Source organism: Papaver somniferum, chromosome 3, assembly GCF_003573695.1.
Source record: "Papaver somniferum cultivar HN1 chromosome 3, ASM357369v1, whole genome shotgun sequence".
In the NCBI taxonomy this organism is placed as follows: Eukaryota; Viridiplantae; Streptophyta; class Magnoliopsida; order Ranunculales; family Papaveraceae; genus Papaver; species Papaver somniferum.
In genome coordinates, this window is record NC_039360.1 from 172,723,777 (window position 1) to 172,795,865 (window position 72,089).

The 72,089-nt window shown below is 37.0% G+C and overlaps 4 protein-coding genes across 5 annotated transcripts; 3 read left to right on the forward strand and 1 right to left on the reverse strand.

Moving 5' to 3' along the window:
- The first annotated feature begins 11,584 nt into the window (after nt 1-11,584).
- Nucleotides 11,585-16,270, forward strand: LOC113358044 (importin subunit alpha-like). Its single transcript, XM_026601547.1, has 10 exons — nt 11,585-12,503; nt 13,419-13,515; nt 13,608-13,699; nt 13,798-13,929; nt 14,018-14,203; nt 14,304-14,458; nt 14,639-14,717; nt 14,968-15,096; nt 15,371-15,498; nt 15,765-16,270. Exons 1-10 carry the CDS (start codon nt 12,237-12,239, stop codon nt 16,159-16,161), a joined length of 1,662 nt encoding a protein of 553 aa, XP_026457332.1. The 5' UTR covers nt 11,585-12,236; the 3' UTR covers nt 16,162-16,270.
- A 16,843-nt stretch (nt 16,271-33,113) lies between these two features.
- Nucleotides 33,114-36,748, forward strand: LOC113361898 (metal-nicotianamine transporter YSL2-like). Its single transcript, XM_026604983.1, has 8 exons — nt 33,114-33,218; nt 33,446-33,876; nt 34,010-34,182; nt 34,318-34,415; nt 34,530-34,664; nt 34,758-34,947; nt 35,071-35,179; nt 35,357-36,748. The coding sequence occupies exons 2-8, from the start codon at nt 33,501-33,503 to the stop codon at nt 36,295-36,297; spliced, it is 2,022 nt and encodes a 673-aa protein (XP_026460768.1). The 5' UTR covers nt 33,114-33,218; nt 33,446-33,500; the 3' UTR covers nt 36,298-36,748.
- A 1,462-nt stretch (nt 36,749-38,210) lies between these two features.
- LOC113361899 (metal-nicotianamine transporter YSL3-like) lies at nt 38,211-42,307 on the forward strand. The gene is made up of 8 exons (XM_026604984.1): nt 38,211-38,350; nt 38,846-39,285; nt 39,423-39,595; nt 39,842-39,939; nt 40,045-40,179; nt 40,263-40,452; nt 40,552-40,660; nt 40,875-42,307. The coding sequence occupies exons 2-8, from the start codon at nt 38,913-38,915 to the stop codon at nt 41,816-41,818; spliced, it is 2,022 nt and encodes a 673-aa protein (XP_026460769.1). The 5' UTR covers nt 38,211-38,350; nt 38,846-38,912; the 3' UTR covers nt 41,819-42,307.
- Nucleotides 42,308-43,567: 1,260 nt separating this feature from the next.
- LOC113358045 (protein REDUCED WALL ACETYLATION 2-like) lies at nt 43,568-49,284 on the reverse strand. Of its 2 annotated transcripts, none has more exons than XM_026601549.1 (16): nt 48,964-49,284; nt 47,857-47,948; nt 47,266-47,403; nt 47,099-47,155; nt 46,947-47,019; nt 46,628-46,786; nt 46,112-46,261; nt 45,772-46,027; nt 45,519-45,640; nt 45,307-45,393; nt 45,128-45,216; nt 44,968-45,030; nt 44,753-44,809; nt 44,525-44,621; nt 44,275-44,433; nt 43,568-43,934 (listed from the first exon to the last, which is right to left on the reverse strand). In XM_026601549.1, exons 1-16 carry the CDS (start codon nt 48,994-48,996, stop codon nt 43,929-43,931), a joined length of 1,638 nt encoding a protein of 545 aa, XP_026457334.1. In that variant the 5' UTR covers nt 48,997-49,284; the 3' UTR covers nt 43,568-43,928. The 2 variants fall into 2 exon arrangements, with proteins under 2 accessions (XP_026457334.1, XP_026457333.1); XM_026601548.1 differs by having other exon boundaries at nt 47,266-47,409.
- Between the last annotated feature and the right edge of the window lie 22,805 nt (nt 49,285-72,089).

Genomic DNA, 72,089 nt, shown 5'->3' on the forward strand with positions numbered 1-72,089 from the left:
TTTATGGTTTGGTTTTTATGGTTTTTTGATTGGTAGGTAATTGTTACCCATGAGGGTTTTGGATTATTATTTGGAATGAACTGTTTTTAGAATAATGATATTTTTGGTTACGATAGCAAATGACACAAATATCCAGGAAATCCATGGAACCGTGAGCTTTTCATGTCAGTAGAGGACATGGGATGAAATGTCACATGGATATCGGTTCCTATCATTCCTGTGAAAACTTGAAGTAGTAGACCATGTATTTTGTCTAGCAAGACTTACTCGGTTTTTTTTTTGGATCTTCTAACGATAAATGGATCTTCGTGCTAGTCCGAGTTTTGTGGGAAGCGCCGACGTGATTGTGGAAAAGTCCCAAGTCGTCCCTGAGTCATCTGATAATCGAGTCGTCAATCCCTGAGCGGCTCGTTTGCTTTTACCACCTTAAAAGTCCCCAGTTACCCCTTGTCGTGTCATGACTGGTAACTGGGTCGCCCGGTAACTGAGTGGTTGATCCCTGGTCGGATCATTTGTCGCTATCATCCCGAGACCTGAGTCGAACGATGAGATCGAGAGTTGAAAATCGACAACGTAACTGAAGGATCAATCTCCCACTGTGGTCGCCAATTGTTTGAGGGTGAAAACAGTTTCTGCTGGTTTTGGTAATTTTGTGTGTTGTGGGTGAGAAACGAGCTTAAACCCTAAACAATGTACAACAAGGGAATACTTTAGATTCGAGAGATTAATCTGTACAAATCCGGCCAAAACCAAGAAATAGCCATTCTAGACTTGCTTCGTCACAAAGTAAAGGATAAGGGTTGGTTTTGGGGAGGGAAGCGAAGAGAGTGTTGAGACCAGAATAATTGATTCTGGAAGAGTAGTTGTTTGACTTGTATAAGAAAGTGAAAGCTAACAGATGGGAAAGCTAACAAGTGATTTCTGAGTGTTGTATGCTCCTGACCAAAACTTGTTGCTCGGTGGAAATAGGTAAGACCTATTTATATAAGTCTAAGTGAAACGTACTCTGGTCTCATAAGAAATAGAAACATATGAGAAAATGGGAGGAGGTGGTAACCGGTAACGCTTGGAATTGATGTTCCATAATGAAGGAAAGCGTTTCACCATTACTTCATGTATTTACTAACCGCCTCATTCTTATGACACTGTCTTGTAACGGGCGTAATGTACGTCGCACGCTGTAAACTGCCAAACCAATACCCTAATGAGCATCCCCCAGTTTGTGACATGTGTTGATGTCTCGAGTGTTTTCGTGGAAACATGTAGCATGTTGATGTTGTTTGGAAAGTTGAGCTTGGGAGACTTTCCAGCTCGGTGGTGACCCTCGACGGTCGAGATTTTGCATCTTGAGAGGAAAGGTAGCCGTTGATTATTGCAACCCTTCGTTTGGTAGCCAGCGGCATGAAAGCATGGCCGGCATGACTTTGACATGGTTAGGTGTGGCCAAGCTAGGATTTTGGCATAGTTTAGGCGCGGCCAAGAACTAGGGTTTTGGCATAGTTTGAGAGCGGCCAAAATTAGGGCTTGGCGTTGGGCCAAAGGTCGCCACGCGTTAGCTAGTGACCTTAGACGGCTAAGATCTGCATCTGAGATGGAAGGGAGGTTGTTGATTGTTGCAACCCCTCGTTTTGGCAGTCAACGGCGTGAAGGAAAGGATGGCATGGTTGACATGCTTTGGCGCGGATATGTGGTTGGCACGGCATGCCATCGGCACATAGGGCATGCTTGGCATGCATTGGCGCGGAGATGCGGCGTGGCATTCCATTGGTACGTGCGGCATGATTGGCATGCCTTGGCGCAGAGATGTGGCTGGCACGGCATGCCATTGGCACATGTGGCATGGTTGGCATGCCTTAGCGTGGAGATGCGGCGCGGCATGCCATTAGTACGTTCGGCATGATTGGCATGCCTTGGCGCAGAGATGTCGCTGGCACGGCATGCCATTGGCACATGTGGTATGGTTGGCATGCCTTGGGTGGCGAACTTGGACGGTTGAGATTTGTATCTCAGAAGGATGGGCAGCCGTTGATTATTGCAACCCTTCGTTTTGGCAGCCAGCGACATGTGGTAGGGCCGGCATGGCTTTGGCATAGTTTAGGTGCGGCCAAAATTAGGGTTTGGTGCAAACCGTGATGTTTGGCCTTGGGCCGGAAGTTGTCATGCGTTGGGTGGCTAACTTGGACGGCTGAGATATGCATCTCAGATGGAAGGGTGGCCGTTGATTATTGCAACCCTTCGTTTTGGCAGTCAGCGTCGTGCATGGCTTTGGCATGTGTTAGGCGCGGCCAAATTAGGGTTTGCATAAACCGTGACATTTGGCCTTGGGCTGGAAGTTGCCATGCGTTGGGTGGCTAACTTGGACGGCTGAGATATGCATCTCAGATTGAAGGGTAGCCTTTGATTATTGCAACCCTTCGTTTTGGCAGCCAGCGTCGTGCATGGCTTTGGCATGGAGGCGTGGCTGGCATGGTTTTCCATTGGCATGGAGGTGCGGCTGGCATGGTTGGCATGCCTTGGCGTGGCTGGCATGGTTTTCCATTGGCACGGTGGTGCGGCTGGCATGGTTGGCATGCCTTGGCGTGGAGACGTGGCTGGCATGGTTTTCCATTGGCGCGGTGATGCAGCTGGCATGTCCGGCATGCCTTGGCGTGGAGATGTGGCTGGCATGGTTTGACATTGGCACGGTGGTGCGGCTGGCATGGTTGGCATGCCTTGGCGCGGAGACGTGGCTGGCATGGTTTGTCATTGGCACGGTGGTGCGGCTGGCATGCTGGCATGCCTTGGCGCGGAGACGTGGCTGGCATTGTTTGTCGTTGACACAGTGGTGCGGCTGGCATGGTTGGCATGCCTTGGCGCGGAGACGTGGTTGGCATGGTTGGCATGCCTTGGCACAGAGACGTGGATGGCATGGTTGGCATGCCTTGGCGCGGAGACGTGGCTGGCATGGTTTGCCATTGGCACGGTGGTGTGACTGGCATGGTTGGCATGCCTTGGCGTGGAGACGTGGCTGGCATGGTTTTCCATTGGCACGATGGCGTGATAATTAGGGTTTGGTATGTACGAAGATGATGTCGGTCGATACTATGGGTTCTGCCGTGGAAGATGACACATGTATATAAAAAAAAGGTACCCTGGTAATTCTTACGTAGGCATGTTGAATGATTCAATAAATGCACTAGTTGTCATAGTGACGTCATACCAGATGGAAGGTTTTATGATTTTAACCCTAAGCTAAAAACCACCATCAACAGGTGCATAAAATATTCTTTACAGAAGATATTCTTCACTGCTTTCCAGCGGGAGCCTTTGTTATCTCTCTTCCATTGTCACCATTTATTTTCTCTTTTGGCCTCTCGATTCATCCAATCTTTATTTAGCACCTAAAAACACAAAATTAATTACTACAAGTATTTATTCTTGAAAACAGTAAAAATACACAATTTGGGATAATATATGATTTTAAACCGCAAAAGATGAGTTAAATGCCAATGAAAAGGTGTACACATATGTGCTATTTGGCACTCATCAAGAGTCAACAGATGGGCCTCACCTGTCACTCATCTCATGTTCGCTGATGACTTATTCTTCTTTGTTACGCTGGACAATAGAACAATCCAAAGCTTGAAAGATATTTTATCGGTGTATGCGAAATGGTCAGGCCAGCAAGCAAATCTGGAGAAATTGTCAATTCTTTTCAGCGAAGGTGTCAAAAGCGAGAGAAGAAATGAGGTTGTTGTTAAATTAGGAGTAAAACAAATGCAGGGTAATGATAAATATTTGGGTTTTCAACTTCTAAAGTCTTCTCATAAAATTAAATCTTTTGACTTTCTTGAATAAAAATTTCTTAACAAACTTGTTGGATGGAAACGAATTCATCTCAATCATGTAGGGAAGATGGTGCTGATAAAACATATGTTGGGTCTTATACCACCGTATTACATGGCCACTTCTTTGCTTCCGAAGGCTGTTATCTCGAAGTTGGATAGAATTATTCGAAATTTCTGGTGGGGGCACAATCATAGCACCAGAACGATGCATTTTATAAAATGGAACATATTATGTGATGACAAAGAGTACGACGGCTTGGGTTTAAGGTCTTTAACTCACTTCGACAGAGCACAAATTGCAAAGCTAGCCTGGAGAATTATTGAAGATCAGAATTGTGAATGGGGGGCTATAGTGAAGGCAAAGTACTTCAGGAATAAATCTTTTTGGGAAGCCACAGCCAACTCGTGAATCTCCTCCACTAGGAAAGCAACGATTTAATGCAGAGAAGACATAAAGAACAATTGCTTATGGAGTATAGGTCATGGTGACAACATTGATATTATAAATGACACGTGGCTCATAAACTTTCCAAACAGCAGGCCTGTATTGAAAGAACATATTTCCTTGGGAAACATAAGTAAAGTCTCATACCTAACTCTGCAGAGATCCACCAGGTAGAATGAAGAAATGATAAATCAACTCTTCCAAGACGATTCTGCTACACAGATCCTAAACACGTATTTACCAGATGCAGAGGAAGATGTTGAAGATAAATTACTCTGGAAACCTCACCCAAACGGTACGTTCTCTTATAAATCCTTCATAAAAACCATCAAAGAGATACAACCTAGCTCTTCTAATGCTCATAGTTAGGGTTTTTAAACTCGTACGAGTCATGAGTTGACTCGTACGATTCGTGTCATTTAATCCCAAATCGAGTTGAATCGTGTCTCTGAATCGAAACACCACAAAATCGTGTTTTTTTGACTTTTCCAGGATCGTTGACCAAGTCAACCTATTCGTTTCCACTGAAAATTTTGAAATTAATGTTAGTAAAAACTGAAAGGATTGAGAGAATCGAACCTGGACCCTCGATCTTGTAGGTGAGCAACATTTACCACTGAACCATGTTGGTTGTTGGTGACAATGATGAACGTATTTTCAATTTATAAGATCAAAGGTCAAAATTTATAAATTTTACCAAGAATTTTATTTAATTCAGCGATATCTATAAACATACATATTAAAATATAGCGATTCAGTAATCAACCATGAATCTACGTTTCATGATTCAATATACATTTCGATTCATAAAAATAAAAAAAAAAACGATTTACGATTTACGATTTAAAAACCTTGCTCATAGTGATTCTTTCCCTTGGAAACATTTCTGGAACATAAAAGACTTAGCCTCTAAAATCCTAATGTTTATCTGGAGAGTACTTCATGAGGGTGTGGCTATATTCAAGAACCTCGAGAAACACATCAGTGACATTAACCAAGAATGCAGATTATGTGGTGCTGTTGTTGAAGACCTAGAGCACATATTTTTTTAATATCCAGTAGCTGCTACAACTTTCTTTGGATCCCAGCTAGGATGTAGAACTGAATGATACTACCATCTGAGCTGCAAATAAATTATTGCTAGTTGGTTAGCGGAGAAAGGGAACTATGAGGTCTTTAAAATGGGAATCTATGCGATGTGGGCTCTTTGGAAAAACAGAAACGACAAATTTTTTAACGGAAAAATATTCATAGTATCATCAAGGAAGCTGCTTTCTGGTTTCACTACTCCGTTCCAGTACTGCCGGAGGAAGAACATAATCTTATTACTCATTCTAGGAAAATTGCAGAGAAGTGGAAACCACATGAAGTCAACTGGACAAAATTAAATGTGGATGCCACCTTCGACAATCACAAGGATGGATGGGTTGCAGTGGACATAGACTATGCAATATATTTCAAAGGTTGCAGAACAAAGTCGCACGAGGTGTTGAGTCCAATTTAAGCAGAAACTAAAGTTTTCCTATTGGTTGCGGAGTTTGCAGTTGTCACCAGATTGCAAAGAGTGATAATTGAGAGCGATGCTAAAAATGTGATCATGATGTTGACTGAAGAGAATACTCATATCCCTTGGAGATTACGAGAGCTAATCCTCCAAATCAAAGCCAAGGCTAGGAAAGTGTCTGAAGTTAAATTTGTTTTCAACAAAAGAGATGGGAATATTACTGCCCATGCTCTAGCTAAGTACGCTTTAAATCACCATTTGAATATGTGGTGGTTCTCCTCCAAACCCCTCTTGTATCTCGTTTTGTATTCAAGACGATCTCTCTACTCTTTAGGCTAACCCCTATGGGCTAGATATCTAGCTGCTAGATTGGCCATCCACGTCATCACGGGCAACCTCCTAAGTCCCATGGGATGGAGAATCTAGCAGAGGAACGTTGAGCAGTGCACCGTCCATGGGAACGTTGAACCGAGAAGCGTTTGACTTGGTCAGCCAGGTCAAACGCTGCACCGAACAACGTCCGAGAGAAACTATTATCTTCACAGAAGATCGACTTCTTCCCATTTTCATCTGTTCACATCTCACTATCAAATACCCAAAAATGCATGTCCATGAAAATGAGTTGTAGAAGTTTTTTTTCAAATTCCTTCCGTGGGTTTGTTCTTCATCGGATTTGTGATTGATTTAAGGTGGTTTGGTGCGATTCCATCCACGAAATCATTCAAGTAAGAAATTTAAGTTTTAGGTTTAAAGTTTTATGATTTTTGATTTTTTTTGCGATTTCAATGAATTTGATGATTGATCTTTCATATTTAGATGATGTAGATGATATGTGTATGATTTAATTTGATTATTCGTGATGTTTTTTTTAGGGATTTAATTTGATTATGTGTGATGAATAGAAATGAAATTTTGATTTTTTTGATGAAAATGAATTATAATTTGTATGATAATTTGATTAGTTGTATGATGAAAATGAATGATAATGAATTTGTATGATAATTTAATATGGATAAATTGAGTATGGATGAAAATGAATGATAATGAATTATAATGATAATTTGTATGATAATTTAGTATGATTGAAATTTTTTTCATTTTTGTTATTGATTGTAGTATGGATGAATTGAATATGGATGAAATGCTAGATCGGTTAGATGTAGTTTCATCAATGAAATGTAGTGAACATGTATGTCAAGATGTTACTAAATCCCCTCGCAAAGTAAGCTTTAGAGGTAGTTTGAATGATATCGAAGAGTATTACAAAATTGTAGTGAAAGATAATTCGGAAGCAAAACGATATTGTGACAATTGTGGATTTTCTTCTGTTTTTGAGTTTGATTTCGCCAATGGGGATAAAGGCTTAGTTGAAGCCATAGCTAAGAGATGGTGGTCAAAAACCAAGAGTTTTCACTTTCGGGAGTTTGAAATTGGCCTCATTCCTTTAGATTGGTACATGTTAACTGGAATTCCCACTGGTGACCCTAGTAAACAACCAGTACTTATTCCGCCATTGGGTAGTCATCTAATATATCCCGTTCTGGATGATTTATATTTTTCGGATATCCAAAATTATGGTTCATGGGACTCTAAGAAAAATTCATTTTTCTTAGCAGTCTTGAGAGTGTACATGGATAGTAGAAAATACCAGGATAATACTGGGTGTGCACAGACATTGACACGAGCATTCTTTATGTGGTGTTTTGGTCATTTTCTTCTAGCGCATTCTACTGGAAAAGTAGATAAATGTTAGGTTTTGTTATTGGCTGATTTAGATAAAGTTGGGGAGTATGATTGGGGTCTAGCTTCGTTAGGAAGTACCTATAAATATCTCGACGGTTGGTCAACCAAGGGGTACGAATTTAGCTGGCATGGCTATGGTACTTGAGTATTGGTACTATTAATACTTCTGCAACATGCAACCCTTGCTTCGTCAGACACCTGAAGGATAGTATGATATTTTCCCAAAGATTTGTCTCTTCAAGAAGAGTAGGATTGCATCAAGGAAGAGAGGACATCAAGGAGGCCAAAAGGACACTATGAAACACTCAGTCAAAAGTGCAAGAATACATATTTACACTAGAACAAGTGAATCATGTATTTGGCAGCCATGGGCAGATAGTGAGTATTCTGTGGGAGACCAATATACTCACTCACTAAATATCTCTAAAAAGGGAGTTATGTTTTTTGACTTTGAAAAATGCACAAAAATTAGATGTTACTTGGCAGAGAGATTCCAGAGGCAGATTAAAGGTGAGATTGTAGTCCCAACAAATCCTCCAAATTTGGATCAAATTGATGACAGAGATATTGTAGAGGTCACCGACTATTACGCAGTCACTGAGGATCAATATAACACTTGGTGGAAGAGTAAGAGTGTTGGAACTTATATCTTTGAGTCATACCATGCACAAAACGTCGATGAGATAGCATTGGGTAGCTCATTTGTTCCTCTCCGTTTGTTTCCTAGTCATCCTCCTCCTGACATGATTTCGCAGACATATACCTATAACATATAGAATGAGCCCCCATCACAACTGTCGGAGATAGATTTCAGTTTACCATTTTCCAATGAAGCCGACGTAGAACGTCAAATACCAGTTCCAAGGGTTCTTTTTCCGTATAACTTTCGGGAGATGAATTTGACATTGGTAAGTACATTTACATTTTTTACTCATTTTCATTTTAAGTTTCTTGAATATTTGACTAAATTCTCTAATTTGTATACTTGTAGGATGATTGCATTAGGTTTATGGAAAAACAATGTTCATTCCAGATTGGAGCTCGTCAAGTCGCATAGGACGAGTCATACAAATTGTCTACAACTTCATGTTCCTCATCTGGCAGATCCAAATGAAGCTAATACATCAGAAGACCTCGCATTAGGTGGTTCATATGAATGGGCTACAGGGAAACAATTTTACACTCCTATGGTCGAAGATGAAGCTACTACATCACAATACCAACAACAAGGAAATGCACAGTATCAACAAGGAGGAAATGAATTTACCGATGCGTTGTTGGGGGAAAGCGAGCCTAACATTGTTTATGATACTCAGTTCAACCAACAACCCCATAATTTCTTTGAACTGAATTAAACTCTAAGTACTAATTATTTTTATGGAGTGTTTTAAGTTATTTTTATTTGTTGTTTATGGAGTGTTATACTTTTAAGTACTATTTATTTTTATGGAGTGTTTAGTTTTTTTATTTTTATGCAGTGTTATATTTTATTTATTTGTTGTTTATGGAATGTTATGATTTATTTTTATGGAGTGCTATAATTTATTTATTTGTTTTTTATGGAGTGTTATACTTTTAAGTACTATTTATTATTATGGCGTGTTTTAAGTATTTTTATGGGGTGTTATAAAGCTTTATGTTTTTGTTGTGTTAGGTACATTATGCAGGGAGCTTTGAGAAGAATTTTGTTCAGCCTTCCGGATGATGAAGATGATATTGAGACGAATGTTGTAGCAGTGGATACACTTTTGGAGACGCAGAGGAGGCAGGGAATACGTCAACCCGTCCCGAATGAAGTCAAGACCCGTCAGACGGTGCACATAAAACGTGTAGATGCAGATGCTCGTATGATGCATCAGTACTTCAACTTCAATTGTATGTATGGGACAAAGAAGTTCAAAGGTCAGTTTGCTTTGCCTCGTACACTTTTTCTGAGAATTTTAGAGCAAGTTTATGATTTTGACCATGATTCGCCAAAGTGAAAAGATATGTTTCACATGTTAGGGCCTACTTCCGAAACATACCTACGGGGATGACCGAGGCGGATTATTTAAGTAACTCAAATTTTTTTAATGTTTTCTTTCTTCCATTTTGATCTCTTTCTTTCTTTCTGTAAATTTTTACTTTCATTTTTTTTCCCAGTATCGTCGTGGAAAAGAGAATTATGAAGCAGACTTTGGAAGCACGAATCGGTTTTCCAAATCCTGAAGACCTATCAACCTGATTACAACCATGCGGTGAATAATGATGATGGATTCGGTACTTCTACTCAACCTACTCAACAGACTCAAGCTACTCAAGAAAATGAAGATGATAATATGGATGAAGATTTGGAAAATATGGCAAGGTTTGGTAGCACCTCATCTACTCATAATTCCGAAATCTCGGACATATCAAAGAGAAGACGTTATTTCAAACAAACAGATGACGTTAGAAGTGGAGAGAGAGATCAAGCAACGAAAAGGGCTCGTGAGGCTAAATCATCGCAGAAATCAGATGAAAAATAGATAAACTCATCGAACTTCTTGAAAACGCACAAGCACAAAGAGTGGTCAAGTATGAAATAGAGGAAGAGTATTTGAAGAAGAACATGGAAAACTCTTCAATCTTGGCACAAACGCAGCAAAGAGAATCGAACATGAAAATCCTACAACAACCCTTGGATGAATTACAGGAATGGAAGAAACCCGTCTACAAAATATGGAAGAATGAGATTTTGGGCCGTCATGGATTGCCACTTATCCCCTAAATTAAAGTGATATATTAGTAATAATTTAAATTATTTAGAAGTAGGATTTCAATTTCAATGTACTTTTTTATGTTTTAAGTGATTTTAATTTTAATGTATTTTTTTTAATTTCTTCAAAAAATATTGTAACCTTGTTTTGCAATGCAATTAAAAATTTCCCTTTACTTTGGTAAATTCTAAAATTTGAAACAAACAACCATTGGATTTGAAAATTGGCAAACATATAGAAAATGAAATTCTGGGAAAAATAGCCGTTGGAGGAAAAAAAAGAAGAGTCAAGCGCTGAATGGTGCAGCGTCCGCTTGTAACGTTGAATGGAACAACGTCGAGAGGAGCGCTGAACTGTTCAGCGTTGGTACCCTGGAATATTCGCATACCGCTGAACCGTTCAGTGTTTGGACCACTTTTTGAGCGTTGAATTATTCAGCGTTTCAATCTCGCTGCTAATTGAACTACGAGCACATGTTAGGAGAGAGAAATACCCAGAATGAGTGTTAATTTTTTTCCCACACTTTTTTCTTGATTTGCAACACTTTTTGGCCAATCTAGCAGTTCAATCTAGCCCATAGGGGTTAGAGCAATTCATATGGGATGAACAAACTTAGAGTTTGTTCATTTTGATCCCACTATGGGATGAACAAACCAAGAAAATGGATGTTTTCAAATGAACAGATCTGTTCATTTGAACATCGAGTCACACCATCAGACGCGTGTCTATTGCAAGGACGCGCGACATCCCTACTAACGTGCGATCCAAGAAGAAACGCGGGCGTCACTAGCACAATCTCTGGCGTCACTAGCAAGAACGCCCACTGCAAATTCAGTTTTTTTACTAATATTTTTCTCACTTTATCCTATTTTATCTCACTTTTATCTTATTTTATCTCACTCCATCATATTTTATCTCACCAAAATATTATATTTTATATTTCAACTTTATTCTATAAAGTATTTTATATTAAAAAGAAATACTAGTAGGACCCTAGAAAACCAAATCTGTTCATTTTGCCCTGCTTTACCATAATGGAGAAACCCGTTTGACCATCCACGTGGCTGAACAAAATTTTGAATTTGAACATTACGATAGGAACTGATCTTAGTCTTAGTTTTTTTCCCTTTTTTTCTTGTAGCAAAAAAAAAAAAAAAAAAAAAAAAAAAAAAAAAAAAAAAAAAAAAAAAACTCGAATATGTAAATATGCATAGTACAACTATAAGGGACTGCTAGTCGGTCCACTATAAGAAAATAAGATATAAAATGTAAGGAAAATGCCCAGACCCAGTTCTGTCTGTTTGCTTTTTCGTTCCCAAAATAGTACTACTACTTATACACGAAACCGTTTCTCACCTCAACTTCAAATATCACTACTGCCAGTACTCTCTATTTCTTCCACGATTTATAAAAGGGGATATCAGTCCTATTAAGTGTTGTATCATTTCATCGATCCAAAGATCAGTATCGGTGAGATCTGTTTGTCCTATATGAAATGGTATCAATATTTAGTAGAACTGGTATCCCCTTTATAAATCATGCTTTCTTCTTCGCTCCCAAAATCAAAAGTCGAATTCAGAGATAAAAACAGTGAGCGGAAATGTCATTGAGACCACCGACTACGCTGTTAGGAGTCGGAAAGGAGGGAGATGATGATGAGGAAGAAAAGGACTCGAATATGTAAATATGCGTAGTACAAGGGACTGCTAGTCGACTATAAGAAATACAAGGGACTGCTAGTCGACTATAAGAAAATAAGATATAAAAAGTAAGGACATGATTTTGAACTAATAAAATGCCCAGACCCAGTTTTGTCTGTTTGCTTTTTCGTTCCCAAATTAGTACTACCTATACACGAAACCGTTTCCCACCGCCACTACTACAAATATTAGATTTCAGTACCACTAGTATTCTCTCTTTCTTCTTCACTCTGTAAATCAAAACTCGAGTTCAGAGATAGAGAGAAACAGTGAGCGAAAATGCCATTGAGACCACCAACTACGCCGTTAGGAGTCGGAAGGAGGGAGATGATGATGAGGAAGAACTCGTACAAAAGTGGAATGGATATTGATGGCGGAAGAAGAAGAAGAGAAGAGAATTTGGTTGAGATCCGGAAGAACAAAAGAGAAGATAATCTTAACAAGAAACGAAGACAACAACAACCTTCTCTTCTTACCGCTTCTGGTTTTGATGGTAATCAACAACGATATGAAGAACAATTTGCTGGTTTCTCTGAATCTGACCAGGTAAAATTTGTTTAATCACGATGTTCTTCTATTCGGAGTTTGATCCTAGAATTTCAATCTGATGATTGCTATTTTACATTTTCTCTGTTTTTTTTTTGTTGTTGCTGGTTTGGATCTCATTATACTTTCGAATCGAAGAATCTTCGATTCTGAAAGAACAAACTGTAGGTTTTTTATGAGATTTCTGGATTGTTTCGAGGAAATAGAGCTTCACATGAAATAACTTGGAGTATGGTGATTTTTGAATTAAATTATGTGCATGGATCTGTCTATTTTTGTTCCTTTTGTATTTGTTTTGAGGAAGAAATGAAAGAATTAGGAGATTAATTAGGTTATATATATATGTGAATGTGGTATTAGTACTGATTAAATTTGATTCTGTGGATTACGTTGAGTAATTGGGTACGTATTAGGTATGAGGAAGTATTTACAAGTTTACATGTGGTTATAAGATTTCTTATTTGCAAAATCCCTGGACTAAAATGTGAAATGGTTTTCCTAATTAGATTTTTGACATTACATAACTTCATTACTCATTAAGATATTTTGAGTTCATGCTGTTGAATTGTGCTCAAGGAATGAGTAGAATAGCACAGGGTCCATTGGCCTTACTGTAGTCATCTAACGGGTTTAGTGTCTTAGTATTTGTAGATTTTTTGTTGTCCCATGACGCTGTCCATGAAGCATAGTTCGTCTTGGATATTTGAAATCTTGTTGTGCTAGTGGATTGAAACTCCTAGTACTGATTGTATATGCAAACAGCCATGTCAGATTGTATAATTAGTAGATGTTAACCGTCTTTTAACAAATTTGGGGTGTTTTGAGAGTACATGATTTGTTGCTGCACTCTGATTGAGGTAGGTGAAGTCATGATGTTTGCAGTTTGCTAATTGGTTGTCTTGTTTTCGTTGACAGCTGAATATTATTCGGGCAATGGTAGGAGAATTATGGTCTGTTTATCCAGAATCACAGTTGGAGTCGACTACTAAATTCAGGAAGCTTTTATCTCTTGGTATGCAACTCTAAGACTATAATTCTATATAAGTGTCTATTAAACTTCTTTTATTTCTTTACTCACTCAATTGTGATCACATATCTATGCAGCGCGTGACCCACCGATTGATAAGGTAATTAAAGCTGGTGTTGTCCGACGATTCGTAGGATTTCTTGCAAGGAATGATCTTCCTCAACTCCAGGTATGAACTGCTTCATGGCTTTCCTCTTTAACTAGCTTAATTTGAGCTGCAAATTTGTTGTTTAACCCAATTAAAGCTTATTTATTTGTTGTGAGCAGTTTGAGGCAGCATGGGCTTTGACGAATATCGCGGCAGGCACATCAGAGCATACACAAGTTGTGATTCAACATAGTGCTGTTCCAAAGCTTGTGCAACTTCTTAGCTCTGGAAATGCTGATGTTCGTGAACAGGTCTACATCAATGTCCAATCTTTGTCCTATAAACTTACTTCTTAGTCAGTGGATGTAACTTTTGTTTTGTTTCGTTTCTAATCAACAGGCTCTGTGGGCTTTGGGTAACGTCGCTGGTGACTCGCCAGGCTGTAGAGATTATGTTCTTTCTCAGGGTGCACTGGTGCCACTGCTGTCTCAGTTTAGTAAGCACTCAAAAGAATCTATGTTGAGGACTGCTACGTGGACTTTATCCAACTTATGTCGTGGCGAGACAGCAGTATCATTTGAGCAGGTGAAGGGGAGTTGTTGAGTTTTTTTCTTGTCTTAACTTAGTCTCAGGTTTGTTAATTATTACTTGTATCCTTAGTAGTTGTTTGTTCCACATTTGTCAGGTCAAGCTTGCTTTGCCAGTTCTTCAGCACCTTATACACTCAAGTGATGAAGAAATTCTTACAGATGCTTGCTGGGCGCTGTCGCATATCTCTAAGGACAGAATCGAGGCTCTGATTGAGGCTGGAGTCTGTTCACGACTTGTGAATCTTTTGCTGTAAGTTATTATTGGAAACACATACTACTTTTGTTAAACATGAATCTGTGAGTTAGTCATTGAAGTGGTTGTTGTACAAAGCTAGTTCTGTTCTACTTCCTTTTTGGGTTTTGTTTTGGTCTTTTTAAGATATAGCTTTGAGATATCTTGGCTGTTACTGACACAATTTACTTCTCTCAGTCATCCATCTCCTTCAGTTTGTACACCATCTCTTCGAACCATTGGAAACATTGTTACAGGGAATGATGAACAGACTCAGGTAATTATCGAAGGGTTGTAGTGCTACAACTTGATCTGGGAGTCTTGAGTCCAGTTGATGAGTTTGATACTGTAAATTTAATTTTAATTTGATGGTAGAAGGCCGTTCAAAATGTGTTTGCCAGTTCGAAGCTTGTCAATGTGTCTCTGACTTGGTGTGCATTTCGTGGCATGTTCTCTTAGCATCTCTTTCTTACTTTATTTGTTTGTTTGCTTGAAGTGTTTGGCCTGATCTCTGTTAATGTTTTCAGGTGTTGATTGACTACCAAGTGCTTTCTTGTTTCCATCAATTTCTGACTCAAAATTACAGTAAGAACATTAAGAGAGAAACCTGTTGGGCCATCTCAAATATCACTGCCGGAAATGTTGATCAGATACAGGTAAAGTCACTGTGTTACTCCTGTATCTGGTTTAACCCGTTTGCCATTTTCAAGATATATCCGTTATGCATATATGAATGCCAAAGGCTTTTATGGTTACTTGTTAATTTATGCTTCTACATATAACACAAATTTGTTTTGTGAAAATGTTCTGTAATTAGCATGTTAAATTCGGGATCAAATATTCATGTGTATATAATAAGTCGGCTACTCTATATGGGTGGGATATAATCTAGAATCATGGAACTTAAATTGACATATGTATATGGAACAGGCTGTTATTGAAGCTAATATCGTTGGACCTGTATTGCATCTTCTCCGGCATGCAGAGTTTGAGATCAAGAAGGAAGCTGCATGGGCTATTGCCAATGCTTTGTACGGAGCAGTTAATGAGCAGATCAGGTATAAACTTCTTTTCCTCATTCTTACATATACGCAAGTGAGATACACATTAGACTATACCTCCATCCAGTGGAAATAGGAACAGCAAAAGTGATCATAGAGTGTTCTTAGATGTAATATGTCCATCAAGATGAATTAGTAGAATCCCGTAACAATTGACAAACCGAGGGATTAGCTAAACATTTTTGTAACATTATCTTAATTGACCTCCATTTAGACTGTTCTTTACTATGGTGATCAACTAACACGTTTAGCCTACCCCTCAGATATCTGGTAGAGCAAGGATGCATAAGCCCACTCTGCAATCTTTTGACATGCCCGGACCCTAAGATTGTGATGATATGCCTAGAAGGCCTTGAGAACATCCTGAAGGTTGGTGAATCTGATAAAGAGTCGGGAAAGACTAATGGAGACAATATCTATGCAGAGATGATTGATGAATGTGAAGGTTTGGATAAGATCGAAGCTCTACAAAGCCATGACAACAATGATATCTACGAAAAATCTGTCTATATCCTAGAGACATACTGGGGTTCGGTTTCGGAGGAGGAAGATGAGGAAGATTATGTTCAAGACAGATTTGATTTTGGGACATTCCCCGAACCTCTTCCACACAGCATCGATTCTCCACCTGGCTTCTTTATTAGGAAACATGCAGTCTAGTAAGCGTATCGTATTTTTGTAATTTTCGTACAGTTTTTCCTCGGTAACATATTTGGCCGACTGTGGTTCGCTTATCTTACAGCTATATCTGTGCTAATTTTTCGATTCACATTTACACCATGTTTGTTTACTCCTGACTCATCTGAGTCGTCCGGATCTGAATCATCTGGATCTGAGTGAAATCACCTGACTCATCTGGATCTGAGTCGATGTTTGTTTTGAGTCAGATCTGACTCATCTGACTCGGAAATAAGTGAGTCAGTGGTTTGGTCTCATGAGTCAGGGGTATTTTGTTACCTGACTCAAATGAGTCCGAGTCAGGGGTTATGTCTGAATCAGAGGTCGAGTCAGATCTGACTCAAAATGGAAAACAAACGGTCTGACTGCTGACTCGGTCCGAGTCAGGGGTCGACTCAGATTCAGACGCCGAGTCAGCTGCAAACAAACAAGGTCTTAGTTATACTTACAACTTTTAGGTGGAAAATATGTCCAATTTGATTGGATCACACACAGTTTAAGGGTTTCGTTTGGGCATCTCGTACATCTTACTGTTACATTCAGGTTGATGACTGTGGAAAAATACGGTTTAGTCCAAAAACACGTTAAAAAGTGTAGTTTAGTCCAAACCGAGTCAACTAGGTACAGATTAGTCCAAAAATAGTTTAAAATACAAAAATACACAAACCTCATGATTTACAATTTAGTCCAAATATTTATAGTTTAGTCCAAAATGACTAATGATGATATCAGCAACTTTAAACGTTAATTTCTACGACCGTATACGATGCAAGGTTGATCGTATACGATGTACACTGGCTATGCTTTATTGGGAACAATGTAAATTTGCTAAACGGATTGTAGAGGGCTTCACATTCACATACAATTCTGTAATGGGAACAATGTTTAAATTCACATTCACATTCATATTCAAATTCTCACGACGGTTTTTGCTACTATGAATTCAACGATATGATCTTATCACATCAGGTGATATCTTTATTTATCTGCAACCAAATCCAGATATGTATACATTTATTTACTGACACACATAGTATGTCATGGCCAATAGTGAAGGGTATACTCCCTCCGTCACACAACAGGTGACTCAGTTTTAGTTTGCACAATTCTTTAGGGAAGGGATTAGCATCTTTAAGTATTTTTTATAATTATCTTTATGAATAATTATTAATAAAATTTAGAAATGAGTTGTCTCTCAAACTATATTATGAATTTTCGTAAACCTTATACCATTGAAAGACATTTCAAAACGTTTACGTAACGAATATAAACATGACTATCACATTACTTTTTTATATTAATAATAATCAATTAAAATGGTAGTTTTAGAAATATCAATTATTTAATGATATAGGTCAATTATTAGAGAAACAAAATTTTAAAATGATAAGGTCATCTTTTTAGGGATGAACGAGCACTACAGTAAAATAATCGTACGAATTTGGAGAAGGCAAAGAACTAGTGATAAAATTATCAGCACGAACCAAAGGCTTACTCCATAACTGAAAGAAACTTTTTCTTGGACTGGGTCTACTGGCTCTTTCTAAGCCCTTCCCAATAGCTTGGGAAGAGACTAGGCCCAGCGGTGACTCCAAATTTCAGCGTAGGACGGGCAACGGTAAGCCGTTCTAGAGAAAAATAACGGTTAATCATCAACCGTTTTATGATAGCCGGATTTCCACTAGCCGTAACGCATAACGAATATTCGTTCTGCTTATCTTGACCAGTCAACCATGATTGAATCAGACAACAATTGTCCGTCCCATAATTTATTCTCAATACAGACAGAGAACTCGAGAGGGGTTCATTCTAAACTTCCATTTTCATGGTTTCTGGAAGAAAAACAAAACTTTATCATAAAACTAAGCTCTTCCCATTGATTCATCTCGGTTCTTCGATTGCGTTTGTTCTTGAACCTTTCAATTGCTAGTTCCAACTAGTTTAAAGGAGTTTTATCAAGTCAATAATCAAAGGTAATGCATTATAAACTTAAACCCTAAATTTGAAATTGTTGTTCAATTACTATGATTTTTGTCAAGTTTTGTGATGAACAACTTAAATTGAATGTATTGTTGTTAGTTAATGCTTTGTATTTATTTGATTAGTGGAGCATTGTTAATTTTAGGGATTTATCAATGAACATGGTTAATTTTCTAGTGACAATGATATAGATAACCCTAGTGATGTTGGATGTTTAATTTTCTTGATAATTCATAATTGTCGATTTTATTGAATGCTTTATTTCTTTGTTGATGATGGTTTTGTGTATGAAACTTACAACGTACTTAAAAGATTGAAATTTCTTTGTATATGTTAAAATGTTAGTGTACATATATTGTTATTTTTTGTTTCATTAGGTTTCCCGATTCCAAAATTAGTGGAGATGGGCGTATATCCGGCCAAGATGCACCGAAAATGAAAACGAGGACTGGTTAGGGAAGAATAAATGATTAATACAAAAAAATTTCTCAAAATCATCCTTCTACACATCGAGTATCAAAAAATTGTGGGTTTTCTTTGATATTTTCATTCAGGTTTGAGATTTCAGATGTGCAACTGACAAATGCTCTTGTAGCTAGATGGTGGCATACAACTAAGACTTTTCATTTCCTTGGATTTGAAACTGAAAAATCGGGGGTCTAACAACCACACCCAATATTTCGTTTAGGAAATCTGTATGGACTAACTCCAATATATTTCCAAGAGAATCAACTAGACAGTCAGACTCAATCAAGGAAAATACATCCAAGAGTTATATCTCAATTTCTCAAATCAATCTGCAATCGAACATATAAAAATATGTGAGCCGGATTAATATGAGAAATAACTTGGATGATACCAAAGACCAATATCCAAGTGTCAATCAATTTATATCAACAACCAAAGGTTGGATTATCTAATTGATTGAACTACGCACAACCTGTGATATTTCAATTATATAAAAATATAATGCGGAAAAGAAATAACACAGACACCAGAAATTTTGTTAACGAGGAAACCGCAAATGTAGAAAAACCCCAGGACCTAGTCCGGATTTGAACACCACACTGTATTAAGCCACTACAGACTCTATCCTACTACAAGTTAACTTCGGACTGGAATGTAGTTGAGCCCTAACCAATCTCACACTGATTAAGGTACATTCGCGTTCCTTACGCCTCTTGAACCACACTGGATTCTGCGCACTTGATTCCCTCGGCTGATTTCACACTTGATTCCCTCAGCTGATAGGAATCGTCTGAGGTGCTCACGCGTGTTCCCTTGTCCATCATATACTTGAATTTTGGCGATGTGTAGTCCTTCGAGGGAATATGGACAATTCATGAAATCATAATTGTCTTGTTTCACCGCGCGGTAGTTCATCTCTAAGTACTTCGCTATTCCTTCCTGTGACATTGTTGTGGGTGTATTTTCCTTGCTCTCATCGTTCTTTGCTGCTTCTTTTATAGCGCCTTGCTCCGCTACTGCTACCTGTTCCATCAATTTTGCTAACTCTTGTTTTCTTCAAATGTGGGCTTCTAACTCTTTATGCATCTCTCCTAAAGTTAGCGGTGATGGACATGTGCCATTAGCTGCCCGTTGTTTGCCTTTTTCCTGCGCAACTCTCTTTTCCGCTTGGGGTTTTTGTGTTATCGGGTTCGTGACTGTGCCTCGTATCAATGCTTCTTTGTTACTCTCTTCGTGTCCGTCTTCTATTGTTACCTCATCAAGGTTGACTGCCCAATCGGTTAGCTGACTTCTTGACGCGCCTGTGCTGGTGCTTGCTGGGTGTGTCATGGTGGACGAGAGACGAGCATCCGGGTGTGGTCGCCAAATGTTGATAGGTAAATATGATATAGGTCCTTCACGTCCTAGTCACAATAATGACAATACCTTTTCTTATAATAGTACGAGAGAAAACCTCCTTTCAATTGTATTATGTTCTTCCTTTAATATGCTTTTCCCAAAATCCATCTTCTCATGACATTATGCCACATGTCATAGGTACCTTCTTATTTACCATCATTACCGTTCCTCCTAATATAACCTTCCACTTCTCTATTAATTTCTTCCTTATCCTCCCTAATCCATGGACATACTTTTTTGGGCTTGGGTTGTAGTCCTCATGCTAACTAGTGGACTTACCTTTTCTCTAAGGACTCCTAGTCCTATCAAGGGGTAACTGTTTTTATGAACGATTTTTTGGGACCAGCCTTTTTTGGGGACCATTGTTTTATAAGGCCACCTACCCTATAATGGTAAGGGGTGTCCTAAATTAGTGAATTTACTAATTTGTCCCTTATTCTAATTAACATTAACATTAATTAACATTAATCTTAATTAACACTAACCCTACCTTAATAATCTTCAAACCTAATCTAAAAGGAAAAAAAAATGATGTCGCAACTTCGTTCTCCTCTTCTTCTTCTTCTTCTTCTTCTTCTTCTTCTTCTTCTTCTTCTTCTTCTTCTCTTCTTCTTCATTTCAAACTCATCTTTATCGATTAATCGTCGATTCATAAAATTTTCATCGTCGATTAATCAATCAAGTATATAAATGGTTATTCGAAAGCAAACCAAAAGACTCCCAGGAACAGGTCCACCATTAGGACATCTAGATAATCAAGCAAATGAAATTGAGGAATAACTTGAACCGGAAGGTGAACACTTAATTCGGCATAACAGTCGCAAGAAGAACCCTGAGTCTGCCATAGGACCGATTTGCAGGTATTTCCCGACAAACCCATTACTTTTAATTTGATTTTCATCGGTTCAATTGAATAAAAATCATCAAAATAGGGTTCATATGGAAGTTACATTGCTGAGTTCGGTTAGAACACGTTTTATTTTTACCCTATTTTCTTAACCGAACTTCCTGATATGAAGAACACGAAGAACGGTTTGCTTTTATAGGATTTAAAACTAGGTTACCGAACTGTGAGTTCGGTTGTGTCACAAAAATTGTTGTTACTTCCATGTAACCGAACTTTAGCCATATTACCAAACAAAAAAAAAATCCATCTAAACGAACACTTTTATTTTTCCCAATATGTTGAGTACCCATATAACCGAACTCTTACCACAAGGTTCGGTTGTTTCCAATAAATTTGAAAAACTGTAGGGGACCGAACTCTACCCATACTACAAAAGAAAATTTTTTGTTCCATGTAACCGAACTTTACTATTTTTCCCAGTATGTTGAGTACCCATATAACCGAACTCTTCCCACAAGGTTCGGTTGTTTCGCATAAATTTGAAAAACTGTAGTGTAACCGAACTCTACCCGTAATACAAAAGAATTTTTTTTTCCATATAACCGAACTTTACTATTTTTCGCACTATGTTGAGTTCTTTTATAACCGAACTCTGCCCAATATGTTCGGTTTGTTCGCAAAAAACCTTAACAAACCGAACTCTTTGCTAATTACATATATACGTGGAGTTCGGTTTGTTCGCAAAAAAGCTTGACTAACCTAACTCTACCCTGGAATACAATTTTTTTTGCATCTGATTCGGTCAATCATTTATCGGTAAAGCTAATACCTTTTGTTTTGTTGATTAGTGGCAGAGGCAAAAAATCAAACCAATCTTTACTGGAAGATCTGAGAACTCCAACGCCTAGAGGCAAAGTACATTGTGGTGCCAGTAAGCTTTGAACCAAAAATGCTAAGTATGGAGGTGGGTCATTCCCGGGTGTTGTCATCCAAGATGGTAGAGATAATGTTGACAACGTAATCCAACAAGTTAATGAAGAGATCGTGGAAGAGATTGGCAGTCAAGAACATCATCAAGGTGGAGAAGGTGAACGAGCTGAAGAAGTCAGAAATAAGGGTGACAATGATGACGGTGAAAAAGATGAGGAAGATGGAGATAAGGATGATGATGAATCAGAGGAGGACTTGGATGAAGAGGAAGACGAAGAAGAAGAGGAAAAAGTAGAAATAGTGGGAAAGAAACCTAGAAAGACGCCTAAAAAGCCTTTTGCTAGATATTCATACATTCCTGATGACAATTTGTGTTTGCCGCCAAGGAAGCCAACTTATGGTACTCCAAGAGATGGAGGGGAGGTATTGATGGGCTACAAAAACTCATGGGCTGCCAAGATCTTTGCGACAAAGGTATGGTTCAATATTAACCATCAAAATTTCTTAGTCATTTTATTATATTTTGACATATATTGTTCTTTTCTATATATATTAGTATATAAGATATGATGTTACTTTTGTAGGATCATAATAATGTTGTTAGTGTTTTGAAACGTCAAAAGACCAAGATATGGAGTATAGATAATGAGTGTGATGAGGTCCGCTTGGCGGTATTTGATTGTGTACTATGGAACGGGATACCACATGCACACCAAAAATTTGATGCTGTCACTGTTACTGCATTTGCCGAGAGGGCTTATCCATAGACGGATACCTTTCATCTACCTTTTGGTGAGATGGCAATAACTCCGGATGATTGTTTTAGAATCACATTGATAGTTGTCATATGCGTCAAAAATAAATTACACTTTCTCACTACTCAAAATATATAATATAGCAAGGGTAAGAAAGGATCATTCCGACAGAGAGGTCTAGGTTGTCGTTGTTTCGATTTCTTATATAAACAAAGGGGGGATTTTTCTGATTTTTATAAAATAAACTAAAATAAAATTAAACAAAGAAATAAACAAGCAAATCAAGATATAAAGATATTGGTTAAGGATTTCATTTTCAGTCACAAACATGTTCTTGTTTTAATAACTAGAATTGATATTTAATCTTTCATTATCAAAGGCCCTAGGATACCTTGATCGCAAGTTTATCCCGTAAATCTCCTCTTATCATCAACAAACACATTAAAAAATGTGAATATGAATTTTATCTAAGAGAACAACCTAACGTGTAAAAGCACTAATCAAGTTTAATTCCCTAGATGCATTAAGTTATATGAAATCAGGCCAATCAAAGCAATCGAACGTGTAAAAGCACTAATCCGATTTAACAAAGGTTATGATTCACTTGTGACTACTAGAATGTATCACTACAAGCAATATCCACAATTATGCTACTTGCAATCAAAAATTTATCACTTTTGCGTATAATAAACTCTAATCTAGCAATAAAGATGAAAGCAAACTCAATCGATTCGCGATTCAACTAAACAAACATTCAAATCATGTAACAATATTAATGGTGAATCATAAACGATAATAATGAGACAAAACTAATATATCAAATAAGGATTCATTTTATGTGAAATTAACTTTATCCATAACCAAAAATAATAATCTACCTCATATTCATGGAGTTCATAACAAGAAGAAAAATGAAAGTTTTCATGTTTCTAAACCCTATAACAAAAAGTAGAAGAAAAGATTCTCCTCAAAGAGATAAGGTCTCGGCTCTTACATAAACTTCCTCTTTTTTTCCAACTTCTAAATCTCGAACTGTCCACCTATACAGCCCATTAGCTCATTTAATTATTTTCCTGTAACTGTCAGTTCCAGAGAACTGACAATAAATTCTCTCCCTCAATCCACACCACAAGACACGAAATAACTCAGCTCCTTGCCTGCTTGTATCATCTGTATCATTCAAAACTCATAACATTTCAAACATCCATTCACTTCAATTTCAGTTCAACTGCAAACATAAGTTCAATCTTCCATAAACCATCAGAACTCATTCTCATCGTCAATTACCAGAACCAGCATCTCCGACTTGAACATCCACAATCAATTCCCGAGTCTTACAATTCCAGTTGCGACTCGTTCTACAATTCTCAATAGTTCATTCCTAGCATAACACATTTTTCCAAGTCTGTAGCAGAATGCCAGCAACAGTTAATTCTGACATTCATCTATCCACGGCAACAGTTTCTCATTTTGTTTCTTGCCTAGGAGCTTAACACCATTTTTTCCTTCCTTCACTGCAAACTGAACCCAAAACTCCACCAGTTTCTTTACCTGCAATACAGCTCACAACCAGAGACTTGAGCCATCCCTTCTCAGCACAAACCAACTGCAACTTCAAATCAAACCCAACTTCTTCACTTCCCTGCTCAGCTCAGTCCAACATTGCCATGATCAGCTGCACATTCACTATCTTATTCTCTATATAACTCAGCTACTGCACCTGCTTAATCCTGGGTTATCTTCAACCAGTCCTTACCTGAGCTATTTGTCACTGCAATAACAACACTTAGCTTCATCTCATTATCAATCTCAGCTGCTTCATTCTATCACAACCTGCACCATTGCATCACCTAATTCTTGTACTTACTGCATACAACTCACTCAATTCCTTGGCTTTGTTCTCAACTGCACAATCTATGTTCTCAGCACTTCCAGCATTAATAGCATACCTCCCAATCCTACATAAAACACATCAGCTGCAACAAGGCCATGACTGCCAAGCTCTTTTATCTTGTCTGCATTAGCTATTCCCTGTAATTCCTTAACTTCCTTGTTCATATCACCAGCTCAAGCTCAACCATTCTAGCTCTTCTTCCGCATTCCTGCATACTCTTGAGTCGCAGCCAAACGACCACACTATTACAGCAAATCCAACTCCAATCCATTGCAGTTACCGCCATCAACTGCGCATTCTATCATCTCCATTAGAAACAACAATTTCTTCCATTCCTTGTGACTGCGAACACTGACCCGAGCCATTCTTCCATTTCCATCTCACACAACCACAACCACCACTGCAACCGTTGCACACTATCCAGCTTCCACAACTTCAAGCTCAACTCATCTGTCACTGCCGACCACCAAGAACAAATACCCATATCTGCATCATTTCCAACATGAACTCCAGCTGCCTATCATTAAACTCAGTCGAGCTCAAGACCCATCTACACAGCAATCATCTCCATCCCAATCTTTATCAACATCAACTGCCAGCAGACTTCTTCTAATTCTTCTTCCTCAAACCCTAACTCTGAATTAGTTCATTCCCGATTGCAATTTCCGGCAGCAGCTCACCATTTCTTCTCAGTAGCAGGTGTTCTCTCTCTCTCTCGATTGAATCGATCCAACACAGTTAAACCCTAATTCAATTTCTTCAGTAACAACACCACTCACCGATTCCATCTCAGATCTCATCTTCAAATTCAAAGTCATTCTTTCTCCCAATCTTCAACAGCAGATACATCATCTCTGCATCATCTTCTCAGTTCAAGCAGCAGTCAGCTGCTTTTCTTTCTTCCTTTCTCTGTCGCCATTTCGTTTCTCAATTTCTTCTGAGTTAATGAACCGAAATGATTGACTCTCTCGACCTAAGGGTTTTGGTAAGAAGTAAAATTTGACACAAGAACCCGTCAATTAGATAAGGGCTAACCACTTCAAAAGTGGCTTCTCGGTCCCATGGAACCGACAACCTAATTCTCAGTTCAGCTCAACTTTCAGTTACGGGAGACTGACAGTTCATTCTTCACTTCCTTCTTGCGTACTTTAGCCCGCTCCAAGTATAACTCGCATGTGAATTGATCTTTTTGCGCTTTACGCTTTAAATGAGTGATTTCTCCTCCTTTTGCTTCGAATGACTCCAAAACACCTATAACACTCAAAAGAAAACATAAGATACATAATTTACAAGAAAACTCACAAATAAAGAATAAATTCTAGATATAAAAGTAGGTACTTTAGACACCTATCAAATTCCCCCACACTTGGACTTTTCTAGTCCTCGAGCAAATCAAACAAAATAATTCTAAAATATACATACAACCCCGTGTCGTCGAGGCTATGGTCACACTTAGCATGTATAACAAGTTTTTAAACCCCTAGGTGTCCCTAGTGGACGAGTTATAGTCTCGTGAGGGCTTACTAGAGATATACCCACAAAACCTACTTTACCAACTTACTAGTTCTCCGAAATGATAGCATCCAATGTGCTAAGAAGACATAGAAATTTCGCACACTAGTCATAAGAAGTTAGACACATAAATGAGCACAATCTCATCCTTAAAAGTTGAGAGAGAAATAGCCATCCCTTATCGAAAGAAATTCGGGTTCGAAGTGATCAAAAGTCTCGACTCTGCCTCACAAGAAAGGGTTTTATGAAGTTGCTCTCAATAATAAATAGCTTTTTAGGGTCACACATGTGTCCAGGTAGGAATGAAGAGAGAATCCTGCGACACCTTGAATGGTAGGAAGGCAAAAACCCTCCGAATTGTTTTGAAAACCCACATCTTTTATTCATTTTGAAAACCCTTTTTCTGACGATCTCTAAGAAAGGAAATCAACCACTAAACAAAGGTGGGAATATGCTTACTTACCTCGTTATCCGTTCGACGTGAAATTAGCACCACTCTCACAGCATCCATAGAAACGTCTTCGGTCTCAATCCTTGTCTTCATCTTCGTCTTCGGTTTTCAACTCTTGATGATGAAATCTTGAACTTCGTAGAATCTTGACAATGAGATTCTTTCCTCTAATTCCTCGTTTCTTGAAACTTCATTGTGGATATTCCTTCTTTCCATTGGCTTTATTGAAAGAATATAAAACTAAAAACGAACTATACAAACCCAAACATACAATCCCGTTTCGTCGAGGCTACGGTCACACTTAGCATGTATAACAAGTTTTTAAACCCCTAGGTGTCCCTAGTGGACGAGTTATAGTCTCGTGAGGGCTTACTAGAGATATACCCACAAAACCTACTTTACCAACTTACTAGTTCTCCGAAATGATAGCATCTAATGTGCTAAGAAGACATAGAAATTCCGCACACTAGTCATAAGAAGTTAGACACATAAATGAACACAATCTCATCCTTAAAAGTTGAGAGAGAAATAACCATCCCTTATCGAAATAAATTCGGGTTCGAAGTGATCAAAAGTCTTGACTTTGCCTCACAAGAAAGGGTTTTTTGAAGTTGCTCTCAATAATAAATAGCTTTTTATGGGTCACACATGTGTCCAGGTAGGAATGAAGAGAGAATCCTGAGACACCTTGAATGGTAGGAAGGCAAAAATCCTCCGAATTGTTTTGAAAACCCACATCTTTTATTCATTTTGAAAACCCTTTTTCTGACAATCTCTAAGAAAGGAAATCAACCACTAAACAAAGGTGGGAATATGCTTACTTACCTGGTTATCCGTTCGACGTGCAGTGAGCACCACTCTCACAGCATCCATAGAAACGTCTTCGGTCTTCAATCCTTGTCTTCATCTTCGTCTTCGGTTTTCAACTCTTGATGATGAAATCTTGAACTTCCTATTATCTTGACAATGAGATTATTTCCTCTAATTCCTTGTTGCTTGAAACTTCATTGTGGATATTCCTTCTTTCCATTGGCTTTATTGAAAGAATACAAAACTAAAAACGAACTATACAAACCCAAAATATGATACAAAGGATTTTTCTTGTCTCTTTTTTTCTTTCTTTTTTTTTTCCTTTTTTTTTGTTTTTTTTTCTCTTTGTTTTTATTTATTGAGACAAGAAAAATAAAATAAATACAAAATAAAAACAAAACAAAACAATAAAACTAATAATAAACCTAACAAAATTTTCTCTTGTCTCTTTTTTCTTTTCTTTTTTCTTTTTTTTTTTTTTTTTTTTTTTGACAAGGGACTTAGCATAACAATGACCATGTCCCAAGTTTTTGTTTTTTGGAACAAGAGAAAATAATATACAAATATGATAAAATAAAAAATGCAAGTACAAAGGCCTTGGTGTAAGTACTTTGCCGCTTGATTCTTCACAACTTGTATGTCTCGATATCATAAACTCCTTGAACTCTCATCTTAATAATCTTCGCTCTTGTACAATAGTCTTCAACTTGTAAAAATTCTGCTCCTTGTCTTGTTGCTTTACTTGAATCTGAAACCTGCTCATTTCTGTACCGTTGTTTGTAAACCTTGAACGTCTTCAACTTTCCTTCGAATTTGTATGTGAAACTAGCACCTTTTGAGAAATAGTGAACCATGCAATTGAATGCATCGGCGATTAAGTTCCCAAATATTGGCATGCCCATCCAATGATCCCTTGTGATTGGATTGGCCCCGTGGAGACGGATTTGATACCTAAGAAATTGCATATTGAGAATAGCATCGCCATCGGACAACATTGTCTTGTAAAATTCTGGTTTCTCCTTTAGATTCATCAACAACCTTTGACGTACATAAGTGTATTATCATTATATAGATTGGCACCTTGAGTGAAAGGCCCTAGTTTTTGTACGACAACGTGGAAACCGCAATTACCATCCGGAGGGACGTCATGGGTGGATATGACGTAATCTCTGATGTAAGGAGGTAGCTCTTCCAAGTACCTTTTATCATCAAGAGGTGGTGTATCAATTGGAGCCTTTAGATTCACGTCTCGTTAACTTGGTTTGCTCGGTTACGACGGAGTAGGTTGAGAGTGTAACATCGGTCCTTTTTTCTTCATATCCCATTCACTTGACTCGCCCTTTTCAATAATATTCCTTCCTCTTTTCTTAAAATCTTCTTGGTACTTCGCCGCGGTATACTCATGCCCCGAAGGATCTCTAGTAAAATGGGTAATTTCACTTTTCCTTTTAGCCAACACCTTTGCATATTATCTAACTTGTTTTTTTTTTTTTGTTTCTTTGGTTCTTGGCCTACCTTTTCCCTTGCCTTTATTCGGTTCTTGCACATTCTCGAAGTGTGTGGAAAAACGATTGGCCGCATGTCATCCCAAAAGATTTGCCTTTCGAGTTTGTTCATGTTCCGGTACATTTCGATAACGATTCTTCCCATTTCATTGTCACCAAACGCTTCTCCGACATCGCCTTTTGGAGGAGGGAAAAAACTTAATTGTTGCCAATGTGGGTCAATATCGCTTAAAGGGATCATGCCATGTTCATACTTAGCTATCATGTGGCGACAAGGGAGTCACATAGACTTCATCATGTTGCAAACACACACCTCGTCCGGCTTGGTTCCCCATATGTTGATCAAATTCACCTCAACCATTAACCTCTTAATGCAAGAATGTGAAACATTATAGTGGAGTCCCTTGAATAACCGAAGGTCCGCCATTTTCTTGATGTTACCACCCTTGTCTACAATCTTTTTGTACTTCATGATGCGGCTTTTTTGGAACTTCTCTTTAATTCTCTCAATATCGTGGTTGAAGTAACTTATTGCGTTAAACACAACCACAAAATTATCGACACATCCAAAGAGATTTTTCTTCAACCGGTGGTGAGCCGATTCTACCAAACTTGTCGCTTGATTCTCAAAGTGTTTATAGTTGTTGGTAAAAGCATAAACGAAGAGCTCTTTATGCGGTTCCAACCATTGCTCCACCACATACGTTATTATATCCTCCGGATATTCGGGGCTAGACCAATGTTCTCTACATTCAGAAAGATTTAGATAATACTCTTCTTCGGTGAGATACCAATTCAATGCCTCCCATTCCCCGAATAAGGCAACCCATTTAGCGTGATTTATGGTGTATTGTTTATCGAATGCCTCTTTTGCATCCGCTTGTTCATCTTCCGGTAGCTTATTAATCTCTTCCAATCCTTTCCTCTTAGGTGGACAAAGTTGAGGCTTGCACCTATTCATCACATTGCACCATATATGAAATGTAAAAAGCATATAATGTGCCAATAGAAAGACTTTATCTATTGCGTTCATCAATGCTACTTCATTGTCCGTCACGATAACCCCGGGGATATCATCATCTTGGTAGATCGCCTTCACTTGTTGTAGCGCCCAAGTGTAACTTGGTTCTTGCTCATCCTTTAGAAAACAAAAAGCAACGGTAAACGGTAACTTCGTCGACGTACGACCAACAATGTTCAACAATGGCATGTCGTATTTGTTTGTCTTGTTGCATTACTTGTCTATCCTTCCATTCATTCCTTTTAATTATCTCAATTGCATTGTAAATGGTGGACAAAGATGATACGTTATCCGGGTTATCTTCCTTTAATAAGCGAAGCATAACAGTAAGTGGAATACTCATTTTCCTATACTTAGCAATTTTTTCCATTTCTTGAGGAGTGAGCCTTGTGGACATTGCATGTCCTTTAAGATCTTCCGTACGAGGGTGGTTATGACAACCTACCACCTTGTCCATAGATAGAAACCATTTCTTCGTTAATTTGCTCTTGCTAAATACTAGCTTGAACGGGCATTTAACTTTCTTTGAGCATGTTATGTTCTTCCTCGTCGTCTTTCCTTTATACTCATAACCCTTCCTCTTGTGACTAACATCGGGATCTCCACTTCTCTCACAAACCATTTCAAAACGAGTTTGGCTTTCTTTTCCATTCAAAATTAAGACGCACTTGACTCTCTTAGTGTGTTCTCTAGCCCAATTCTTCGCATCGATAGGTAAGTCAAATACCAACTCATTAGCATAGTGATGAGATGTATCTTCGGACAACATACCAACCAGAGAAGGTTGATCATGCATTGGTATAGGTTGGCATTCCATCTACAAGAAATGTAACAACATCAATTGGAATTACATTAGAGTTCGGTTGCTTATAAATTTTGTCGCAATAACCGAACTTCAAGTTCGGTTCGTAAAGCAAAGTTTACATGTAACCGAACAAATAAAAAATAAAAAGTTCGGTTACTTACTGTTTTATCTAGGTAACCGAATAGAACACTGTAACTTTTGATTATTTTTTTTTTTTGCTGAGTTCGGTTGTTTATGTTGTTGTGTCGAGTTTGCGAAACAACCAAACTTAATACATTTAGTATACTTTTATATTATGTCAAGTTCGGTTAGCTAGTTCGTAAAAATGCAGTTTGCGAAACAACCGAACTTTGTACACTAAGTTAACTCTTATGTGTACGTAAGTTCGGTTAGTTATTGGTTAGTTGGTTACGAACCAACCGAACATTGGCTAATTTTTATGTAAAGTTCGGTTTGTTAATTTGTTACTTACCAACCGAACATAACGCTGGCAATCCTTGAAACTTCCATTGACGGTGAGTTCGGTAACCTGCGTGTTTGGACCAAGTAACCGAACTGCTCTTTTAGCTGAGTTCGGTTACCTGTTCTTCACACGATGGAACCGAACTACACCTTCAGGAGAGTTCGGTTACATGTTCTTCACATAAAGTAACCGAACCGTCCCAAATCCAATTGAAAATTTTAGATTTTTAGGAAACTTTTGACCAATTCAACATACATTATCCAAGTTTGGAGCATATCTGGACACCCAAATACTCTTCCTACGGTTTTGGTTGATAAAATCCATCATATTCATCTTGAGATTGAGTTTGGGGAAGAATAGAATCACCATCTAAGAAATAACTCATATCCGGATCATTGTGAAGATTAACAAATACACTAGGAGAGGATGGAGATGAAGAATCAGATGAGTTTTCATCACTTGAATACCCAAAGTTAGTGAATTGGAAAAAATTATTTTCCATGTTTTTTCCTTCATCTTCTCTAACTTTACTCTCTCAGTAATTCTACTCATCTAATAAAAAACCCATCTTTTAATTTAATCTCACTAATTATTTTTAACTAAATCATTTCACTAATCATAATCTAAAATTAATTATGAGGATAGCTTAGGTATTAATATAAATATATAGATATGGGGTGACCAAGGTTTACTTCTAATGTCTTTACCCAAAATAAAACCATGGTCCCCAAAAAAATCATGGTGCCCAAAAAATCGTTCATTTTTATGTATCAACACGTATATGTCAGAGAGGTCGTGTACACTAGCCCGTAATAGTAAAGCCCATATCAAAGTAAGTCAAAATACACTAGCCCGTAATAGTAAAGCCCATATCAAAATAAGTCAAAATGACATAAAAGCTGCTCAAACCCTAGATGGTTGCAAGACACAAGTGACATACACGACACTGAGTCTAGACTCTAAAGTCTAAACCTATGGATGTAGAGACGTTCCAACAAGTAGGCTAACTATTTGTCCCCTCTAAATGATTTTCAATGGAAAGGTTTCCTTTCTCCGTTTTTTCTTTTATTAGTATGACTTTCTGCTAGCACACACTTATGCACGAAGAACAACGATAACATTAACGACCACCCAACTAAATTTCCAAAGTTGTCTTTCTTTATGTTGGAAGAACATTTTTGCTATTCATTAAGGGCCATTCCTGTTTTCTTTGATTAATGCAAACATGGTTTTGACGAGCACATATTGATGCAATTCAGATTCGAAAACCTATATCAAAATATAAAAAAATCAAATCTAAGCTCAATGCGAAGAAACATCATTCTGGATAATGCCAATACAATTTACACAAAATTAATTGGTGTGCAGAACTTGATGAATCAGAATAAACTCCTCCAAAATTGTCAGGTGCCTCAGTGCGTCCAACCATTTTCAAGGGATTTATTAATCTCCTTTTTAAGCTGTATAATGTTTAAACCTATGCTCCGATTGGAACTACTGCAACTTTTATACACAAGGCCAGCATCAAAATACAACGACATAGAAACCGATCAAAACACTATATGATTACAAGATACACATACACAGACAAGTGGCACACATGGCACGAGTCAGGAGGTAGTCTGACACGCTCGGCACGAGCTAACCATTTTTAATTTTTAATTTTTACATTTGACTTTTCCTAGCAATAGCATAAACCAGTTTACATCTTATGTACAACGAAAACGAAAACGACAACCAACCAACTTCCAAGTTGTTTCTTTTTAGGAGGAAAAACATTTTTGCTACTGTTTACATTAATATGTAAATAATCAGCAATTAAATTCCAAAATGATTTTTCTATCGAGGAATAACATTTTTCCTACTTGCTAATGTTAGCGAGCGTGCACATATTACAGGAGATAAAACCACGTATTTTGGAGGTCACATTATAATGATATAAGAAAATGTGCAAATGAGGACATATGTGGTCACACACACATATATTATATCTTAGTAAACTTAGTTTGATGCAATTTTAAAAAATCGTAATTTGATGGGAGACTTCATGTTTAAAAAGGGGATTGAAGAACATGATTTTTTATCAAACTCGTTTTGTCATTTGTGTTCTGGTTAAACGTAGTACCTTCCAGGATCCTAAAAATTTGAGGGAAAAACAAACCAATAAGATCCAGCAAGTCAAAAGTGCATGCGGTTGAAGGTGAGAATCCACTTTTCCTTTTCTGTAAAAAGTTGGTACGCAGAAGGTCCAGCCACAAACACCCAAAATATTGGATTTTGTTATCTTGTGCATCCATGCAGTAGGGCGAGGAGCGAAACATCGACCTCATGCAACGCACTAAGCCACTCACATGCACATCATTTTTTCACATAAACATCTGTTAATTCGGTTTGATTTTGAGTTCATGAGTTTCTTAATTAATGCAGGGAGAAAAGAAATTTTAGACAAAGAAATATATAAACAAGTGTTCTACTTGGAAGTATGGATCAGCAGGAGATGAGGGAGAGGAGTAATGGAATCGAGAAAGAAGAATACGAAGAGTCCGACGGCAAACCACAACAAGATGATGACGAGTTTTCGAGGAACGTTCCACATTGGAGGAGCCAACTAACAGTGAGAGGACTGGTTGCAAGTTTCATCATTGGGATAATTTACAGTGTGATAGTACACAAGCTCAGTCTCACAACAGGACTTATTCCCAACCTTAATGTTTCTGCTGCTCTTGTAGCATATGTTTTCATTAAGGGGTGGACTAAATTGCTTGGTAAATTTGGTTTTGATTCCACTCCATTTACTAAGCAAGAGAACACAGTGGTTCAAACTTGTGCTGTTGCTTGTTATAGTGTTGCTATTGCAGGTAAAGTCTCTCCCTCTCCGTTTGTTTTCTACCATACTTAAGAAATCAGACATTATTACGTAGGCCGACCGGTGAATGCTTTTGAGGTGTATGGATGTGTTTAATTTATTCCATTTTGATGGTGAAACTGCAGGTGGATTTGGATCTTTTTTATTGGGGTTGAATAAGAAAACATACGAGCAAGCAGGGGTTGATACTCCAGGAAACAGTCCAGGGAGTTACAAGGATCCAGGAATTGGATGGATGACTGTTTTTCTTTTTACTACAGGATTTGTTGGGCTTTTATCTTTGGTTCCCCTTAGAAAGGTAAAATTATTTGATACCAGTATAATTTTTTTCTATTTTTTTTTACCATTAACATAGATAGAGTTTATTTTGTGCATGCAAAAACTGTATGATATCTCTTTCTGACTGACGAGGCTTTTGTTTGGTTTTGTGAAGATTCTGATAATCGACTACAGGTTAGCTTATCCAAGTGGAATTGCAACGGCAGTTCTCATAAATGGGTTCCATACACCTAAAGCAGATAAGACGTCTAAGTAGGATTTACTTATCCCTTTGCCCCCTTCGCCTCTCTTCAATTCAACGGTCGGTTATTAGTCTCGGGTTTAAGTTTGGATTATATTTTATTTGTAATGTCTTGATCTATTCAGGGAGCAAATTCGAGGATTTGCAAAGTTCTTTTCGTTTAGTTTTGTATGGGGTTTCTTCCAATGGTTCTACGCTGGTGGAGACCTGTGTGGATTCGTGCAATTTCCAACTTTTGGGTTACAAGCATGGAAGCAATCGTACGTGTTACTTCTTATTAGCTTCCTCCTGTATTCATGTTTTCTCTTGCTCTTACAATTTTGTGAATTTTGGGTTTCTTCGGTTTTTTGCAGTTTTTTCTTCGATTTCAGCATGACTTATGTTGGAGCAGGGATGATTTGCTCACATCTTGTGAACTTGTCTACTCTTCTTGGAGCCGTTCTTTCTTGGGGAGTTATGTGGCCACTTATACGCGGCCTAAAAGGAGAATGGTATCCGGCAACCATATCAGAAGGCAGCATGAGGAGTTTGAATGGTTATAAGGTCTCTACATTAAAATGTTAACATTCTTTACATCATCATTATTATCATGAAATGGCAATTGTTTTCTGTACATAGACTATCCATTGACACTCAAACTTTCTAACCTCGCTCACGCCATGGCAGGTTTTTGTCTCCATTGCGCTCATTCTTGGAGATGGGCTTTACAACTTTCTCAAAGTTGTATATCTTACCAGCAAGAGTATTAAAGGCACAATTAAAATCGCCAATGAAGGTAAAAGAGAAAATAACATTTCGATGGAGTAGTTCCAAAGATTTTTCCTTGGGTTTGACTATTTTACTTGAGGAAACCCGATAGTGCGCGCATTGCCTGTTGGAAATCTACAACTTTCCTATTAACATCATGGAAATTGTCAACATAGCCTTTTTATTATTTGTTTTTGTTTTTCAGTTACTGATCCGTCAGCTCAAAATCTTGAAGAACTTAAGCGGGATGAGATCTTCATGAAGGACAGTATTCCCATATGGGTTGCATTTGTTGGATACGTTCTTCTCTCCATTGTTTCCATCATTGCAATCCCACTCATGTTCCCACTGAAATGGTATCACGTGGTGGTATGCTACATCCTTGCTCCATTTCTAGGATTTTGTAACGCATATGGAGCAGGTCTAACCGACATGAACATGGCATATAACTACGGGAAAGTGGCTTTGTTTATTCTAGCATCAATATCGGGGAAACAAAATGGTGTAGTTGCAGGGCTTGTAGGTTGTGGCCTTATAAAAGCAATTGTTTCCATCTCGTCTGATCTTATGCACGATTTTAAATCCGGTCACCTCACACTTACTTCCCCTCGTTCAATGGTTATAAGCCAGGCTGCCGGAACAGTAATGGGTTGTATTGTAGCTCCTCTATCATTCTTTCTTTACTGGAAAGCCTTCGACATAGGAAACCCTACTGGAGAATATAAAGCTCCATATGCTTTAATTTACCGAAACATGGCAATTCTAGGAGTGCAAGGTTTCTCTGCATTGCCTAACCATTGTTTGCAGCTCTGCTACGGATTTTTTGCGTTTGCATTTCTGGCTAACTTGTTCAGAGATCTTGCTCCACCAAAGATCGGGAAGTGGGTTCCCTTACCTATGGCCATGGCGGTTCCATTTCTTGTGGGTGCAAGTTTTGCAATTGATATGTGTATTGGGAGCTTGATTGTGTATATATATGAAAAGCTTGAGAAAAAGAAGGCCAAGTTAATGATTCCTGTTATTGCTTCCGGTTTAATGTGTGGAGAAGGATTATGGATGCTCCCTTCAGCAATTCTTGGCCTGGCTCAGGTAAAGCCTCCCATATGCATGAAATTTGTGTCCGCTGCTGCGCAGAAAGCATATTAGTCTGCTTTATCTTGTACGTATATGGAATTTAAGTGCAAGCGATGGAGGTGTTGGGAAGTAATACTAGTTGATGCTGTGACCTTGCTACTTAAGTTTACTGATTCTAAGTTAGTAAATGGAGACGCTTGATTCGAATACCCTTGACAAAAGTAATGGTTGTTTTCAAGATTAATGTTAACTGTTGAATAAGGAGGTTACTAATGGAGCTAGCTAATTGGATATGAAGATGCATGCATATGATGAAAAATTTGTGTGGAATATGTAGCTAGATTAGAATTTGAGAATTGCTTATGCAATGAGATTGAATCTAAAGGTTGTTGGTGTGCAATGATATGTAAAAAGTGCTTGTGACATTAAATGGTGTGCGAGTGGTGTGAGCTTTGTGTGTGCGACAGGGTTAACTTCTTTGGTGAAACGCAGAAGGAAGAAAAGAAACTCTTTCTCGTTGATACGTCTAATGTGTACTTGGATATTGTTTTTAAGTAATATCATCAATTTCCTTTCCATAAAAAAAAAGTAATGTCATCAATTAATTCAAATATCCATCTTAGCTTGAATTACTACCAAATCTAGGGCTAGGTCTGAGCAGCGGATGTGATCCATTGGGTTTCATCCAATCCGCAACCAGTCTTCCCATAGGTGTGGATTTTAGATTTTCCATCCGAGTTCAATAGCTTTAAACCGAATAGGTGAGCAGATTGGATGTTGGTGGATCCAATGGATTTATTTAATTGTTTTATTTTTTACTCCCTCCGTTCTTTTTTAATAGGCCAGTTTCTATAAATAAAAGTTTCAAAAAAATAGGCAAGTTTCTTAATTGGGAAAGTCAAATGTTATTTTAATTTTTTGGGACCACTTTTCTCTTAACTTCTTTTGATGACAAGTGTGATGTGGACCACTTCACTTTACTTCTTTTGCTAACAAGTGTCATGGGGACCATTTCACTTCACTTCTTTTATTGACAAGTGTCATGAGGACTACTTTCAATGATTAGTTCTCTTAATTTCCTTAAATTTCGCTAAAAACAAAACTGGCCTATTAAAAAAGAACGGAGGGAGTATTATTTTAAAAGTGAAAAATCAACGGATGTTGTTTGTTTAAAAAGTGACAATATTATCAACAATCATTGGTGTGACGGTGTCCTATTACTTTTCATAGTAAATTTGTAAATAACTACTCATACTAAATGTCTCAATAGTTACGTCAATAAATTATTATTTTTAATTAATTCGATTAAAAATTATATGAGTAGCCATTAAGGGTGGTTGTGGTGGTACTGGTGAATAGCAGTGGAGGTGGTGGCGGTAAATGACGTTTAGTGGTGGTTGGTAGTAATACCGGCTGCAGAAGTGGTAGTGTGTGGTTATTTTGGTGGTGATGGATGTTGCTGAACAACGGTGTAGTACATTGATAAGTGACATACACGATGTAGTACATTGATAAGTGACATACACGACACGACTCAGAAGGCAGCCTAACCTTGTATAGAGACGTAAGACGTTCCAACAAGTAGGCTCCCTCTAAATATATTTTAACAGAATTGATCCATTCTTGAATCTTTTTTTGTTTTTTTCTTTTAGTCTGACATTATGCTAATGTACACCCTTACACATGTATGTATGAAGTACAACGAAAACGATCGCCAGACAACTTCCAAGTTGTTTCTTCTTATGAGGTAGAAGAACATTTTTGCTACTGATTGATGTAGACTATCGAGCACATATTACATGAGATAAAACCACGTATTTTGGTGGTCAAACGTTATATATCGGTATGGGGAAATGAGAAAATGAGGACATATGTGGTCACATATATCTCTCAGATGTTGCCATCTAAAATATCATAATTTAATGGAAGACTTTCATATTTAAACGGGGATCGAAGAACATGGAATTTTATCAACCCGTTTTGCACTTGTGTTCTGATTACGACATTGAAACGACTACCTTTCGAGATCAAAGAATTTGGGTGAAAAACAAACCAAAAACATCGAGCAAGTGAAAAGTGAATGCGAAAAACACGCGTAATGAATACTCAAAGCTAGCGGTTCAAGGTGAATTTGTTTCACAAAATAACCATTTTTTCTTTTCTGCATGGATTAAAACTCTAAAGTTTAATCACAAATATATTCTCAACCTGTTTTGCGTAAAAAGAAACCAAATTAGAGGGTTTACTCGAAAGTTCCGGAAAAGAAATTTATAAGGACGCTTTATATGAGCTGCTTATTGATCTAATTTTTCTCTTTACCGGCTCATTTATTTATTTTTATATTTTTCTAGTTGTGGCTTTATGTTCCCTTCTTGACTTTGTTTACTTTTCTCTATTAATAAAATCTTTTTTAAAAAATAAAAATAAATAAAATTGGATCACAAAGGTCCAGTCACCAGCATCGTTCAATGTGGAGGAGGGTGAGTGCCGACACATGGACCTCTCGCAACGCTCTAAGCCCCTCGCAAGGAAACTGTCACATAAGCATCTGTTTAATTCAGTTCAGCTTAGGTTTCATGAGTTCTTGTGCTAATTTTGCAACCATAATGTACACATGCAGTATGCAGAGAGAAAACAAGTTTTAGACAAAGAAATATATAGAGAAGCGTTTAACTTGAGGCAAGAGTATGGATCAGCAGGAGATGAGAGAGAGGAGTAACGGAGTCGAAAAAGAAGAATACGAAGAGTCCGACGTCAGCAAACCACAGGATGATGAGCTTTCGCGGAAAATTCCACATTGGAGGAGCCAACTGACAGTGAGAGGATTGGTCGCAAGTTTCATTATTGGGATAATTTACTGTGTGATCGTACAAAAGTTCAATCTCACAACAGGATTACTTCCGAATCTCAATGTTTCTGCTGCTCTTCTAGCATTTGTTTTCATTAAGGGATGGACTAAACTGCTTGGTAAATTTGGTTTTAGTTCCGCTCCATTCACTAAGCAAGAGAATACAGTGATTCAGACTTGCGCTGTTGCTTGTTATAGTGTTGCTGTTGCAGGTAACTAAAGTCTCTCTCTCTATAATAATCAGACATTACGTACGTCACTAACGAATGCTTTTAAGGTGTATGGTTCTGGTTCCTGAATTAATCCTCTCTTCATCTATTTCATTTTGATAAATATTGGTGAACTGCAGGTGGATTCGGATCTTTCTTATTGGGGTTGAATAAGAAAACATACGAGCAAGCAGGGATTGATACTCCAGGAAACTCTCCAGGGAGTTATAAGGAACCAGGGATTGGATGGATGACTGGTTTTCTTTTTGCTACAGGTTTTGTCGGCCTTTTATCATTGGTTCCTCTTAGAAAGGTAAAATTAATTCTTTGAGCATTTAGACTTCACGTACGCCATCTCATGCATGCATTTTACCTAGAGGTGTCCTGCCTTAATAGAAAATTTATGTTAATTACATTCTTAATTTCTTGAATGAGATACTAACCTGTTTAGCAACTTGACCAGTATACACTAGAGTAGCATAATCACTACCGATCCAAGTGGTAAAAACTATATGACATGTATTTCTTTTTAATGAAGCTTTTGTTTGGTTTTGTGAAGGTCCTGATAATCGACTACAGGTTAGCTTATCCAAGTGGCATTGCAACTGCGGTTCTCATAAATGGGTTCCACACGCCCCAAGCAGATAAGGCGTCTAAGTAAGATTTTTAATGATGATCGCGCTTTGCCTCTCTTCAGTTCAATGGTTAGTGATGTCGCATTTGGGTTTGGATTATAACTTATCCTTATTGTCTTCTGTTCAGGGAGCAAATTCGAGGATTTGCAAAGTTCTTTTCGTTTAGTTTTCTGTGGGGTTTCTTCCAATGGTTCTACGCTGGTGGAGACTTGTGTGGATTCGTGCAATTTCCTACTTTTGGGCTACAAGCATGGAAGCAATCGTGTGTATTCCTTCTCATTAGCTGCCTATATTCATGTTTTCTCTTGGTGTTATTGTGAATTTTGGATTTCTTTCGTTTTGCAGGTTTTTCTTCGATTTCAGCATGACGTATGTTGGAGCAGGGATGTTTTGTTCACATCTTGTGAACTTGTCTACTCTTTTTGGAGCTGTTCTTTCATGGGGAGTGATGTGGCCGCTGATACGCGGCTTAAAAGGAGAATGGTATCCGGCAACTATATCAGAAGGCAGCATGAGAAGTTTGAGTGGTTATAAGGTCTATGCATTAAAATTCTCATCATAATTATTTGCATGAAGTGGCAGCTATTTTCCGTACTGACACTCAAATTTTCCAACTTGGATCACACCTTTGCAGGTTTTTATATCCATTGCGCTGATTCTTGGAGATGGGCTTTACAATTTTCTCAAAGTTGTATATCTTACCAGTAGAAGTGTTAAAGGCACAGTTAAAATCGCCAATGAAGGTGAAATAGTGTTTAGTGTTAATTTTGGAGAACGCACAAAATCAATCTTCAAACCGAAACCTACTGCAATTATTAATCTCACCAATAGTATTAGAGTTATAGTTTATGTGCATTTTGAAGCCGTATGTTTTCTACTTTAGTTACTCTCCTAAAAACATCCTAGAAAACGTCATAATAAATAAACTGAACTTTTATTTGTGTTTTTATTTTTCAGTTATTGACCCATCAGCTCAATCTCTTGAAGAACTTCAGCGAGATGAGATCTTCATGAAGGACAGTATTCCCATATGGGCTGCATGTGTTGGATACATTCTTTTCTCCATTATTTCAATCATTTCGATCCCACTCATGTTCCCCCAATTGAAATGGTATTACGTTGTAGTAGCCTACGCCCTTGCTCCATTTCTAGGATTCTGTAATGCATACGGTGCTGGTCTAACCGACATGAACATGGCATATAACTACGGGAAAGTGGCTTTGTTTATTCTAGCAGCAATATCGGGGAGAGAAAATGGTGTGATTGCAGGGCTTGTAGGTTGTGGTCTTATAAAATCAATTGTTTCTATCTCATCTGATCTTATGCACGATTTTAAAGCTGGTCACCTCACACTTACATCCCCTCGTTCAATGGTTATAAGCCAGGCTGCCGGAACACTAATGGGTTGCATTGTAGCTCCTCTATCATTCTTTCTTTACTGGAAAGCCTTCGATGTAGGAAACCCTGCTGGGGAATATAAAGCTCCATATGCTTTAATTTATCGTAATATGGCGATTCTCGGAGTGCAAGGTTTCTCTGCATTGCCTAACCATTGTTTGCAGCTCTGCTACGGATTTTTTGCGTTTGCATTTCTAGCTAACTTGTTCAGAGATCTTGCTCCACCGAAGATTGGGAAGTGGGTTCCCTTACCTATGGCCATGGCGGTTCCATTTCTTGTCGGTGCAAGTTTTGCAATTGATATGTCTATTGGGAGCTTGGTTGTGTTTCTATATGAAAAACTCGACAAAAAGAAAGCCCAACTAATGATTCCTGTTATTGGGTCTGGTTTAATGTGTGGAGAAGGATTGTGGATGCTCCCTTCAGCGATTCTTGGTCTGGCTAAGGTAAAGCCTCCAATATGCATGAAATTTGTGTCCACTGCTGCTCAGAAATCATATTGATCTGCTTTATCTTGTACGTATATGGGATTTGAGTGCAACGTTGAAGGTGTTAAAATTAAGTCTGAAAGTTCAAAAATATTTAACTTGGAAAGTAAAACAAGTTGATTCTATGAACTTGCTACTTAAATTTACTGATTCTAAGTTAGTATATGGTGATGCTTGCTTCCAGTACCCTTGACAGAAGTAATTGGTTGTTTTTCAAGACTAATGTTAACTGTTGAATAAGTTAATATTGGAGCAAAGTTGTGTTGAATATGTGTATGTACCGTAGTAGTGGATCAAGGCTTATGCAACTAAAGGTTCGTGTTGGCTATATCATAGCATAGGCGATGAAACGTAACAATGTTTGTAACATTAATTGGAGAGTGAGTATATGGATTGGATGTGAATTGTTGTTTGTAACATGCTGGCTGCTACTGATTCTTATTTTATTTGTTCTTGTTTCGGTTTGCTTCTTTTTTTCGACATTTGTAATGAATTATAATCATCAATGAAAGCTGTTCTTTGTTTCTCATATCTGATTCAGCTATGAAGTTATCGTTTCATTAGAAGAGGAAAAATGGACTATGAACTATGAAGTAGCTTCTCAGAAGATCTTTGATTATGATATGTTTGTTAAACCAAAAGTGTTACGACTAGGCCATTCCACTAACCGTCAAGAACTTGGAAGCTATGAATGTTGCACTTCTAATAATAACCATAAAAAGAAATACCACGTACAATAAATTTAGAGATTTCATGTTAGAGTGATTACCAAGTTTGGGAGTTTCCTAATACTGAGTATGTGTGGGTTTCTGAATCCTACCTAAAGCAAAAGAGAGATCTATAAATAGTTGTCTACCTGTGTTGCCGATAGCTATAACAATCATCCTGTGTGTGCGTTTGTAATCTCAAAATACTTTTCTGATTTTTAATTGTTCTTATAAGCAGGGACCGGTGACCTGGATCAACTAATCATGGATATGTCTAGTTGGACAGAACATGTTGATACAGAAAAGCTGAAAGAGAAAGACGAATTTTATGTGAGCAAGGGAAGAGATTTCATATCGCTTTTGCAAGAAGATGATCAATGGATAGGTGTCGGCAGCAAGTTAAAGAAGTGGACAAGTTATGATCAGAAGACAAAAGAAAAGATTGAAGCTGACTTTGAAGGAATATTTTAGATTACTGAATGAGGATTACATGATGAAAAGATTTCCTTTCTGGAAAGAGTTTGAACAGAAACAAGGTTATATAGCAAGCACCACCTTCAACGTCTGCACGCATCAACCTGCTCTCCCAACAGAACCACATTTCATAGCAGTTTTGGTAACGCTGAAGGCCTTAATGGATGAGAGAGGAATAGTTGCCTAATTTTGGAGATTAGGTAGTAGGATGTTTACATATTTCTTTGATATTTTCAGTTCATGTTGTCTCTTTTCTTCCTCCTCCAGTACATTTTCTGTTGGTATTTTCTCCAGCAGTACGTTAAAATTAAATTTTTTTCGTTAAGTGTCCTTTGTTTCTACTGCATCGAGAAAGTAAGTCGCGAAAGCAATTCTTGCATGTCAACTGAGCATACAAAGCAATAACTGTGAATCCAACGAAATTCCCCTCAATAAAGCGAGGGGCCCGCCTACCACTACTAGGATGCCTCAGTATATCATAAATCACGAAGAATGAAGAATTGCGTATGTTTTTTTAGGTTGGAAAACGATGCTGACATAAAACATGTTGGCTTTGGCCAAGCCGCAGCAGTAGAACCAGAGCTGGCAAAATTAGGATTGAATTGAAATGTTCATGTTACACCAATACAACAAATTTCTACTCACAATACAATTGCATGAGAACTATAATACTTTTGCTTTTTTTTCATTGCTTTTTTTTTGGTGTTTGGATAATGATGATTCAAAGAAATAGTCAAGAAAGAGAAAAAGAAAAAAGACCTCAATTGGAGGTTGAACTCACCCTTTCCTATACAAGAGGAGGTAGTAAAACTAATACAATTACTTTTCTATTCTCAGCTCTGTGCTATTTTAACAACTTCTTGCCACCTCCCAAGTGATCATGAAGTATCAAGCCTGCTCGAGCATCTACTATCTGCTATCTTCATATCTTCCATATTGTCCTATCATCCCTGTTGTTTTGGTTGTGACAAGAAGATAAGTGAGTAAGCACTGTATGACATATTACGCTTCAATATATAGAGCAAATAAAAAAGTGTGATATAGGTAATTGGTCTTTTCAAATTTCTAACATAAAATAAAGCACTAGATGACATGTTAAGATTTCATATCAGTAGCAATTCGGGCGACAAATGGCTAGCTGCTATCTAAATTGATCTCATGGTCAACCTCTAGATTCACAAAGGGATTCACAACCCTTTAGGGACTCGAGATAAAGGTTAACAGAAAATGAGATATGATGATCTATGTCTATGTTTTGTTGTGAAGACTCAGCTGCATTAACAAACTTACCATCAGCTGTGGAACTTGCAAGAAAACGAACGATAGAGTGTACAAGGAAATTGAGATCGCTCCAGCTGCGATAATGTTGTGCATTAAGCGTTTGTCGTCTTTGCTAGGGACGAAAGCCGTCTTCAAGGTATTTGTTAACTCGAATAGCCTATATGAAATCTGCAAATAAGCAAGTAAAAGACGGATCAATACTCTCTCCATTACGTAATTAATTTATCTACTTATTTGAAGATATCTTGAGCGTATATACCGCAACATATATGGCAGTCGTAAGCATGAAGTTGAGCATTGGATAATCTGGGATTAAAGACAGCAACAGTTTAGGCTGTCCATCTGGTACGCCAGATCTGCATGTGAGCAAGAAAAGTTCATTACTAGAAGAAAGTTAAGTTAAAAAGAAGGCATGTCAGCTCAAGATCCTAAGGTACCCACACCATTCTAGTGATTCACAGGAAATATTTGATTAGGTTGAGCTTACCTTAGCCAGATATGGATCTGCGAGATGTAGGTCTCCAATGTAATCTTCCCAAGCCATCTGAAAAGATATAACAATAAATTCAGAGATTTCATGTTAACCAAAGAGAAAGTACATATGAGGGCAGAAATATTAATGCCCGGTAGACTGGATATTATGTGGAACTACTTTTAAACCACAAAAAATGAAAATCGGAGCATTATCAACAAACCACTTACGCAAATAAGGTCAGGGAGTAGCACCGAAAATGCTGAGTGACATTTCGCAGACTAATATAAACACTGATTCAATAAAAACCAAAGGGGGGAAAGAAATTAGCCATACAGAATTTGTATGTATCAAGTGGATGAAAAGCCAGTCAAAATATTAAATGCGTACGTTATTGGAATCCATGATGTATAAGGATGGTACTTGTTGTATGTAATTTTATCCAGCTTGTATATATACTCGAACCACAGATACCCAACCTGCAGTTTTGTAGAGGGACTTTTGTCAGACACTAGAAATTATGGGATGAAACCTTGTAAAAATAAATATGACAGAGTTTTGCACATCACCGTTAAGGAAACAGACGCCACAGCCAATTTAATAGATATCCTACGTCTGAATTCAGACTCTTCCAGCTTCTCCATCCACTTCTCAACCTAATCAGTATAGCTAACAATTTAGCAATGGAATAAACTTAGTCAAGCACAGAAGCACTATAAAGCACGAAATGCCAGAAGATATATGCCATCTCAAGAACAAAGATGCATGTATATCATCTTACTGTTGGGTGATAGTAGGCATAAATCATGCCAATAATCCATATATAACGATCAAGCCCTGAGCGGAACTGCCATTCATGCAAGAGGGAAAATCGTCCTTTTGCATGCGACGGGTCGGTGTAACCTGTAGATTTATCCGGATTCAGCATTAATCCATTTAGGGAAGGGAGGGTTTTTCCCATTTCTTTACTTTTCCTTCTAATATACATATTGATAATTGGTTACTGAAAAATAGAGCTTCAGCATGTGACTCACCAAGAAGAAATGTAAATGGGCTCCATATGAATTCAAATACTCCAGGGACCTCCCAGACCAAAATAACAATCAAGAAGCAGGAAGCCATCTTTAGTGCCATCACCGATCCAATCTCATTGTATTTATTTAGGATACCGAGGGCACCATAGACCATGAGGGTAAAAAGGGTGTGCATGGGGCATATGTAGTATAACATATAACTATTGTTGAGGACAATGCAGGCAAATGCCACAAAGAAATTAAGCCTCCACATCATCTGCAATGAGATACGACAAATACTTGGTCAGGAACAAATGATTACTTATGCAAGCATGATATTTAAGCAGGACGGAATAATTACCTGGGCGAATCTAGCTAGGCTGAAATCTTTCCGGACATAGTAATAGGAAAAGTTACCAAACCCAGTCATCCAAACATATGCAGCGATAAAAATGCGGATTGCATTATAAATTTCTGTTGCAGCGAAGTAGTGATACATCAAAAACAATACCTGGAAAAAAAGATTGAACAGAGTAAGATTGTATGCCATGCAACAATAACCAAGACCGACATCTTCAATTATAAGTTATATTGACGAATAATCCATGGATGTTATACCTAATGAAGTTCATCAGACATTCTAAATAAATCTTGCTGTATGACCCTACTGATCATGAAACAACAAAATGCCCAGCTCTAAATCAACATGCAAATAAATGGAAGGTTGAGGAAATTGAGTGATCTGTGAACATCCAGCCTACAAAGTTGGCTAAAACAGTGAATTTACTGACAAAGATTATATTATATCTATCCTCTAGTATATTGAAAATGCGGACGACTTTCTGTAAGATAAACTTCAGCTTTATAAAGAACCAACCTGCATCCACCCTTTCCATTCTTCAGTTTGATGCCTGTTTAAATAGAGTATAGATTTCCCTGTAATTGGTGATTTATCTTGATGGATCTTGAAAGAAGTGATCGCGCAAACTATGATGAGAAGGAAATAGAGAAACAGGAAAAGATCCCGATTGTAACTCTGCAAGATGAAAATATTCAAATTAGTCAGGTGCTAGCATTTAGGATCTTACCAACAGTGCTTAAATAGAATCAAGAAGTAGACTCTACACTTTATCACATGTAGAAGAGCACTTTCATATACAGGGAAGCTTGTAGATACCAAAGGGATGGAATGGCACCTTTTTTGACTCTCCAAAAATATCTGTACGATCACATATGTAGAAGTATACCAGATACAAGCCCAATTCAGATCTGAAAATCACAGATGTAATTAGAAATACAATCATAAGACGTATCACAAGTTTAAGAAGGATTAAGGCGATTCACTCACATGGCTCTTAATGTCAACCGATTTTCAACCAAGAATGACTCATCCATCAGAAATAATCTGAAAAGTTCCAAAAATGAGTACCAAACATGCATGCATCATTCTAGCTAAAATCATGAAAACAAAAAAGATAAACTTAAAATTGAAGGGTACCAGATGCATCTGTATACCTGAGAAGCTGAGATGCCACATTTGAACTGCGTAGTTTTGGAGTAGATGACTGGAGATTTCCACCTTCTAATAAAACAGCTCTGTCATCGTCCTTGACCGTATTTTTCTCCAATTCAACTAAGTTGATGTCAGAAAGCCTGCCACTACAAGAATTTCGGTCACCGGGTAATAAAAAGGGGGAAAACATAAACCATTGGAGTCAAATCTGCTGTCTCTACTCCCACATGTTTTGTGAGGCAAATGCAACTGAATATAAAACCAGCCCCTCTGTGGAGTTCCAGATCCACAACCATGAGAAGATAACGAGAAAATGAAGGGGTCAAGGTAATAGAGGAAGATGTCAAGAGATATGACTACGTACATGTCACTTCTAACATTCTCGTCATCTCGTGTAGGCTGGAAAATATAATTTGGAGTTTTCAAGTGTTCTTTGGTTAGTATTTACAGCTAAATCTGTACACTTGTGTTTCACAACTCTTATGCATTAGTTCCATTGCCAGCTGAGTATCTACCACAAACTGCTGATTTAAGTAGCTTGTGTATTGTTCAGAATAAAGAAATAGTGGTCTTCAAAGTTAAAGATAACTCACATTTTTGAAGACACTGAATTCTTCTTGTACTCCAACCATTCAGCATATAACGTTGCGGCAAATAATGGGATTATTCCGAGGAAAAATGATACCTGCAACAAAGTCAAATATCAAACTACAGTGCTGGTTCAAAAACCTCAACAAAGCATAGAAGGAACAGATAAAATTTTCACTAACAAATAACCATGCACTTAGATCCAATCGAACATTTTCACAATATATCAACTATCCACGGATATCAATATGTTACAGACTCAGCTCATACATCATCATAACTAAATCTTAAACATGAACATGACTTTACTTTACACTAATTTAGACGTAATATACTCTGCTAGAAGATGAATAAATTGGAAATCAAACGAGACACAACCTACAGAAGACTGACTATATGATCCGAGTTGAAAGAGCCGAAAGAGCCTCATGAACTAAACATCTACTGGGCATGACAAAACTGACTCCATCAAAACAGTCTTGAAGGCCACAGTGAATAGACTAAAGATAACAGAACCTTTTCAAGTCCTAACTACATACCTTACTACTATCTTCAATTGTTTTACATAATTCAAACCTTAACTAAAACATCGCTATCTTACTTTGACTACCACAAAATCAAATTTAAATTTCAATGTAAACCTGATTTCCCAGCGATTCACATCTACAGTAATCTAAATCTGTCGTCAAATCTTAGCAATCAACTTAACATTTTAATAACCGACATTCTTTCACTATTATCCATGAAATTCCTCACTGAAACTGAATTCACAGATAGTTCAATACAATCATAAACTATATATCTTACTATCTCAACTGGTTTCACTTCTAAATAATTGATGATCTAATCGATTTAACCCAAGAAAGCCAGCTTCCTAACTAACATTTCACTATCTTACTAAAATGTCACCATCCTACTCAGGTTACCACAAAACCAAGATCAGATTCAAGTTCAAACTATCCTATCTTTCTAATCAATTCGCAACCACAGTAATCAAAATCTCACATCACAATTTAACAATCAACTTAGACTTTGAAATCTCCACTCATGAAATTCAACTTAAACTGAAATCATACGCAATTACAAAGATCTGAAAATTCAGATTCAAGTACCTGGCCAGGAGTAATTGGTCCAGCGATCGCCATTTTGTTGGAGAACACTGTAATTTCCTGCTTCAATTTCTTGTTTTGAAGCAGAGATTAAATCTTGAAATCGAGAAGCATTTGAAGAACAAACATGGAGGAGATTTGAGATCTGAATGAAGATCGAAGAGTTGTTGTTGTTGACTGGTACGGAAGACGAGTGAGAGAATCCTCTAGATTTGGTTTGGTGTCGAGAGAAAACACTGATTTAATACGTAAATGATACGACTCACTCGCTTATGACGGTGGTTCTGTTTTTTAATGCCTTCTGGGGATAAATTCCTAAATTCTGATGGTGGTGATGATTTAGATTTGATTAAATGATAAACTAATTGGTCTCAGGAATTACGATAATAGCCTTCCTTTTGTTTTCTTCTATAATTAATGCATTGATTTATGGAAGTTCATTAATGTTGTGTTTATGACGATGACTAATGGAGTTTCATTAAGGGGTTGATTATGCACTGGGGTATAATAGAAAATTGTCCAAATTGAGGTTTTGCAAATTATGTGTCAGAAAATGGGTGCAGTGGACGGCTGTCCAAATTATTAAGTATACACAGCTGAATCCTAAATTGAAAATTAACTTAGAGCATCTCCAATGCTAGGGGTGAAGGTCTTAAAAAGACAAGACACCTAGGATTTATCACTTTTCTAACCAAGAATTTATCTCCAATGCCAAGGTCAAGGTAAGGTAAAAGCATGACATGGATGCCATCTCATAAGAAAGGGTAAAGGAGAAAGTCATATCTTTACCTTCTCCATGACCCAAGGTCTTTTGACATATAATCAATTCTTTATTCCAAAATTAATTTGTCTCTAAGTTCTAGGATAGTAATATCTTGGCATTGGAGATGAAATTTGAGGTAGAAAGTATAACTTTCATTTTTTTTAGCCACATAGTAATGACCCACAACAAAAAGGTATTAATAGGACCTCCACCTAAGATTACCTTCACCCCTAGCATTGGAGATGCTCTTATGAAACTTTTAATGCATATACATGTGTGGGCTACTGGGCTACGATAATAATTTTTGTTTTTTCTTTTCTTTTTTTTCGGAAAATTCTAATCATATAGATAGCTCCCATTCGAGACCGGGTTCATTACATGGCAAATCGATATCAGAATCATTACATAGCAAATCATTTAAATGAACATCAAGGTACACTGCAATTACATCAACACCATAATTTCTCCATCTCAACAGATGACAACATTCTTCCACATCAATGAATCCTAAGTTTCCAATAAACCAAGAACGGGCCATAAGAACAAGGTTAGATGGCTGAGTTTGTTTTGATATGAAGAAAACCAAACTAACAACACTACATAAAGCAGGTATGTTAGAATCATAAAATGATTTGACCATTTCTCAGGGTTTTGAAGGACAATACAACTATCTAAACTAAAGTAACTTTCTAAAGTAAAAAAGCATGATCTGATTTCTGGATCGGTCGGAATCGGTCAGAATCTGTAACAGAGTTTTTGTTGTTGTAGTGTCTGTGTCTATTGATGTTGTTGTGGTGTCTTTTGATGTTTTTGTTGTTGCTGAAGTATTAGTAGTTGACGAAACCGTTGCTGGTGATGTTATGGCTGAAGTTGAAGAAGAAGTTCTTTTTGTTAAACCCAATTTCCACCTCTTCTTAAACACCATCACCAGACAAACCAGAGACCAAGGTGATAGCCAAGAATAAAACTCAAACTGAAAAGAAGGTTGAAGGTCTAAAAAACAAGAAAATAAAAGCTTCAAGGAAGTAAAAACGGACATCAAATGATGATTATGAAATAGAACAATAGAAGTAGTGATCTAGATGAGGATTAAGAGAGTTTAGTCTGCCCAAATCGGCTCCCATGGAGAAGATCTGGGCAGAAGAGATTCAGGCGGCTATAGGGTTTGTTATTGCAAGGAGATAAAAAAAGAAAAAGGAGAGTTTTAATAAAATTGGTTTCCTCGGACGGAGTTAATTCCATGGAATTAGCCATCCTCCAATGGAATGACGGATTTCTGTCATTTGATCGAAAATCTATTTTAATAAAATTGTAAAAAAAAAAAAAAGTTGTCTAGGATATATTTTAAAACTAATTTCACGGAAAGTCTTTCCTTGCTTTCCCAAGAAACCGATTCCATCGAATCACTTTCCACGGAATTGTTTCTTTCCTCTGTTATCAAAGCAGTCTTAGGGTCATTGTGGTTAGCTAGAAATGAATTGGTTTACCGGCGACGGACATGATATCTGATACGCATTGTCCAAACTGCAATTCACATGCAACAAGAGTTCATTTGGGCCTGAAAATTTTTACCACCTAATTTACCAGACGCCTCACCAATTCCAAATCCAGCTTGAATCAGACATACCATAACAATCATTTTGGTAGTATGTGTCCACCGATCCGGATGGATTAAAATTAATTGAAATTTGCTGGCTCGTCCAAAAAGCCCGGTACCAGTTATCATATAGTTCACCGTAAAAACCAACTAATCCGGAGGTCCAAAAACTTAAAATTACTTTTCCGCCCATTATTTCTCACATGTGTAAACCGACATGTCTCAAAATCACTCTTATTTTTCACGATTTTCAGTTTTTCTATTTGAGTTTCGTTGTTTGAGGACTGAAAAATCAAAAAACCTCCTAAACTGAAATCTATGGCACGATTTCGCACCTGAAAAACTTAAATCTAGTTATAAAACCAAAACCGAAGATCAAGAATGCAGGAAATCATAAGAAACTTGATCAGAAAGAAAGCAAAATCAAACGAAAAAAATAAATCGAAAAATCAAAACATCAATTTGGTCAGAAGAAACTATCAAAAAGAGAGAAACGGTTACAATAAGAAAGATCAACAGAACAATAACATAAGTAACTGAAGAACTAACTCTGATGCCAGCAAAAAGAAAGAAAAAAAATTGCTGCTACTCCACCAACATCGAAAAAGAAGATAAACGTTGTTACTCCTCCATCAACAACAAAAAGAAAAAGAAACGTCGTTACTCGTTCACCAACAAAAACGATGAAAGCCATCTTACCCAAAAGAGGTACAATTTCTAAATCTAAATTCACTTCCAAAGAAACAGTACATATTGATATGTATGGATGTTGTGGAATGTCAATATATTGCACCTGTAGAAGGTTATATTATGTTTTGTTGTGATGGAGCAACATTTGGAAATCCAGGGAATGCAGGGTTTGGGATTATTGCAAGGGATCATACTTGTAATACGTGTGTTGGGAACAATTTCAGGTGGTATTGGAATAGCTACCAATTACATTGCAGAAGTTATGGTTGTTGTATGGGAAATCGAATGGGCAGTAAAAGTTAACTTGTCATAAAATTATCATATGTTCAGACTCCAAGGTTGTTGTTGAAGATTTCAAGAAAGGAAACATACCCTGGTTTATACATACAAGATGGGTGAAAGCTTGCAGGCTATTACAGGAAATCATATACATTCATTGCTATAGGGAGATTAATTTCTCTGCAGATGGTTTGGCCAAGAAAGGTGCAAGACTCAATTTGGGTGAAGTAGAGCATCATACATGGAGACCTCTTGATGTGATTGTAGATAGTGATAAAAGTGGTTTCCTCAGGCGGAGTTAATTCCATGGAATTAGCCATCCTCCAATGGAATGATGGATTTCTGTCATTTGATCGAAAATTTGTTTTAATAAAATTGTAAAAAAAAATTGTCTAGGATATATTTTAAAACTAATTTCACGGAAAGTCTTTCCTTGCTTCCCCAGGAAACCGATTCCATCGAATCACTTTCCACGGAATTGTTTCTTTCCTCTGTTATGAAAACAGTCTTAGGGTCATTGTGGTTAGCTAGAAATGAATTGGTTTACCGGCGACGGACATGATATCTGATACGCATTGTCCAAACTGCAATTCACATGCAACAACAGTTCATTTGGGCCCGAAATGTTTTACCACCTAATTTACCAGACACCTCACCAATTCCAAATCCAGCTTGAATCAGACATACCATAACAATCATTTTGGTAGTATGTGTTCACCGATCCGGATGGATTAAAATTAATTGAAATTTGTTGGCTGGTCCAAAAAGCCCGGTACCAGTTATCATATAGTTCACCGGAAAAACCAACTAATCCGGATGTCCAAAAACTGAAAATTACTTTTCCGCCCATTATTTCTCACATGTGAAAACCGACATGTCTCAAAATCACTCTTATTTTTCACGATTTTTCAGTTTTTCTATTTGAGTTTCGTTGTTTGAGGACTGAAAAATCAAAAAACCTCCTCTTGAAAACTGAAATATATGGCACGATTTCGCACCTGAAAAACTTAAATCTAGTTATAAAACCAAAACCGAAGATCAAGAATGCAGGAAATCATAAGAAACTTGATCAGAAAGAAAGCAAAATCAAACGAAAAAAATAAATCGAAAAATCAAAACACCAATTTGGTCAGAAGAAACTATCAAAAAGAGAGAAACGGTTACAATAAGAAAGATCAACAGAACAATAACATAAGTAACTGAAGAACTAACTCCGATGCCAGCAAAAAGAAAGAAAAAAAAATTGCTGCTACTCCACCAACATCGAAAAAGAAGGTAAACGTTGTTACTCCTCCATCAACAACAAAAATAAAAAGAAACGTCGTTACTCGTTCACCAACAAAAATGATGAAAACCATCTTACCCAAAAGAGGTACAATTTCTAAATCTAAATTCACTTCCAAAGAAACAATACATATTGATATGTATGGATGTTGTGGAATGTCAATGGATTGCACCTGTAGAAGGTTATATTATGTTTTGTTGTGATGGAGCAACATTTGGAAATCCAGGGAATGCAGGGTTTGGGATTATTGCAAGGGATCATACTTGTAGTACGTGTGTTGGGAACAATTTCAGGTGGTATTGGAATAGCTACCGATTACATTGTAGAAGTTATGGTTGTTGTATGGGTAATTGAATGGGCAGTAAAGTTAGCTTGTCATAAAATTATCATATGTTCAGACTCCAAGGTTGTTGTTGAAGATTTCAAGAAAGGAAACATACCCTGGTTTATACATACAAGATGGGTGAAAGCTTGCAGGCTATTACAACAAATCATATACATTCATTGCTATAGGGAGATTAATTTCTCTGCAGATGGTTTGGCCAAGAAAGGTGCAAGACTCAATTTGGGTGAAGTAGAGCATCATACATGGAGACCTCCTTCTCTAATCCAAATAGAAATGCCAGATAGGAAGTATTATAGATTTTGTTAGTTTTGTTTCTAGCTTCTGATGTGCTTATGTTAAATCTTTAGTTTGTTGGTTCCTTTGATTTCTTGTATTAACTTTTTGTTATTCTCAATAATAAAAATATGTGACTTAGCAAAAAAAAAACATATTGATATGTATTGTTGTACTATGTAAAACTCTCTTTTATAATCAAAATAACATGAATTGTTAGTTTATGTACATTATTTGATATTGTATGATGGCAACAGTACATATTGACATGTACTACGTAAAAACCTCTTTTAGTCTCCACATAACATCAGTACATATTGATATGTACTATGTTAAAACATCTTTTATACTTGAATAAGAATCTTTTATGCTTTGAGTACATCTTGTTGTGGTCCAAGTATATAATGATGCTTGAATGAACATCAGTACTATAAAAAAAGAAGGTATTGGTGGTGAAAAGTTACTAGTAAAGAGGGGGCGTTGCCCCCTCGACCCTCTTAAATATTACATAACTGATAGTACTTTAAAGATAAATATATAAAATATCATCTAGTTCTCATTTTGTCATACAGAACATAATTAATTTAGTTGGCCCACCAATACATATCAACACATGTGGTTGGATATGTTTCTGATGCTTGTTGACTATGCAGGTAGTACAAAGAGCGCCAAAAAGAGAGGAAAAAAAAATCTGGAAAAAAATCTAGGAAATTGTACAGATATGGTTTAAAGGGTCTGTTCGATCTTGTAAAAGAAATTAAGACTGCGAAACTGAAATTCAGTGATGAACAGTTGCAAAATATAAGTGAGGCGTCGTACGGTCATTTATTCTTAATGTCTTGGTACACGAACTATGATCAATAACATTGAAAGAATAATTAAGCAGCAGTCACTGAACTGTTGCGTTGTTATAAGACAGGCCAAGTGCCAAATGAGTTGACATTTCGGTTTGTACTGCATAGAACAACACATGTCCTGACATCAACAACAGAATAAATGAGAGTTATTCTTGGGATGCCAAGAATGCCGAGAAGAGAGTATGAAGACGTTAGGCTGGCGGAAATGGATCGATGGCGTCAATATGAGTTCTTTAAAAGGATCTTTCATGTTGTTGTGAAGAAGGATCACGAGGTCACCAGACCAAGGATTCAAAAAGTCATCTTAGACCTTCTTAGAATAACTCAAGTTGATAAGGACACTGAACTCAACGAGTTTGATGAAGAAGAACAAGCAAGTAAAAATGATGTAGAGATTAAAAGCGAAGATGATGAAGCCGGCTCATAGCTGTTACGAGGGCCGTTACTACCAGAATTTTTAACGGCCACAAAGCCGTTACAAAAAAAATGGAACACCCATTTTTGCAACAGGCAAGAGCCATTACAACCCGTTTTAGTAACGGCTTAGTTCTATTTCTAATCCCAGAATTTGGTGTAGTGCAATGAAGCAAGCAAAGATGTTGAAGCAAGTGAAGAAGATCAAGAAAGTGAAGAAGAAGAATAAGAAAATGTAGATGGTGCAGATATACTTAGGCTTTTCTGCTTCTTTATGTGCATCACATTTTTTTCACTACAAAAGATGCATTCAGCTTGACTGAACAATACATTGGTTATGTCACGGAAAGAATGTATCTTGTCCAGATCTTATACATTCCCATTTAGAGGGAGAACTCAATAACAATAAGGACAAAGTAGAAGACACTACTGCTTGTGTTACCTATTTTCTGGTGAGATTTTTCACTTACATAAAATAATCTTTTTACAGTTTGATGTGTACTATATTCATATTGTGACAGTCCATATTAGTCAGTACTTATTGATATGTATTATCTGACATTAGATTTTACATATGTACTTTAGGTTTAAATTTTAGATATCTCTGTTAGAGTGACATTGTTTGGTGTGTTTCACTAAAACTTTGGTATGTTATCCATTTGGTTAGACCAGTTCAATTACTGACGGAGGGAACCTCAAGGAATGTATGTGCCGAGAGTTGCTAAATAGAATTTGACAAATATATGTACTGAGTTCCTAAAGGATATTGACACTTCTGAATATGAGGTAATCCATTATTTGTTTGTACTTTAAAAAATTTGACAACATATTTTTTTTTTGAAGCTATTAACTGTCAGTACATATTTGTCTCTACTTAAAACATATTAATTTGCAATACATATTTGTTTGTGCTTTAAAAATTGATACAGTTCCGTGAATATCTTATTACTGGGTTCACCAATGAAGAACGACAAATTCTGAATCAAATCTCAAGAAGGCTTAATGAGGAAGGAAATGTTGTTGAAATGGTAAAAGAAAAAGAAAAATCCAATGAACTCCAACTGAAGAAGAGGCTACAGAAAAGATGATTGGAAAGTAAAATATGATGATTTGAGGATGATAATCTATGATAAATGGGGCGAGTTAAATACCATGCAGCAAAACAATGGATCGCTCAATGCTTCTGCGAATGTTGACCGACATATACCTTAAAGTTTCACCTTCACAGATGGAAGATGATATATATATAGTCCCGTTAGTTTGGGTATTGGCCCAACAAATCAAGATGGCTCATTGCCGACTGCTCCATCAAATCAAACAACTCTTTTGGGTTACACCAACGTCAGTGTTGAAGCTCGTAAAACGGTTCCATTCAATGTCCTTTTGTCAATACCTCCTTCGGTATTAAAATGGCGCGATGTTGAAGTTTATAAGATTAAAAGTTGGGCTAAAACTGATCTACAGCAGCGCGTCGAAAACATGGAATATAAAAAATATCAAGAACAACACACAAGTAAGTGAAAAGATTATCGAAAACCTACCACCTTCTAGTGCATGTTTTTGTGTGATACCTACAATATATATTGATATATATTATATGTATTGTATGATCCTAGAGTTCATATTAATATGTACTGCTGGAAACCCTAGTTTATGGTTTATATGTGTTTTTGAAAGTACTTCCCATGATATTTACTTTTTTTTCATCATACCTTGCACCTTGATTTACCTGAACTCCAGCAAGGAGAAGCGTCAACGTTGATTGAAGTTATATGCCAAACAATTGATTTTATTAAAGATATGCAGCAAAAACCTGATCTTGACGTTAAAATTATGGTGGAGAGCATGGTAACTATGAAATTACCTTTGATTTCAGGCTTGCTGCAGGTGAAGGAAGTTGAAAGCTTCTCAATGGAAGAATTTATAAACCTTGCAATGGACAGCAAGGAAGTTTATGTTGAAGAATATGCAAAGTTCTCCCAAGATCATGGTAGTGTTTCAAGCTCTAGTCTATTTGGGATATTCTTCAACACATGATAATGTATTTGGAAATGATTTGCAACATATAAAAGTGCGACAAGTTACAACTGAAAACCCTGCTCCTAACCAAGCTACTCATGAGAAAGTTACCCTGAGAAACACGCGGTTAAAAATACATTTGATCCAAAGGTATATAGTATATTTGTGGTGTTTTACCTTTTTCATCATTTGAATAAAAAGTTACAATTGATTCAAAATACTGGATAAAAAATGCAGGATAACGTAGTACATGATGCTCAAATGAAATGTAGATAATTTGGATGTCCAATTATAGTTGAATAATAACGTAATGCAGGATGTTCAAATGAAAGATGTAATTAATTTGGATGTAATGTGAGTAACTGCTTGAATGGTTTGTTTACGTTTTTTTTTTGTAATTTTTATGCTTGTAACGCATGTACCACGCCCTAAGAGTCATATATTCTGAAACAGTACATAATGATACGTACCACAATCATATTGATATGTACTGTTCTGGCTGTATATCAATATGTACTGTTCTGATTGTATATTGATATGGTGATAAAATAATTAACATCGACAATACATATTTTTTATGGTGGTAAAATGAAGTTGGCCCTAGTCAAACGTCAAGCGACGTGCCACTGGCCACTAGGATGGAAAATATGGTTGTTGTAAAGGCACCTCTAAAACCACAAAAGAAGAAATTTATTTCCAAGAAGAAAGTTTTTCAAGATGCGGAACCACCTATCATACTAAAGTATGTCTCTACAAAGAAAAGAAAAAGTCGAAAGTCGATGCAAAAGAAACCACACTATCATTGAGTAAAAGGAAAACATCAGAACCACCTTTAGAAAATTCAAAGAAAAGTAGGTTGACATTCAGAAGACGTAAGAAGTTCTTGAAACTTGAGGACCATCTACTGTATAAGCGGATTACGGTAGGTAAAAAAACAATCCTCCTTCCATACTTCTAGTATGGGTGCAGGATGTAAGTACTTCGACATTTCTTTTTACCATATTAAGTCTGTAGTACATATACATTGTAGTTATTAACTACGGTAGAAAAAATGTGCATCTCAATTGCTTGGCAAGTAGAAAATGGAGATGGTCTGTCCGTCAGCGAGGCTACATTGGAAGATTTAGTCTTTAACAAAAATTTAAGCATGATCTTCTAAACTACACCAAGTATAAGCTTGAAGTTGCACTTCAAGTAGACCAAACAAAACTAGGGTCACAAATAAATTTCTTATATGTATTGCACCTAGATCCAGCTGCTTGGATAGGCGACCCTATTCCTGTTTATTTGAATATTTATTGATACAAATGTCGTATTTGACAGTACATATTAATATGCTGCATAGTAGATATTGTTATGTAATGGTGGAAAAAAGTGATCTGTTGTGGGTGAATATATCTGAAATACAAACGCAGTAGTACATATTTATATAAAAAAACAACTTTAGGTTTCTGATGCTTCTTAAATTACATATGTATTGTTTCTGATGCTTCTTGTATTACATATGTACTTTAGGTTTCTGATGCCTGATATTATTATGTGTAAATTAATAACATATTAAAAAATTCCATTTTTCAGTTTCATATTCAGAACCTAAAGAGTTTCACATGAGTAACAAAAACTTTTATTGTTGAGATCATCATGACAATAAAGAGAGACATGCAGAAGATACTTGCACCCATGTACCATGGAAACCAGCATTAGACACTTCTCGAGTACAAATACGATACCCATAAATTCTTCTATTACAAATCCTCTACGGCGTTGAAAAATGAGTGTTTCGAGAACGCCAACAAAATGGTAGATTTCATGTTAAAACCGATCAACTATTTCTTGGCAACAAATAAGAAAGACACAATAAATCATTCAAGGGTGACTGACTACAGGTCTCGGTGACAAGGAAAATATCCATATTGCTTGTTATATATGATGCATTTTATCAAGAGAAACTTGAAGATTGAATATTGATCGTGACGGAAAATTTTTGGGAGATGACCAGCAATTGATAGAAAGATTCTAAGTAGAAGAATCAAGTTAGCATACAAGTTGTTGACAGCCATCTGATGGCTGTCGTAACTGAAAAGGCGAGGGTACCCAAATATACCTCAAGCTAAAACTTTTCCTACCTATATGTCCTTTCTCCGAAAGTAATTTTCTATGGACTGAGTCGAGACAATAAAACTAATCGGTTCACACTTCGTGTGATCGTCTATGGATACGAGATCGAGACAATACAACAACGAAGTATGTTTACTTGATACAAATGTTCGTACTTAACCAAACACAATAGGATTGCTTATCAAGTAAATAGGAATTAACGTTTGTGTGATTTAATTTAATTATAATAAAACAATTATAATGCGGAAAATAAAAGTAAATGACACAGCAATATTTTGTTAACGAGGAAACCGCAAATGCAGAAAAACCCGGGACCTAGTCCAGAATTGAATACTCTCAGGATTAAGCCGCTACACAAAATTACACCTAACTTCGTATAGTTGAGACCAACTAACTAACCCTATAGTTCACTTAGTTCTGTTTGTATTCCCACGCAAGTTCTTTCAAGAATAGGTTTAATATTGGCTGCAATTACTCAAAGTAATTGTCTTTCTTACAGAAAACAAGAAAGAGAACTGCTATTAATACAAATAACAAACACATGCTGAGTAAGCCAACCAGGTGTAGATCTGAGTAATCCAATGAGAGAGCAACATGTCACTGGAAGTGAAAGCTAGCAATGACAGAGTGGAACAACCTGTCGTGAGTGTAAACAAAGTATTACTCAGACACATGACATAATGAAAAGCAAATTGTAATTCAGAACCATCGGATGTTATGTGGTTATTTGATCCAGTGTCAACATACCATGGATTTTCTCCTAGAATGTTGGCAGTAGCTAACGGCACTCAAATTTTGGGGAGTATTGACATTCTGATAAACAAAATTAAGTCTGTGCCTACAGGAGAGAGATGTATGTCCACCTTTATTGCAAATATGATAAATTACAGTGTCTAAACCATGAGCTACATTTGACAAGAATGGATTTGGTGGTGGTGGTGGTGGTAGTTGAGAGTTAAAGGATTTGAAGTAGATGCTCTAGCAGGTAACTGAAAATTGCTTCTAAAAGAAGGATTATAAGAATGATTACCTCTACCACGATTCCTTAAGGATGATGAATAAGAAGTAGACCTTTGATGTGATAAGAAAGCTTCTGAGTCCTAATCCTTCCTCTAATATTATTCTCTATGGCGATTTCTTTCTTTCTTGCTCCAGGGATTCCGCCTTCCACGATGCAGTAGCTTCTCCCTCGATTTTGGGCAAGCGCAACCATAGCTCTGACAGCATTGATAGCCCTTATTTTTCTCTCGTTAAGAAGCAATGTTGTGAACTATGAGATAATTCTTCATATAAGGTTTTGGCATATGGATTTCATATACGAGAAGGCCCATTTCCTCTTCTGAAACTGACCCGAAACCCGACCAATCCTTTTATTCCAAATATGGATTTTCGTAATTTTGTTGAAGAATTAGGTTTAGATAATTCTGGTGAAGACTCCAACTCTCCTTCCCCTATCTTTCCATCCATTGATCAATATGGATCAAATTTCGAAGGTAAAGAAGAGCGTGTTTTGGGTGATTGGGAAATGGGATTGAGCTCTGTAAAAAGAACCAGTCTACTTCGAAGCGTGTGAAGGACTGGGAAATGTGAATCATAGCAACGAGAACACAGACGAAGGTGATGTGAGAAGTGTGAACCATAGCAACGAGAACACAAACGAAGGTGATGAGAGAAGAGATAGAGGTTGTTGAAGCGGGGAAATGGGGTTGTCTCATGGAAGAGACAAACATAATCATCGAGGCTTGTAGCAGTAACCTCATCAAAATGACCAATGGACTCAATTGCACAATAGAATGGTGGGCAAAGTCTATCTGGAATAACAGAGAGAGTAATTTTTTGGGGCTAAACTAATTTCAAAAGTATTTTACTTTAAATTATGTAACTAAGAAGGCAAATCAGGCGGAAATTGCATTGGCTAACAAAACCAATGTAATTTCAACCTATATTTATATATCAAGGAGAACCACCTAGTTTTATCTTTGAATTTCTAGACAGAGACAAATTTGGGAGCTTAGACTCACAACAAAGTCATGTACCTTTCCCCTTTCAGTGATTAATTATTTTCTTATAAAAAAAATTATATACATTGGTACCTTTAAATATTAGTATATTACATCTCATTTTCATCTGAAGTGGATGGTGTACGTAGTGATCCTATCCACATATTACTTCCCATAGCTACTATATTCACCTGTAATAAACGCAAAGAAGATACCTAGTCAGCATATACAACATCAGTATAATTCTTTTTTTTTTATTATTATTTTAAATGTTTGAGTAGATATTTTCACTAATGTGACTTAATATTGAGTGGTCCTCTTATCTTATATTCTTACCTGATCTTCATATGCAACTTCATAGACATTATGATCTTTTGGCTCTTTTGTCCTTATTTTTTTATGCTTGTTCTGCAATTACAAAGACACCAAGTGGTTGATTGAATGATTTGTAACATGTTCTAATTGATGATTAATGGGATTAATTTCCATATTTAAATGACACAATAATATAATTACATGGCATTATTGATTTTCACCCTTTCTTAATATTTGTGCCTATTGTCACAACTATTCAATGTTTTGTTTCTAGATTTATTATAGCTACAGATTGGATCAGTGAGTTGTTTGATCGAGCTTGGTTATATGGGCATGATCGGGATTAAATATGGTAAAGCTATAGTTTATAGCAAATTGATTTCTTGATTAACCAATTTATATGCTTAAATTTTCTTATAACTATAATAAGGCCACATGTGCGATGCACATGCTTGAATTAGATTCTTTTAACAACACCAAATTTGATAATAATGAAAAAAATTCTTAAAATAAAAATTTAATATCCTTGTTTGTACTCATTACGTAGATAATTTAAAGAGCTTTCCAAATATATTAATTTTGCAAAAATCCGATGTGTATTTTTAAAGATATCTAAGTTTTAATTTTTTGATCTATTTTTAAAACAATGGCATTCCTGTAAATATACAAATATTAACTAAAAGCTTAATTAATAGGGGTATTATTGTCATGTGAAAAAGCTTCACCAAAAAGAAAGACTTCACCAAAAATATCTCTTTTCTTTATATTAATATAAGATGGATAAAGAAAAAGAGTTTAAATAATGCACTTAAATATAGCATGTACTATTCCCTTAGATTATAAGCAGGTAGCGTGTTTGATGTTTTAGTATAACTAAATGAACTTAAGCTAGTATTATAGACATCAATCAATCAAAAATAATATATATTTTGTCTTGGATACTATCTTTGGATTTCTTGGGTCACAACCAAAGATGTTTTTTTCTTGCATTTCCTGCACTATTATAGACTATGAATGTTTGATGGTATATCAGACCCGCAAATTTGATGTTTGAGAAACTTACAATCTAATGTCGAATAATCTTCAAACTTGTCATCTTTCATTCCCGGAATCAATTCGTAAAGAAGCAATAAAATGGATACAAAGAGTCAGGTGTTAATATACATTTTATCGACTTACTGCTATACTTTTTGTTAGTTACCTAGATAGATTACTCTCTAATCATCATTTTCAAAGAGAAAACCCATGTATGACTGAACTTGTTGCAGTTGCTTGTCGTACTTTAGATGCTAAACTTAAAGAAAACTAAGTCCAGCTTCTGTAAGATTTTCAAATACGTCAAAATATGTATAAATCAAAAAATTATGTTTTTTTCTTAATCAAACAACACATATTGTGTTTCTTTCATCTAGTTTTTTTTCTTTATATTTTATAACGAGATAATATCAGATTACATACTTTTGGTTGGTAACCTTGCCACAAGCTGGGTTCCAACACCTTTTTGAATAACAATACCTAATATATGAAAAATAAAGCTACCAACACCACTACTAGCATCATTACAAATTAAGCAGTTCTTCAGACGCTTAAAAAAACATAAAGTATCCTCACCTAATTCCCTCAAAGTAAAGAAAGCTAAAATGCCAAGCCCATAACCAAGTGAAACGCACTTATCCAAGTATTTGATACGTTTTCGTGCAACAACATTAGAAATAGCTTTGCCAGGGACAAAAGAGCGAATACCTTCACCAGTGAAGGGAGATACCCCTGTAACTCTTAATCTGATATTACTTTTTCTCAAAATATCTTATTAAATTTTGGTTTTGTATAGGTTGAAGAATCTAAGTAAATGAAGCCAAAACAATCCAGAGAATTGAGCTTTTAATTCTGTCAACACTTGAATGGAAGATGAATCCAACAACTCCTAGTTCATTTCTTGATCACATTATTAGAATATTTGGGTTAAGTAACAATCAAGATTGGGAATTCCTCCAAAGATGTGAACATCTTCTTCTGTTAATAGACCGTTTGTGGTAAAACTAAGGTTATTTCTGTTTTCTGATTGTTTTTCATCATTTTTACGTTTCAGATTCCAAGTTTTTTCATTACCTTCCATCAGTTTTAGTTGCAGCAGTAATGCTAAATTTTGTTGATGAGGTTGAAACTGAAAACCCAATGGAATATCAACACCAACTCATGACTGCTCTTAAGCTCACAAAGGTCTGTCATTTTTTGCCATTTTCAATAGAGGTTGATCTTCAATTAAAATCATCTAATCTAGATTGATTAAATGATCACATTGCAGGAGGATGTAAATGATACTCAGTGATGTCGGTGTGTAGGGAATTATGGCCAAGATAATTTAATGTAATTACAACTAGATATTCTAATGTAATGCAAATTTTGGATCATGACTCCTGACCGCAAATGAGGCCATATTTGGGTTACATTGCCAAATTTTGGGGATTGTTGAATTTAGTTAATATATATGGGCCGCAAAAAAGTTCTGGTCGTTTTATTTTTTTAATTGTTACACGAAAAGAGGGAGAAAACCTCATAAATTTCATCAGTTATTCAATAGGCCACACCTTAATTTGTCCTCCTACTCGGGGTTCCACTTCAACCAAGAAGGCACTTCACATTTTTGTACCCCTTTGTCGGCGTCTGTCCATAAAGCGAAAGGGTAGATGACTAGATGTTTAACACCAATGGACAACTTGCAACTCATAAAATCTTCTCTCACCCCTGCTTCTAACCACATTATACCAACCCAACTCCCTACCCTCGTGTGTAAAAAGAGTTTTTAACCATATTATACCAACCCAATTCCCCACCCACATTTATAAAAAGATAGACCGAATCATCATAAAGTTTTTCCCGGAACATGACTCTTTAGTTAAAAAGTTTCACCCCTTGGTATGAGATAAATTAACCCAACCAAAGACTTAAGGTAGGCTTGGTTTTCGGAACAACATTGATTACAACAAAGCATTGCAAAGGAAAAGGTTATGGAGCATTCTCGAACAACCTGACTCAATTACGACCAGTCTCTACAAGGAGAAATACCTTAAGAAATAGCCCATTTTGAGGGACACATTATTGAACCTTCTTCAACCAGTTCACAGTGGAGGTAGCTGGCATCCCTCATTCCTACAATTAAACCACATATTCTCCATCGCATTGGAAACAATTCGATAACCACTATCCAAGCGATCTGGATCTCGCAGTTCATAAACCTTGGTCCTGCACAATGCTACCCTATCCATACTGTAGCCGACATGATAAATCATATGTCACATAGTTAAATATATGATAAACTAAACCTCCCACTCCTCGTGCATCCCAAAGAATCATAAATATTCACTCGCCCCACGACAACCCTCTAGATAAGATTATCTGGTCACATGTGAAATCCGGTAGATGCACTACAACTTCGGGTAACAAAAGTCCCACTCGCCAAATAGATCAATTGCACCAAAATCCACTACCTTCCATAAGGACACTTTTATGTCCCCAAAAGTTCAGCTTTTCTTGTGGAAAGCAATTAACGAAGGTTTTCTGACCTTCGCTATTCTCTACCTAACCAATCTCACTAACTCCAATCTATGTGTTCACTGCAATTATGAACCACAAAATATTGTACACATATTAATTTAATGTCAAAAGGTTGGGGTCTAACAACCTCACCCAATACTTCTCTTAGCAATCTGTATGGACTAACTCCAATATACTTTCAAGAGAATCAACTAGACAGTTAGACTCAATCTTAAGAAACGTATATCAAAGAGTTATATCTCAATCTCTCAATTCAATCCGCAATCAAACAAATAAGAATTTGTGAGCCTGATAGAATATAAGAGAAATAACTTGAACGGTACGAAAGACCAATGTTCAAGGATCAATCAATTTCAATCAACAACCAAAGGTTGGATTTACCAATTGATCGATTCAACGCACAACTTGTGATATTTTAATTATATAACAAAATATAATGCGGAAAAGAAACAACACAGACACCAGAAGTTTTGTTAACGAGGAAACCGCAAATGCAGAAAAACCACGAGACCTAGTCCAGATTTGAACACCATACTGTATTAAGCCGCTACAGATACTAGCCTACTACAAAGCTAACTTGGGTCTGGAATGTAGTTGAGACCTAATCAATCTCACACTGATCAAGTTACAGTTGCGTTCCTTACGTTTCTGATCCCAGCAGGATACTACACACTTGATTCCCTTAGTTGATCTCACCCACAACTAAGAGTTGCTACGACCCAAAGTCGAAGACTTGATAAACAAATCTGTATCACACAAAAAAGTCTATTGAATAGATAAATCTGTCTCCCACATATATGCCTACGAGTTTTTGTTCCGTCTTTTGATAAATCAAGGTGAACAAGAACCAATTGATAACCAGAACTTATATTCCCGAAGAACATCCTAGTGTAGATGGGACAAAACGATTTGCTGGTTTTTACGGAATTGAGGAGACGACCGTATGGAAGAGACTCCTTGAACCGAGCAAAATATTCAACCTCACACAGATGCACTGCAAGAAGGGAGTGATTTGAATTCGAGAGATCAATTTGTAGTACTCCGGCCTAAACCAAGACAATGGCCGTTCCAGAGTAAATTCGGTCACAAGAGAGGATGGGTCGATTTGTAGGAGGGAAGCTGAGAAAAGTGTGGAATCAACGGTAATCAAAGATTTTAGGTGTGTTGTGTATTCTGAATAAGATAATCTCTGAATGATTGAATTTTCTCTGTTGAGAGTAATTGCTCAGATGTTGAGTTGTTAATCTCGTGTTGTCTGTTTGACGTGAGATTCTTGTGTATTCAATCATGATTCAGAGACTTATTTAAATTGCTGGAATTGTAAACACCATGATCCCATGAAGTGTGACAGTTGACAAAGAGTGAGGAAATGGAAATCGTGTTTAAAACTAGTTTCTCATCGTGCGAAGACTTGGTCAATTTTCCATCCACTATATTGTTAACTCCTTCAACTGATTGCACGACTTGCTCACATTCTCATCGCGTGTATGAACACACGTGTCGTAGACCGCCAGACCAAAACCCTAGTTAATATCCCCCCATGTGACACGATTGACGTCTCGTGATTAATTAGTCAGTTACTGACTTCATGACTTCATGGGACGATGAGTCCATGTATTGCTGAGTTGAACATGATTTTACAAAATGTTCTGAAACTCATGAATTGAACATGTCTGTTGAGACAGAGGTATAACTCTCAAGTAAACGCTGATAGTTAAGGTGAGCAAATATTGCTCATTCGATGAATAGTTGAATATTGATAGTTGAACCAATATTTCTTGGTTTGAGCAAATATTGCTCATCTGATGAATAACTGGTAGCGTGACCAAATAAAATATTAAACTAAGATACTGGCAACTAGACCAAGTATAATTAATAAAATGCTGATTATGAGATCGTCGTAAAATTATTAGCGTTCGTTCAAATATGGAATTATGATCCTTGGGCTCAGAAACCCTAATTCGATCAATTGATGACCAATTGATGGTTTATTGAAAAATTAAATATGGAATGAAGGAGGGAACGACTACATGGGATCATGGGTCAACCATGTAGCTCCCATATTCTCGAGTGAGCAAATACGAAGATCTCTTGAAGAGTTAATGAAAAGATGATCAAATACTGATTTAATCATTTATTAACATAATGCTCGTCTGAGCCTTAGATGATAATACCCAATTAATTGTGAAGAGGTGAGAGACCGACCAAGAGGTCATAAAACCATCCCTGGGAGGTCACGGGATCGAATGACGATCATTCTATGAAATTCCAAAATTATTTGGAAGGGTTTTGGACCTAATACGTGCAATTGCGCAAATTAGGTCAAATCGTGAAAATACGTGGGACCGTATCCTTGCAAGCCAAAGAGCTAACCTTGGTAGGTCAAGGGAACATGCTCCCTTCGCCAAGATGTTCGTGTTTCAATACTGAGAATTTTGACATTTCCTGGGGTGCGTTTGAACAACCATTTGGGAAAATATGACGAAATCAGGTTTTTCGCTGAAACTGAGGAAACTTCATGAGATGAAGGAAAATAATTATAAAATGAAGGAATCGTGAAGCGTGGGACTGGCTGAGGCTAAGGCATAGTCGTCCGTCCATTGACCACGGTCCCATGGCTCTTTTCCTGATTTTATATTATTTTTTCATGATTTTATGGAAACATCATGAAATCAAGGAGTTTGTTGAAATTAAGGAGTTTCCTTAAAGTGAAGGAGTTTCTATGGGATCAAGGAAACAAATAATATTAATAATAATAAAATAAGGGCGTGTTGACCGGCTTTGAGCATGGTCGGCCGGCTAGGGCTCGGTCCCGTGTATTTTCCCTAATTTTATGTACTATTTCCATGATTTGAAAGAATTTTCATAATTTGAGAGAAATACCATGAAATCACGGAATTTCATGGGATCAAGGAAACATAAAAATAATAATAATAAAATAAAGGGTGTGTGGGATCGGCTAGGGCATGACCGGCCGACTGGGGCCCGGTCCCACGAGTTTCCCTAATTTTATATTATTTTCATGGTTTTAAGGAATTTGATCGTTGTCGTATGCGTCAAAAATAATTTCACTTTCTCAATCTACTAAATATAAATATAGTATGTGGTAAGAAAGAGTTCGTTCCCACAGAGAGGCTTTTGTTGTTATAAAGTTTCAGTTTCTTAGTAACCAAGGGGGGATTTTTTTTTAGCAAAGCAATAAAAGTAATTGAAACCAATAAAATAATTTGAATAATCAATAAGGAGAAGATATTGGTCACGGGATAATATCATTCACGAACATGTATTTTCATCAATGACTAGAATTGATATTTTAATCTCTCATTTAATAAAAGTCCTAGGATATCTTGATCGCAAGTATATCCCGTTAATTTCCCAATTTTATCACAAACAACATTAAAAGATGCTATTGTGAAATCTACCTAGAAAGCAACCTAAAGTGTAAAAGCACAATTAAGTTTAACTATCAAAGAACAATAAGTTATATGAAATAAGACTAATCAATGCAAACAAACGTGTAAAAGCACTAATTCGTTTTAACAAAGGTTATGATTCATATGTGACTAGTAGGATATATCACTACAAGCACTACTCACATTTATGCTACTTATAATAAGGAACTATCACTTTTTCGTATAATAACCCTAATCTAGCAATAGAGATGAATGTAAATCGGATTGATTCCGGACTCAACCAAACAAACAATCAAATTATATGACAATATTAATAATGAATCATAAACAATAAAGTATTGAGACAAAAATAATTCATTGAATCAAATAACATGTTGGAATCAACTGTATCCCATAACCAATAATATGTGTTTAGCTACTCATAGCTTTTGAGTTCATCATAATCATAATCAAAAATAAATTGAAGAAGATGAAAAATAAACGAAAGCAAACCCTAGTAGAATCCCGCTCTCCAAAGTTTCAAGTAGAAAATACGTGATACAAAGGAAGTAGAAAACTTTCCTTTTTGTAGCTCTTCTTAGGTCAAGTATTCAAAAGCCCATCACCAAGAAGTCCACCAAGCCCGTGTGTGAAAATACCCATGTAGAAAATATGGGCAAAAATTGTCGCCAAAAATTGGTCGGAAGTCGGCCGGAAACTCGCCGGAAAACATCTCAGGTGACCGGAAAAGTCAAACCGGTCACCGGTCAAACATAACAGTCAACCATTAAAGTTAACGACTGACTAACGGTCAAACTCAGTGAGTCAGACCTGAGTCAGGGTCTGAGTAGCCTGACTGAGCTGAATCAACTGAGAAAGCTTTGGCCTGAGTCATTGCACTGGCTTTAGCTTGTTGTTGCACAATGATTGTGCTTCACCACCTCAGTCACAGCCATGATGGCACTGCATCATCCAAGCTGCACACCTCATAACTGCAGTACCAACTGCAACTTAGCCACCACTTCCAGCTGCAACAACACTGTCTGTAGCAACTGCCATTGCAAATTCATTCTCTCCCCTGCAATCTCACCACCTACATCTCACTTCCAGACCACCTGCAATGCCATGGCTTCACTGCCACATCTCAGTCCTCAACAACAACAAGCAACAATTGCATTTCCATGGATTCTACTATTATCTACATTCAAAAATTCCACCAGCAAGCCAACACAACTCCCACCTTCTCAGTCACTGCTATTGCAATAAAATCAGCATCACAACCCATTTCCTTCACCTGCAGATATAATAACATCTCCACCACTGCATTGCAGCAACAACATAACCTTGTTCTTTGTAAAATAAGCTCATTCATACATTTGAGCTTCACCATTTGAATTTCATTCTTCATGTCACTACCTGCAAGTCAGGTTCAACCACCTAACCTCTGCTTCTTCAGTTCAAGTCCATAGGTCCATGTAATAGATTCATAACCAGCTGCAATACTTCAGTTCACCTTTTCCACCTGCAATTCATTACATGCAACAATATTCAGCAACACCCTTGAGCCAATCTCCATATGCAGCAGCATATTTCAGTTCACCAGCTGAAGCACCCTCTCTCAATTCCTGCTTCAAGCAAAACTACAATAGCTTCAAGACCATTCATATCTGCATTTGCAACTCCAACTATCACTTCATTCAATTTCTTCTCCTTGTCTTCTTTGAGTTCTTATTATCCTTCATCATAGCATCCCTCTTGTAAGCTCAACTCAATAGCATCACAGTAAGCATCAGCAGCTCAGCCCTGCAACTCCAGCAATATGTCTTTTGATGTAGCTTCAAGACTCAGACTGCCCATTATTGTAACTCAGTTCACCTCCATTCATCCATCACTTAACTGCAATCCACAGCAAACAATCTTCTTCTCTACTCAAGACCCACTTTCTTCTCAAGCCACTGTTCATTCTCAGATTCATTCATCATCAGTATTCGACGTGTTCTTCTCAAATCTTTCGCAACAACCATTTTCTATACCTCCATTATCAAACCCATCTTCTGATTCAAATTCAATTCAAACCCTAAATTCATTCTTCAGCTTCACAAATCAGTTCAACATCAAACCCTAAACCTTCATTGACGGATGCAGTTCACAATCAAACTCAAAATCAAACACAACCCATCTTCTGAGATCAATTCACAGCATGACACATAAAAACCCTAGTTCTCAATTTGATTCTCTTCAGTTCCCCTTTTTTTCTTACTCATTTCAAAAGCAAACTCTCAAATCCATCTTAATCTTCCATGAGCAGCAGCTACATCTATTTCTTCTTCTCAATCTCCCTCTGTCACACAACAGCACCGTCGTCTTCATCTGAATAGTTAAGAACATCAAATACAACCCAGATCGAGCCCCTGAATTATACCCTGTCCTAACATGCATCTAATTACCCTATAATCCAATTAACTCAGCAAAACCCATCTGACTTGAGCTCCCCCAGCATCAACCGCAATTTCCCTTGAGTTTGAGCATCAATTCTTCCCTCTTTCCTCTTGGATTCGAGTTCAGATGCAGCCGCCATGGCTTCTCTCGGTTTCAGATAGAAGAAAAGATTGAGAGATGATTACTCTCAATTTTAGGGTCTTGTAAGAGTGGCAGCTGGACTTAGGCGCCCAAAATGGATAAGGGACACCAACCAGAGGTGCCCCAGTTTCTAAACTTGTATTGGTGATGTAGAATGGCTCATATCCTTGACCGGCTCTGAATATCACTCCCCATTGAAATAGCTAAATTGTCCTTTTCGCTCTAAATGAACGCTTTCTCCTTCTTTTGCTCCCAAGGACTCCATTGAACCTAATAACTCAAAACTAAACATTAGAGATGCAATTTACAAGGATAATAGCAAAGAAAGCATAAATACTAGATATAAAATTAGGTGTTTTAAAACACCTATCAGATTCCCCCACACTTAGACTTTGCTGGTCCTCGAGCAAATCAAACAAAACTTATTCTAAAATATACAAACAACTCTCGTGAGGGTTTACTAGAGATATACCCACAAAACCTGCTTTTCCAACTTACTAGTTCTCCGAAATGATAGCATCCAACGCGCTAAGAATACATAGAGATTCTGCATACTAGTCATAAGAAGTTAGACACATAAATGAACACAATCTCATCCTTAAAAGTTGAGAGAGAAATAACCATCCCTTCTCGAAAGATTTTCGGG

What these genes read in the sequence shown, in the direction of transcription:
- LOC113358044 (XM_026601547.1), top strand. Translation starts at nt 12,237, where the DNA reads ATGCCATTGAGACCACCAACTACGCCGTTAGGAGTCGGAAGGAGGGAG. An exon ending in GTTTCTCTGAATCTGACCAG is followed by an intron (nt 12,504 to 13,418) that starts GTAAAATTTGTT and finishes TTTCGTTGACAG; the next exon opens with CTGAATATTATTCGGGCAAT. An exon ending in CGACTTGTGAATCTTTTGCT is followed by an intron (nt 14,459 to 14,638) that starts GTAAGTTATTAT and finishes TACTTCTCTCAG; the next exon opens with TCATCCATCTCCTTCAGTTT.
- LOC113361898 (XM_026604983.1), top strand. Translation starts at nt 33,501, where the DNA reads ATGGATCAGCAGGAGATGAGGGAGAGGAGTAATGGAATCGAGAAAGAA. An exon ending in TTATAGTGTTGCTATTGCAG is followed by an intron (nt 33,877 to 34,009) that starts GTAAAGTCTCTC and finishes GTGAAACTGCAG; the next exon opens with GTGGATTTGGATCTTTTTTA. An exon ending in GGAGTTTGAATGGTTATAAG is followed by an intron (nt 34,948 to 35,070) that starts GTCTCTACATTA and finishes ACGCCATGGCAG; the next exon opens with GTTTTTGTCTCCATTGCGCT.
- LOC113361899 (XM_026604984.1), top strand. Translation starts at nt 38,913, where the DNA reads ATGGATCAGCAGGAGATGAGAGAGAGGAGTAACGGAGTCGAAAAAGAA. An exon ending in CAAGCAGATAAGGCGTCTAA is followed by an intron (nt 39,940 to 40,044) that starts GTAAGATTTTTA and finishes TCTTCTGTTCAG; the next exon opens with GGAGCAAATTCGAGGATTTG. An exon ending in CTACAAGCATGGAAGCAATC is followed by an intron (nt 40,180 to 40,262) that starts GTGTGTATTCCT and finishes TTCGTTTTGCAG; the next exon opens with GTTTTTCTTCGATTTCAGCA.
- LOC113358045 (XM_026601548.1), bottom strand. Translation starts at nt 48,996, where the DNA reads ATGGCGATCGCTGGACCAATTACTCCTGGCCAG. An exon ending in AATGGAAAGGGTGGATGCAG is followed by an intron (nt 46,262 to 46,627) that starts GTTGGTTCTTTA and finishes CTTTTTTTCCAG; the next exon opens with GTATTGTTTTTGATGTATCA. An exon ending in CGACTGCCATATATGTTGCG is followed by an intron (nt 44,434 to 44,524) that starts GTATATACGCTC and finishes GCTTATTTGCAG; the next exon opens with ATTTCATATAGGCTATTCGA.